Source organism: Trichosurus vulpecula, chromosome 1 (genome assembly GCF_011100635.1).
Source record: "Trichosurus vulpecula isolate mTriVul1 chromosome 1, mTriVul1.pri, whole genome shotgun sequence".
Lineage (NCBI taxonomy): Eukaryota > Metazoa > Chordata > Mammalia > Diprotodontia > Phalangeridae > Trichosurus > Trichosurus vulpecula.
The window spans coordinates 85,378,145-85,450,233 of NC_050573.1; the positions used below are offsets into that span (position 1 = coordinate 85,378,145).

The 72,089-nt window shown below is 40.6% G+C and overlaps 3 protein-coding genes across 3 annotated transcripts in view; 1 reads left to right on the forward strand and 2 right to left on the reverse strand.

Annotated features, from left to right (window-relative positions):
- Positions 1-547: 547 nt before the first annotated feature.
- Positions 548-33,318, reverse strand: GLI4 (GLI family zinc finger 4). The gene is made up of 4 exons (XM_036760980.1): positions 33,231-33,318; positions 31,020-31,188; positions 9,775-9,888; positions 548-7,737 (listed from the first exon to the last, which is right to left on the reverse strand). Exons 2-4 carry the CDS (start codon positions 31,144-31,146, stop codon positions 6,809-6,811), a joined length of 1,170 nt encoding a protein of 389 aa, XP_036616875.1. The 5' UTR covers positions 31,147-31,188; positions 33,231-33,318; the 3' UTR covers positions 548-6,808.
- A 22,894-nt stretch (positions 33,319-56,212) lies between these two features.
- LOC118851515 (40S ribosomal protein S20-like) lies at positions 56,213-56,634 on the forward strand. The gene has a single exon (XM_036760994.1). It carries the CDS (start codon positions 56,228-56,230, stop codon positions 56,585-56,587), a length of 360 nt encoding a protein of 119 aa, XP_036616889.1. The 5' UTR covers positions 56,213-56,227; the 3' UTR covers positions 56,588-56,634.
- Positions 56,635-65,166: 8,532 nt separating this feature from the next.
- The window catches only part of LOC118833819 (zinc finger protein 345-like), a 10,172-nt gene continuing 3,249 nt past the window's right edge, over positions 65,167-72,089 (reverse strand). The window contains exons 2-4 of the mRNA XM_036741231.1: positions 71,238-71,364; positions 70,882-70,995; positions 65,167-67,287 (exon numbers count right to left, since the gene is read on the reverse strand). Coding sequence (XP_036597126.1) covers positions 65,345-67,287; positions 70,882-70,995; positions 71,238-71,364 — 2,184 coding nt within the window. The 3' untranslated portion in view covers positions 65,167-65,344. The remainder of the gene's footprint in view (positions 67,288-70,881; positions 70,996-71,237; positions 71,365-72,089) is intronic.

The window sequence follows — 72,089 nt, forward strand, 5'->3', positions numbered from 1 at the left end:
TCAGGAGGAGCTAAGCCCTATGGTCACATCAGGCGGGCGGGGCAGGGAAGGTGTGAAGAGGGGGAGGGGCAGAAGGAAGCACAGCTGTCCCTCCCACCTGAGGCAGTGCTGCCTTTCTTGAGGGATGGGAGGTGACCTCATGGCACATGTTTTTTGTCTTCTGTCTGCTCCATGTGCATGTGTTGCCCACCCTTTGACACGACAACCGTGCACGTGCATACATGTCTGATGCCTCTAACTGGCACATCCTGTAGACGCAGCCGTGCATTGCCTTTCTCTCTCAGGGTTGGGGGGCTTACCCCAGACTTGTGTCACTCACCTGCCCCAAGCAAGCCTTATTTGTTTTCTCCAAAAGTGAGGGCTGACCGTGGTCCCAACCACAGGATGACAACTCCAACCGTCTATCCTCAGGATCCTGAGGTTAATCCTATTGTGTTTGTATGAAGTGGGGTGAAGAAAGAGCGGATACACTTCTACACACCATTGTAGCTCCTGAGCCCCAACCTGTGTGCCTCCCATTTACAGAAAATCAGTCACAGTGACTCTATTAACTTTTAAACATGAAACATTTACTTAATAAGGCAAAAGCAAGAATAACTGTAACATTTTTACTCAGAAGGCAAAAGCAGGAATAATCATAATCTTTTCTCAATACTATGCAAGATAATAATATTTACTTAATAAAAGGTGAGAGCAGGAATAATCAAAATATAAGTTAAACCACAAACCAAGGCCAAACTCTTTACCAACACACACAATGTTCATGGTGAGAACTTTATAGAAACCTAGCAGGGGGGCATGTGAGTAGGGAAAACTTATGTGCCCAGGCCACCTCACAACAAGTCTAGATGACTTTGACATATTGAGCCATCTGCTAGGCAAAACTGCTGCTCTGCTACTACCCTTGGACTGCTCAAACAGTGACAAACTATTTTAGCACACATCTGTTCCTGGGAAAATGCTGAGAAAATGCTATGCTCAGTGACTAGAAACTCTCCTATGCTGAGAACTGCCAAACGCTTCACATTTGCTTTGGGGAGCTGAAGACTTTCTCCTTATCAAGCCAAAGATAGCAATTAGGACTAAGAATCCATCCCCAGCCATTTTTTCCAAAAAGCATGGATTATGTTTTATACGATCAGCTTTCAGGAAAGCCAAGCCTCTTCTCACACAGCAAAGCAGATGTAAAACCTGTCTCTCCCTTTCTGTTTCTCTTTCTCAAACCAGAGAGAGCAAAAAAGTCAACAAAGGACCACTTGGGAGAATTCCCCTCTTTTGGGTTATAGATAACACTACAGAACATAAGCTCAGGCAGCCCTCCATATTGAACTTCAAGCAGCTGCAGAGCTTACCAGGCAGCAGGCATCTCTCTCAGTGGACTGAGCACCTGTTGGCTTGCTATATTCTGTCTCCTGTAAATAGCTCCTCTCCTCACTTCTTGTGCCTTCTATCTCTAACTCCTCTTGTGCTCAGCTTTCTCTATTTTCTCAGCTGCCCCCCTCTTTTTCTTTGTCTATAGCTTTTTCTCATGCCGGCCTATAGCTTCTAACAGCTCAGGTCAGAGGCTCCTCATACTCAGTTACCTATCTCTCACTTATGATGTAAAATTCAAAAGATCCACCTTTCTGTCAAGTTTACCCTAACAGTCCTTATATAGTCTTATAATCCCCAAACAGTTATTTGATTGGCTCTTTCTCAGTTATGACTTTTAAAAGTCACAGGCAAATGAGTTGTTGGACCATAATGCTCTGCTGCCATCGTTACCTCAGTCATTGCACTAGCTTTAGATGGGCTCTTTTCGATACATTCTTCCAAAGGGCAGTTCTCTAGCTGGTCAGTTAGTCAATACACATTTATTAAACACTTACTATGGGCCAGTCACTGTACTAAGTGCTGGGGATACAAATATGAAAAAGAAAGTTCCTGTTTTCAAGGAGCTTTCATTCCAATGGGGGAAGACAACAGCAGAAAAGGAAGCTGAAAAGTGTGGGGTGGGGTACAGGAGAAAGGTACCTGATACAGGGGCATGATGGAGAAGTCCAAAAGACAGAAGCCAGGAAATGAAGAGATGGTTGGCCTGGGCATTGTCCTTAAATGGGAAGAGTTTTTTGCTCTGTCCTCCAGTCCAAGGGGGCCTGAGGAGCAGAGGATACTGATGATTTTGAGTACAAGGACTGATGTGATCTTGCAGGATGAAGAGATTCCTGGGGCATGATGGAAATCCAAAGGAGTGCAGTCAGGCGGGAAACGAAGACAGGTCTTCAGAATGGTCTGTGTCTCTCCTCAACATTGTAACTGAGAAATTGTGTTTCTTTTCAAGTTTATTTTTATCAGTTTTTCTTAAACAAATATTCTTTTTTTCTACTCCCATTAGCAACCATAATGTCCACATTTGAGAAGGCAAGGGTGTTTTCTTGTCTTTAGCCCTGAAAACAGAGCCTGGCAGCAATAAATGCCTAACAGAAATTTTTAAAATGAACACATCAATGAACATAAATTAATGGATGGATAAGAGGGAAAAGACAGTAGGAAGAGAAATTTTAAAGTCAGTTGAAAGATCAGAATGGGGAGGGCAAGGGATTCTGAGTGTCCCTCCCACATATAGAGTATGAGATGATCCTCTCACTCAGTGACAGAACTCCAACACATCTTTGGAAACAGCGAGACTGACTTGTCATACTCATCTCTTAAAACTTCCAAAATACACAGTACTTAGTTAACCTCTACAAATCATAGTTTCCTCACTTGAAGAATGAGGACGGACTACATTGCCTACTTTATAGAACTATTACGAAGAATATGTTCTGTAAACAATAAAACACCATACAAATGGGAGCTTTTGTTGTCCTGCCTTTCCAGGTGCAGCAGGTGATCCTGGGATGCAGGAAGTAAGATTGTACACACTCAGTGGTCAAGGCTTCCTTGACCAGTCTAAGAACTGCCAACAACTTGAAGGCACAAGAACTGTCAGAGCTTCCCCTGTCAAGCTGTCCCCTAACAAAAGCCTCATGGTATAGTGGAAAGACCACTCAATTTGGAAGAAAAGGATCTTCATTCAAATCCCATTTCTGCTACTCACTAGCTATGTGACTTTGGGCATCTGTAACAAGGGGCAGAGACTGGGGGTAGGCTGGGCCTTTCAGTTTCATCATCCGAAAAATGAGGGAGTTGGCCGTATGTCCTCCCCCTTCCAGCTCTAAATCTATGATTAGATGACCTCTAATTCCCTCCTGCCCTAAATACATGACCTATGACTCCATTCCTGCCCTGAAGCCATGTTGGTATATAGCCTGCCTGTTGTGTGGTTTATAGTGTCTCCTGCCCTCCAGCAGATATTGCTATCTGGAGGACATTCAGGATAATGGAATTAAGACTATGTCATAGGAAATTTGGCAGAAATGGGAATGTTTAGCCTGAAGAAGAGAAAACTTAAGGGGAGATTCAATGAAAATCTTCCAATATTAAATGATCATCCTGTTAAGTGGATTCATGCTTTGGGTTTGGTTTGGCCTACGTGATTTCTGAGATGTCTTTCTATCATGAGAATATGTGAGTCTATGTGGGAGATAAGATTTGTTCCTCTTGATCCAAGAAGGCAGAAATATGCCCAAAGGCTGAAAGTCATAGTGAGTCAGATTTTCATTCAACAGAACTTCTTAACAAATAGAGGTGCATAGTGCATTGCTAAGGCTTGGATATGTAGCCTATTAGACTTGGGTTGCCTCCTTACTACCTATGTGACTTTAGGCAAGTCACTTAACTTTTCTGAGCTGTTTTCTCATCTGCAATATTTTCCATCTATTGGATTAGATGACTGTCCAGTCTACTGCATTATTTGGCAATTTAAAGGATGTTTCATAATAATCAGAGCAGTAAATACTTAAAGCAGAAGGCCTTATTAGCTTATATTTTAACTCATGCATTGGAAAGCTTGAAGTCTAAAATGAGATAACCAGGGACAGAGGGATGGGGTAACAGAGATAAAGAAATAATACTTCAAAGGAAAGGATACTAGGTCTCAATAGTTGAAGGTGTGAGAACACAACTAGGTCTGTTATCAGAGGAAGGGTTGCTGGACCTTGAATAAGTGGTCTTGCCACAATGAGGAAGGAATTGGAGCTGTTGAAAAATAGAATTTGCTGCCTTGCTAGACTGTAAGTTACCCATCACTGGAGAACTTTACACATAGACTAAAACTGCTGGGACTGCTGTAGAGAATTCATGTTCTGAGACTTGAACTAGGTGACTTATATGGGCCCTTCTAACTCTAGCATTCCATTTTTCCTGAGCACATGCACACATGTACCCACACATATGCACATGCTCACATGCATACGCATGCGTGCACACACACACACACACAAATCTGACCCCAAATACCCACTATTGCAATTGATGGGTAAATTCTCAGCTTTAGAAAGCTGTTAAATATAAGCATATTACTTTGAGTGGGAGAACTGGGGGGAGGGTGGTGGTGGCAGCAAGGGATCCTATTCCTTAAACTCTTTCTTGCTGATGAGATATAATTTATCAGGTGAACTAGTTGTTATCCTGAAAAGCTCAATATCAGAACCTTAGAATATAAGTAAAAATGAGATGGGGGAGTTAGAGCGCCAAATGTGCTATTATTGAGAAGACTATTAGAAACAAAATGACAAATGTTAACCTAAAAAGCATGTATAAAACCACGGGCTGCCAAATCAGTTTCTGGCCATAAGACCTCAAGAATAAAAGAACTAGATGGAAGACATGGGTTCAAGTCTAGGCTCCCAAGGTGATTTTAGAAAAGTCCCTTCTCCTTGCCAAGCCCCAGTTTCCTTATTTGTAAAATGCAGATGGACTACTCTATCTCTAAGCTTCCTAAATCCTAAGGATAAAGGAATGAGGTTACTTTATGTTTGAAGTCCCTAAAATGATGAATGGTAGGAATGGGGTAAAGAGGGCTATGTTCACCAATGCTAGATTAAACAAAGGAACACTCCTTAAAATTTGAGAGGTAAGCTGAGATAGACTATGTCAAGTTTTACATCATACAACCCATGGTGGCTAGGAATGCCCTGACAGGGTATATAAGGCTGAACCTATGAACTTTGAAAATACTATTATGTGAACTCTTTGGTGATATATCTGTAACAAATCACTAAGGTAAGCCAAGATGTTTTGGAGTTCTCTGAGGACACCATTAGGGACAATCATGATCTACTACCACATATCCCTTTGGTTCTCTATGGGATATAGCACAGGACCAGATGGGTTTGTGAGGCTAATCCAGTTAATCCAGGCAATTATCTGGTCTAATGTGTCTACTTCAAGACAGTACAGGAAACACTCTCTATACATATTAGGAAGGAAAGAAATTTTAAAATTAGGATCTCTTTTTATATGTCATGATTAGACCTGTAAGATTCTAGGCACCAGATTTTAAGGGGGACCATTAACAAATTGGAACACATCTATAAAACAATCAGGATGAAAGGGATTAGGTCATGAGACTTAGATGAAGTAACTGGAGAAGACTGAGGAAGAACATAATATGCCTTCAAATTACTTTAAGGGTTGTCATATAAAAAAGGAGATTTAACTGTTTAGCCCCAGAGGGCCAAATGAGGATTAATGTGAATACTGAGTGGGTGTTATAGAGCAGCAAATTCCAGCTCAGTATAAGGACTAGACTCCTAAAAATCAGACCCAAACTGCTCCTCAATGCAGTTAGAGTCCTCTATCACCAGAAGTATTCAGGCAGCGACAAGATAACCATCTATTAGGAAAGCCATAGATTCATTCCTACATGGGGTAGAAGGTTGGACTAGGTAACTACTAGAATTCCAGCTCTAGAATTCCGATTCTCTTTTATCATTCGGTAAGTCTTTTGCACTATCAAGTGACTTCATTAAAGCTATAAGTGGAATCCTACCCTGAATGAACTTTAAAAATAATTTATTATTGATACTGTGGTGTCCCTTGCAAGGTATTCTATCAAGGTACTTTTAAACCTAGTTCCTTACTCGTACACAGTTAAGGGGTAGGGAGTGATTTTGCTTTGGCCACCAGTTACACACAAAGGACCCCCTATTCTACCACACCCTGCCCCTCTCACAGCAAGTAGAAATAGAGAAGGAACAAAAATGGGAGGGGTAGAGAAGGGAAGGGCAAGAAACAATAGGGAGGGAGGTGGAAATAAGAGACCTTGTGGAGTAAGGAGAAGTGAAGTCAACTTTTCTTTCCTCTTCAAGGTCCCCTTTGCCTAGTGGCTACCTAAGAACATTTATTCTCCTCCATCCTGAGAACCTCAAGGACATGAATGCTATATCCTGTCTTTTTAACTCACCCAAAGTGGGAGCTCAGTAATGCTGGTGGTAGCTGAATTACCTACAATGCCCTTCTTATATACCCTCAATCTCCTCTCAGCCAAATCTAGTGTTCTCCATTTAATGTTCTCTAGGCCTTGAGATCTTCGTGGAATTGGCCACCACTCACGTATTTCCCAAATTCTGATTTTCCCCCTTGACAATATGCTTCCCTATTTTTCTTCTCTTCTTGTGACCCCTCAGTAAATAGGGTAGGGGAGAAGTCACTGAAGGATTTTACACAGTTATAAACAAGAATTTATTATCACCAATCACCAAGTATTTATTAATTACCTCACTGCATGCGGTGCTGGGCTAGGTTGCTGCACAAAGAGAATTAGACAGACAAGAACCTTTTCCATTAGGACCTTAATTTTTTTTAATGGGCTCATGCCCCAAAGTAGATTCTCTGCTCTATCAAGGCCTCCATCCCCCACACTCATTACATTATATTCCTGGGGTTATTCTCTGTAGTGGATTCTCTGATGCTGAATAAGTTGTGAGCTCTGACCGAAGGCTTTCCCGCATTCATTGCATTCAAAAGGCTTTTCTCCAGTGTGAGTTCTCAGGTGTCGAAAAAAGTGAGACCTCCCTCTGAAGGCTTTCCCACACTCATTGCATTCATAGGGTTTCTCCCCAGTGTGAATTCTCTGGTGCTCAATGAGCACTGAGCTCCAAATGAAAGCTTTCCCACATTCACTACACTCATAGGGCTTCTCTCCAGTGTGAAGTCTCTGGTGTCGAATAAGATTTGAGCTCTGGCTGAAAGCCTGCCCACATTCATTACATTTATAGGGCTTCTCTCCATTATGAATTCTCAGGTGTTGAGTAAAATGTGAACTGTGACTGAAGGCTTTCCCACATTCATTACATTCATAAGGCTTCTCTCCAGTGTGAATTCTGTGATGTTGAATAAAGCCTGACCACCCTCTGAAGCACTTCCCACAATCACTGCATTCATAGGGTTTCTCTCCAGTGTGAATTCTCTGGTGTTTAATAAGTAATGAATTATATTTGAAGCATTTACCACAGGTATCACATTTATGGGGTTTCCCTCCTATGGAGCCTCCCTGACGTGTCATAAAGCTTGAGCTCAGACTAAAGCTTCCCCCAAATTCATCACATCCTTGACTCCCCTCCACTGGGGGAGCCTCCTGGTGAAGGACTGTCATATGCCAGGACCCTCGCTTCTGGGAGAGGGATATCCTCTCTCTGCCCCCAGCAGAGTTTCCCATCTGCCTTTCTAAATTGTCCTCCCGTTCACAGGGTTCGGCAAATTTGGGTGCTCGAGGAACATTCCTGAGGAGACTTTTCAACATCCCTTCATGTTCTTCTCCTTCTTCTGAAACTTCTTGCTTTGGAGTTAACAATTCAATCTCAGACTCAGAATCTGAAATGAGGAAATGAAAATCCAAATGTCATCCTTTCCCTGTGCTAGGAAAAAGGAATGGTCTATGTATCTGGTTGAAGTATTCTGATTAGAAACTGTTTTATTTGCCTGTTTTTATTTCTTCTGTTTGGCCCTTGGAGTTTGGGAGCGAAACAAGAAAAAGCTAACCCAGGGTAGCCATATTCTGGGTGAAATGCCAAAAGACTATTATCAGGAAGTTTCCTAAGTAGCTAAGAATGAATACAGGATAGGAAAAATACACCAATGACCTTGGTCAACAGGGCCTAGGTGGTTGAATCTCAAATTTGGCTTAGATGTGTTTCAAAGATACCATTCTCATCTGGAGGCAAAAGAGGTGTCAAGTTTTGAGCCCAGAGATCGCCCACATTAATCCTTAAGAACTTTAGTTAAGGATGAAGTCAGAAAGCTCAGAATGGATCTCTGTAGAATTTTTTCCTGTACACTGCTAGTTACTTTACCTTCTCAGATTTCTTAAATTCGCATATTCTCTTTCCCTTATTAAAAAAAAGCCCTAGAAAATGTCCTCTTATAATCTGAATTACGTGAAAATGGGGGAGAAGGTTAAGAGGGAAGAGGGCATTAAGAAAGGCCACTCAATAGTGGGAATGGCAGGGGGTCAAGAAATTAGTGTTTAGATCTGGCACCAGACTGGCTCAGGGACCCAAGAAAGTCAGTGCCTCAGAATGGAATTTAGTGACTAGAGAAATTTAGTAAGGTGCAAAAGGCAGAAGTCTGGAGGCCAAAGGCAAAGTCACCTTAGAAACTGACCAATGGGTCAGGGAATCCTAAGGCCCAGGGCTAGACCCTGGCATCCTCTACCTGCCCATCAAAAAAGTTATGTACCTTGACTAGTGGCATGGGCTAGAAGGAATGAACAGGAAGATCTTAGGATGAGCAGACTGAACACAAGTTACATAGGGGCAAAGAGGAGCTTGTATATTCTCTTTTCAGAGAGAATAACAATGAAGTTCCCAGGGGTGGTAATAAGAGGGACTGAGAATCTAGAACAGGAACAGCTGAACTTGGGAAGCTAAGCCAATCCAATCCAATTCAACTCAATTCACATTTTACTAATGTGCAAAGTACCAGGCTCAGTACTGGAGATAAAACCAAAACAGTGTTCCTCTTCAGGACCTTATATTTTACTATGTCATAAAACTATGGAATGTTAAAACTGGAAAGGGACCAGAGACACCACTAAGTCCAAGACCCTCTTGACAAAAGAAACCCTGGATTTAGCCAAGATCATGAAGTGAGTTAATGGCAGGCAAGCTCAGTTTAGAGGTCAAATGATCTAACACACCTAAACTAGAGTTCTTCCTGATCATGGGTAAGGTAGCAGTTGGCTGTGATTGGCAAAGAGATGACAGCAGATGGAGCGAAAGGGAAGAAAGGCACTGTCTTCATTCCCACCTTTCTGTATTTCTGACTGTCACAGACTTAACTACCACGATGGCTGTGCTCTCACAGTGGAACTTCTCTCAGCACCATGGGACTTCTCACCATAGAACTTCCCTCCATCAAACTAGCCCCTGTCTCCCATTAGTGAATTGGGACCTCCATTTTGGGGATGGGCCTGGGGCAGCCATGCTTCACTCTCCCCCCAGCTGTGCTTCTAACTCTCTCAGACTTTCCCACCATGTAGGCATCTTCTATCTCTTCCTGCCTCCTTTCAGCTCCCTTTTATGTGTTATCTTTCCCCAGTAGAATGTAAGGTCCTTGAGGGAAAGGACAATCTTTCTTTTTGCTTATATTTGTATCCCCAGCATTTAGCACAGTGCTTAGCACATAGTAAGCTTTTAATAAATGTTTGTTGCCTACCTGCCTGCCCCAGTCTCATTCCATCCTTCAGATGCTGAGAAGACCTGCAGCCCACAGAGCAGAGATTCATAGGTATACAGACAAGTCGAAAGGTATTCCAGAAACACAAATTGAATTAAACTGAAAACTTCAAATACCTCATTAACTAGCTAGGCTGTCATTACCCTTTGTCCCTAGGGAGCTATTCTCACTCACCTGTGTAGGTGTCTCTTGAGATCTCTGTATCTTGGATTCCTTGAAAATCTGAGCCAGACAGTTCTTCCTCTTCCTGCAGCAAGGAAATGACATCAGGTTTGGAAACTGTAAATCCTATTTATGAAAAGGAAAAAAGGTAAATGATGACATGCCCATCCCTTACGCCCAGACTAATTCAAGTCTCCCTCATATTCTCTCTACTCAGTTTCTCCCCTTCCAACCCATCCTACTCCTACCATCAGATGAATCTTCTGAAAACAATGTTCTGGGCATGTCCTTCCCCAGCTCAAAAACCTTTCATGGTTTCCATATTCCTACAGAAAAAAAGTCTATAGCATTCCAGGTTCCCCACAATCTGACCCTTGAAACCTCCCACTCACCCATCCTCTATAGGAATTTACTGGTCTTGTCAAAGTAGTCTGCTTATTTACCTCCAAACATAGCACAACCATTCTCACTTGGGGATCTTTAGTCATGCTGTTCCCCTTGCCTGGAAGACTCTTCTTCCTCCACTTTGCTTATACATTTGAGCTGGACCATGAAGTATCCCCCCTCTACTCTGCCTATGTAAACTTAGCCATCTCTTGTCTTCTAAGAAGGTAACTCCCTCCGACAAATACTAAATATACCTTACTTCTGAACTACTCATTTACTACTCTGTATTAATACTTATCTTTCAAGCACATAGCAGAGGCTTAATGAATGCTTGATTGATTGATTCATATTGCAGAGAAGGATTCTAGTTGGAGAAAACAGCGTGAGCAAAGGTACAGAAGTAGGAAAGCCCTGAACATGCCGAGGGATTTGGCTGCACTTAAACATAAATGAAGTTTCCCCATGGGAACTAAGAAAAGATGGAGGGAGGTGCAATCTTAGAAGAATACAGCGAAGCAGCGCTATTTCCAACTCTGCCAAGAACAGCCCTCCCTGGCACAGCTGCCTAGGCCTAAAGAGGATTAGGAATTTCTAATCCAGGGACATACAACCTGTTGATCAAGGCCTTCCACCATCTGGCTCCAACCTATCTTTGACCTTATCTCATTTTACTCTCCTTCACATATTCTGCATTCCACAAACTGACTACTCTGCATTCCTCCTTCTTGATCTTTCTTCTTTTACTTCTGTGGCTTAAACCATGGAACAGACTCACCCCATTATATTCATCTGTTGATCTCACTCCCCTCCTTCACGGCCAAATTGTATGATACTTCCAGGAGATATTGCCTTTTGCCTCCCTTCCTCACTCAGGTGGAGGTGAGCTCTCTTCAATAATTTCATAATCCTTTATTTCAACCTCTCCTTTGAACTTATTTCATGCTTCCTTGTATGATAGTTACTTATGCACTTGTCCTCCTCATGAGACTGTAAATTTCTTAAGAGCAGGGCCTTTATCATATCTGAGCCCTAAATAAATACTTTTAAAATTTAATCCTGGCCCACAATTAATTCTTGATCCACCTACTGGATCAGGAAGTCTTACCTCACTTACTGCTAAGGATTTCTGTTCTAATCTCTGAACACTGAACTAAAACTCAGACAAACCTGGTAGTAGGATCTCTGAGCTAAAGTATTTTTTTCCAGCATAATTCCAAATTGCCTTCCAGAATGTTTGGATCAATTCACAGCACCACCCACATCATAATAGTGTCTCTTTTTGCATAGTACCTCCAACACTGCCTATTTCTATCTTTTGTCACATTTGCTAATTAGCTGAGTGTAGTCTTCTGACTTCAAATCCAGTGTTCTTTCTGTGACACCATGCTGATTTCTAAGGTTCCTTGCAGCTTAGATAGTCTATGACTTCATGCTTATACATAAAAGAAGGCAGTTCTTTAGGCAAGTTACTATCCAGATTTTCTGAATAAGGGGGCAGAGGGCAGCTGTTTCCATCTGGGACAGAACTCTGACCTATATAAGTCAAAAGTCTCTAAGTCAGGGACTGACTATATGCTTTTCAAATTTAATCATGTCACTTTTAAATAGCATAGAAGAAAAATTACAGGAAAGATTTCCCCCATGCACAACTGGGATATATTCTCTCAGAGGTTGCAACTCCACTAGTAAAAAGCAATGAACATGCTTGACATATGGAGGGTGCACACATAGGGAAGCCCTCTGACTAAGGAACATTCATCAAAGGACACATATGACAGATATACACATGGCACAGGCACACATATGGATGCCACACATGTAGGGATATAGTTTATATTCCTTTTAAATGCCTATTCTCCACCACTTCAATTCTTCTAATGTTTTTCCTCTGTTGCTTATCTCAAATTTATCCTATTTCTAGCTTGTTTGTATGCAGTTGTTTGCATGTTTTCTCCCCATTATTAGACAGCAAGCTCCCTGAGAACAGGGGCTGTTTTATTTTTACTTGTATCTCCAGGCACTTGAATGTTTACTGATTTCATCAATCAACAAGTATTTATTAAGCACCTATTATGCCAGGCCAGGGGACACAAGTACAGAGAGTTTATATTCTGATGAAGGAGACAGCAAATACACGTAAAAATATGAACAGCTCAAAGATAAAAGTGAATAAATACAAATATATACAATGTAGTTAAATGCAAGGTAGTTTGGGAGAAAGGGTACTAGCAGTTAAAAGACAGAAAGATTCAGGAATAGAGCCTGAGCTACATCTTAAAGGAAGAGAGACTGCTTTCCAGGTACGGAAGATGGCACCAACATGGGAGATGGTATATTGTTTGAGAAACAGAAAAAGACAGTTTGGTTGGATTTGGTCTATGGGAGGAGTGATGTCCAATGATGCTGGAAAGACAGGTTGCGGACAGATTTTGTAGGGTTTTAAAAGCTAAACAGATGAATTTATATTTTATGCTGGGGCAAGGGGAAGTCATCGGAATTGCTGGATAGGAGAGTCACTTAAAGAGAATTACTTTGGCAACAGCGTGTAGGAGTGGTGAGAGACTTGAGGCAGAGGATCAATTAGAAAGCTGTTGCAATAATCTCGGCCAAAGGAGACTGGGGCTCAAATTAAGGTCAAAGCTGTAAGGAAAGAGATGGATGTGGAATATGGGAGATGTAAAGGTAGAAATAACAAGATATGACAACTGACTTGATCTGAGAGACAACTTGTTAGGGATAGTGCTGAAATTCAAATCTGAGACTCTGTAAGAGTGGAGGTAACTTGGAGAGAAATAGGAAAGTTCAGAAGAAGGGGAATTTAAGAGGAAATATTGAAAGTTCAGTTTTAGACATTCTGAGTTTTTTTTTTAATTTAAATTTATTTATTTAACATATTTGGTTTTCAGCATTGATTTTCACAACAGTTTGAATTACAAATTTTCTCCCCATTTCTACCCTCCCCCCCACTCCAAGATGGCATATATTCTGGTTGCCCTGTTCCCCAGTCAGCCCTCCCCTCTATTACCCCCCTCCCCTCTCATCCCCTTTTCCCTTCCTTTCTTGTAGGGCAAGATAAATTTCTACGCCCCACTGCCTGTGTATCTTATTTTTTAGTTGCATGCAAAAACTTTTTTTTTTTTTTGAACATCTGATTTTAAAACTTTGAGTTCCAAATTCTCTCCCCTCTTCCCTTCCCACCCACTCTCCCTAAGAAGTCGAGCACTTCAACCTAGGCCACACATGTATCATTATGTATAACCCTTCCACAATACTGATGTTGTGAAAGGCTAACTACATTTTGCTCCTTCCCAACCCATCCCGCTTTATTGAATTTTCTCCCTTGACCCTGTCCCCTTTCCAAAGTGTTTGTTTTGATTACCTCCACCCCCATCTGCCCTCCCCTCCATCATCCCCCCCCCTTTTTATCTTCTTCCCTCTTCTTTCCTGTGGGGTAAGATACCCAACTGAGTATGTATGGTATTCCCTCTCAGGCCAGTTCTGATGAGAGCAAGGTTCACTCATTCCCCCCTCACCTGCCCTCTCCCCTCCTCCCACAGAACTGCTTCCTCTTGCCACCTTTATGCGAGATAATCCACCGCATTCTATCTCTCCCTATCTCCCTCTCTCAGTATGTTGCTCTCTCATCCCTTAATTTCATTTTATTTCTTTTAGATATCTTCCCTTCATCTTCAACTCACCCTGTGTCTGCTCTCTCTCTTTTACATATATATACACACACACACACATATACATACATACATATACATACATATACACATAGATATATACATACATACACATTCACTTATATACATACATAAACATATACATATATATATATGCATATTCCCTTCAACTACCCTAATACTGAGGTCTCATGAATCATACACATCATCTTTCCATGTAGGAATGTAAACAAAACAGTTCAACTTTAGTAAGTCCCTTGCAATTTCCGTTACTTGATTACCTTTTCATGCTTCTCTTGATTCTTGTGTTTGAAAGTCAAATTTTCTATTCAGTTCTGGTCTTTTCACTGAGAAAGCTTGAAAGTCCTCTATTTTATTGAAAATCCATATTTTGCCTTGGAACATGATACTCAGTTTTGCTGGGTAGGTGATTCTAGGTTTTAATCCTAGCTCCATTGACCTCCGGAATATCGCATTCCAAGCCCTTCGATCTCTTAATGTAGAGGCTGCCAGATCTTGGGTTATTCTGATTAGGTTTCCACAATACTCAAATTGTTTCTTTCTGGCTGCTTGCAGTATTTTCTCCTTGATCTGGGAGCTCTGGAATTTGATGACAATATTCCTAGGAGATTTCTTTTAGGGATCTATTTGAGGAGGTGATCGATGGATTCTTTCCATTTATATTCTGCCCTGTAGCTCTAGAATATCAGGGCAGTTCTCCTTTATAATTTCTTGAAAGATGGTATCTAGGCTCTTTTTTTGATCATGGCTTTCAGGTAGTCCAATAATTTTTAAATTATCTCTCCTGGATCTATTTTCCAGGTCAGTGGTTTTTCCAAGGAGATATTTCACATTGTCTTCCATTTTTTCATTCCTTTGGTTCTGTTTTATAATATCCTGATTTCTCATAAAGTCACTAGCTTCCACTTGCTCCAATCTAATTTTTAAAGTAGTATTTTCTTCAGTGGTCTTTTGGATCTCCTTTTCCATTTGGCTAATTCTGCCTTTCAAGGCATTCTTCTCCTCATTGGCTTTTTGGAGCTCTTTTGCCATTTGAGTTAGTCTGTTTTTTAAGGTGTTGTTTTCTTCAGTGTATTTTTCAGTATTTTTTTGGGTCTCCTTTAGCAAGTCATTGACTTGTTTTTCATGGTTTTCTCGCATCCTTCTCATTTCTCTTCCCAATTTTTCCTCTACTTCTCTAACTTGCTTTTCCAAATGCTTTTTGAGCTCTTCCATGGCCTGGGGCCAGTTCATGTTTTTCTTGGAGGCTTTTGTTGTAGGCTCTATGACTTTGTTGTCTTCTTTAGGCTGTATGTTTTGGTCTTCTTTGTCACCAAAGAAAGAATCCAAAGTCTGAGACTGAATCTGGGCGCGTTTTCACTGCCTGGCCATATTCCCAACCAACTAACTTGACCCTTGAGTTTTTCAGTGGGGTATGACTGCTTGTAGACTAACGAGTTCTATGTTCCACGTTTGGGGGGGGAGGTGCCAGCTCTGTCAGACCTGCACTGCTCCTTCCCCAAGAACCCCCAGCCTGGGCTGGGCTTAGATCTTCAGCAGGCTTTTGCACTCCTGCTCTGATCCGCCACTTAATTCCTCCCACCAGGTGGGCCTGGGGCCAGAAGCAGCAGCAATTGTAGCTGCCCCACCTCCGCTGCCCCCGGGGCTGGAAGCCGCGAACTCCTTCCACTTCCTCCACTCCCGCAGCTTTCCCCACTAACCTTCTCCGCAGTCTTTGGTGTTTGTGGGTCGAGGGGTCTGGTAACTGCCGCAGCTCAGATATTCAGGGCACTAGGGGCCCCATCCGCCCAACTCCAAGTTTGGTTGTTCCACGCCGCTCAAGCTGGGCTCTGCTCCACTCCGTTCCCAGCTCTCAGTTCCCAGCTCCGTGTGGAATAGACCTCACCCAGAGACCATCCAGGCTGTCCTGGGCTGGAGCCCTGCTTCCCTCTGCTGTTCTGTGAGTTCTGCCGTTCTAGAATTGGTTCAGAGCCATTTTTTATAGGTTTTTGGAGGGACTCTGTACGGAGCTCACTCTAGTCCCTGCTTACCAGCCGCCATCTTGGCTCCGCCCCCCCACATTCTGAGTTTAAGATGTCTCTGGGGCAACCAGTTTGAAATGTCTAAGAGTCAACAAGTGATGTGGAACTGAAACTCAGGATAAACATTGGGGATGGATATTTAGATAAAACATGGGAATTGAGGAAATTACCAGAAAAAGCATCTAGAAAGACACAAAGAGGGGCCAGAACAGAACTCAGAGTAAGGGAGTGTAAAGTGGATGATGAACCAGCAAAGAAGACTGAGAATGAGCAGCCAGACAGGCAGGAGGTAAACCTGGAGAGAGTAAAGGTATGAAAACCCAGAGAAGAGAGTTTCCAGGAGGAGAAGGTGGTCAGTAGTGTCTAATACAGATAGGCTGGGAAGGATAAGGAATGAGAAAAGACCACCAGATTTGGCAATGATCATTAGTAATAATGGCAAAGATCATTAATAACTTTGGAGAGAGCAGTGACAACTGAGTGATGAAGTTGGAAGCAGGACTGCAGATTTAACAAGACAGTGAGAGAAGAAGTGAAGGCAAGTGAGTTTAGACAACTGTTTTGGAGTTTGGCTGAAAAAGGAAGGTGAGATAAGGACAATGGCTTAAGGGAATGGTAAGGTATAGTGAAGATTTTTTAAGGATGGATAAGGCTTGGGTATGTTTGAAGGCAGTAGAAAAGGAATTAGCTAATTGAGGTTGAAGATTTGAGAAAGAGCAGGGATGAATGACTGAGGATACAATTTGCTGGAGAAGACAGGAAGGGATGGGATCAAGTGCACATGAAAATGGGCTTGCCTTGGGAGAGGAGAAGGACCACCTCTGTGTCAGAGACTGGGGGAAAAGGTAGAGAGAGAAAGATATGATGTGAAGGGATTCTGAGATGAAAAGAATGAGATTCACACCAAATTGACTTTTTTTTTTTTTTCAGAAAAGTTAAGAGGTTTTCTTTTTCCAAAGCTCCTGGTATGGTCCAGAGAATGTGTGTATCATTTCCTGGCCTCAATCCTTTCCCAGTAGAAACACCTGGTATCTGCCATTGGGTCCCTGAGCTCAGATAAGTAAACCACCTCCTTATCTTGCTTGGAATCAAGCCTTCACATCACATCCCAGTCATTTTCAAACCATGCCATCATGTGAATACCTCCTCCACACGTTTCTAACTCCCCTTTATGTGTTGTCTTCCTCCATTAGAATATAAGCTGTTTTGCTTGGTTACATTTGTATCTCCAGCAGAGCACTTATAACATAGTAGGTGCTTAATACATGCTTTATTACTCATTCCATCATTTGCAGAAAGTCTAGGGAACCCAAGCTTCTCCAAAGGACATGAATCTTACTTGGTTACTATAATAACAGATGGCTTAAGTTACATTTTTGATCCTTGAGTTTAAAAGGCACTCAGGGGACCCCCCCCAAAAAAACCTAAAAGGCACTATGGGATTGATTTTTCAAGATGTTTTCCAGATAGTGAGGTTTTGAAAGAATGGAATAGATCACAAAAAGTATTATGAGTATGGTTTATATAAGAAGACAACAGGCAGTCTTTTATAGACAATTTTGTAAAGTACACCACATTGTCACAGTATACAGGCCTTGTAAAAAGTGCAGAGACTGTAAGATCTCTCTGTATTTATTATTTTTTGATTGATTACAAAGGCATTTGATTTGTTAAAAGCAAAAGAGTTTTAAAGGCTTCATCCAACAATATTTTCATGTACTAAAATCATAGCTGATTCCACAACAGATTCAACCACAGAGACAACTTTATTCAATGATCTGCTCACTATTAAAATCAAATGAGGCATCAAAAAGGGAAATATATGCTTGAAAAAGGTGCTTTGTCACTGTCATGGAAGATATGCTGTGGGAAATATAAATAGATGTCATCCAGATGTTCCTATTTGAATATACTATGCTAACTGCATAGAGACTTGGAACACTGCAAGACCTCCACAGCCATTCAAAAGAGACTGGCCTAGTATTCCATACAGGAAAGACCAAGTGGATGGAGAATCCATATAATCCAATTTATAAGATGCCATTTGATGAATTAGTCCCTAAGTAGGTATATTTTGGATAGGCAAAGTAGATAGGCAATGACCTGGGCCCCAGAACTGAAAATAAGGAGCTAGACCATATGTGGGAAATGGCCACAGTACTTTCAATGGTCCAGAGCTTACTCCCTGTCATAAAAACCCATTTTAAAAATACCAACATTCTTGCAGGAGCAGTAGAAGATCTAGGTTCAATGTCACTTAAACTCTTCGGGTCCTACAAAACTTGCTAAAAATTACATTTCAGATAATTTTCCAATCTACATCAATGGAGAGAGTTTTAGATGAAGAGTTCCCTATACTGATGAAATCACAGGTACAGGCCAAAAACAAAGTAAAAAAAAAACAAAACACCCCATTCTCCCACTGATGCTTATACAGCTGTTAATCATAGAATGTAGAATCTTAGATCAAAATTGCAAATTACCCAAATGAAAATGGAAAAATGCATGGAAGAAAAAAAAGTACAGACAAATACGAGGATACAAAGAGGCGGTGGTGGGCAGCTAGGTGGCGCAGTGAATAGAGCACCAGCCCTGGAGTCAGGAAGACCTGAATTCAAATCTGGTCTTAGACACTTGACACATGTACTAGCTGTATGACCTTGGGCAAGTCACTTAACCCCAACTGCCCTGCTAAAAAACAAACAAACAAAAAAAACAAAGAGGCGGTAGTGTTTCCTGAGAGGGTTTGTGTTCCAGACTTGACAAAAAAGAGAACATCAAGGACATATATGGCCAGAAAGAAAAGTGAGCAAGAGATCATAGTTGTACTGGAATGAGCAAAACCACTTTTTAAAAAGCAACAGAGAAAGCCTGTAGATCACTGGATAGATCCTCTATGGGGGAAAGACTTGGACAGGAATTTGTAGTGGTAGTGATGATGAAAGCATGAACCCAGTAAGTACTGAAGTATTAAGGCCTGAATCAGTGAACGCAAAGGAAATAATAATATGTGTGTGTATGTAAATATATTTGCAGCCTTTTCCTCACCCCTCAGTGGAGGAGTCAGGAGAAGTGAAGTGATTCCTCTAAGATCCGAGCCCTGTCTCACAAGACCCACAAAAGTCTGCTGGAAAACAGACTCCTCTTTACTCTCTATGGGGTTCTGAGAGAGTTGCCTAATCTTCCTACATGTGTTTCATCTGTAAAATGAAGGGGGTGGACTAGATAATCTCTATGGACCCTTCCAGCTCTAAACCCTATGACTGATGTCCTCTCCTCAAACGTGGTCCATCTGTTCCCATTGTATTTGTCAGGATTCTAGCTCAACTCCTATGTCACCCCCTCCAAAGAACCTCCCTTGATCAGTAATAACCAGAACAAGTATTAGATTTGGAAGATGGGTTCAAGTCCTCATTGGGGGAAGCGTGCTAACTACATAAATTATCTCCAAGGTTCTTTCAAATGAGAATCCGATGGAACACTCTGCTTTTCACCTTTCTGAAGTATTTAACACACAACATTATGTCTTATGCCTCTATTGGGGCATGTGTCACTTTTATGCTTTGCAAGTACTCAGGGCTGGGCAGAGGGGTCTACCAGGAATACATAGCTGACAAATGTGTTGAAACTACTGCCATAATTATTTTCACACACCCTGGAGGCACGTATCTGGAGAAGCTCTGGGTCATAAGAGAGGCTTCAGTTCCTTTCAGGTGACTGGCTAGAGTTGGAATGTTGCCTTTCTTGCTGAGCTCAACCACAATTAGCTATTAGTCTTCTATCAGTGGGTCTTAAAGACAAACAATACAAAGATTCTTGGCCTAAGATTCAAGACTTGGGGTTCTTAAGGATATCCTTTGGACAACTCAAGCAGGCAATGATTGGATTACTTGAGCTCTACATATTCCCTTCCAGCTCTAAGATTCTGATTAATCAAGAGACCATGAGTTCACGGGAAGCTGTATGTTGTCTTAAGAAAGATCCCTGGATTTAGAGTCTGAGGATCTGGGTTTGAATCCCAGCTCTGCCACTTACTATGTGTAAGAAACCTTGGCAAGTCTCATAATCTTGGTCTAGATGGCCTCTATGAACCCTTCCAATTCTAAATCAAGCCTCTTAAAATAACCTGTAAAAGGCGGTGGGAGGAGAGAGAGGATTAGAGAGGCAGGCTGAGGTACTGGCACTGGACTTGGAATAAGATCTAGAATAGAACCCTGGATCTGATACTATGTGGCCACTATGTTATAATTTCTCAGAGAGTTTTCGCATGTGAAAAAGAGAAACAATGAGGATAATGTTTACACTACTGGTCTCATGGAGTTGTTCTGTGGAAAGCACTTGTAAACTGTGAAACATTATTTTTAAGAAAGGAGTTTATTAACATTATCCTTATTAAATGATCTCAAAGGCTACTTTCAGCTCTCATATTCTAAGGTTCTAATTGCATCTGTGGGGTGAAAGATGCAGAGAATATGGAATTAAATTCTCTAAAAATGTGGCAGAAAGATACACCCACTCAGTCTTTGTGCATTCAAAGAAAAATCTATCATGATACGGAATGCAGGGGGTGGTAGTAAGAAGTGATGGTGGGAGGAGCTGCTAGAGTTATGTGCCAGCCCGAGATAAGCACAATATGCAGAGAGGAAAGGGGGAAAGGAATAAAAAGGTTTTGGGGAGGTGAGACTGAAGAGAAAGAGGAAGGGAGATAAAAATTAAGCCTCATGCCATAATTTCAAAAGGAGACCATGATCACTAGGTGGCTGTTTATAGGAGAACACCGTGAAAAGTGAAATGCATATTGTACAGACATAGTCTCCTAGGGTTTGGTCAGAAAACTCATCTGTCCCAGGTCTTGGCTTCTGCACAGGGCTAAAGCCCCAGAGAGGTCAGCTATTGACTTCTTGAGGATCTCTGAGGGAAAAAACTCTTCAAGCTCTGTCTGTGACCCACTTTAGAGTTTTATCAACCTCATCATCAAAACATTCCCAGTTGATGGGCTGTGGGAAGCCCAAGTGAGAAGGCAAGGGCTAAAAAAAAACCCTGGAAGCTTGGTTGGAATAAGCACAGTAAAAGTTTATGTTTATATAACACTTCTCGGAGCATTTTCATATTCACTGTGTAATATAACCCTCACAAAAGCACCATGAGGGAGACAGGACAGAGATTCAATCAAATAAGATAACAAATGTAAAGCCCCCTGTAAACGTGAGGGCTGTACATAAATTCTAGCTACTATTAGGATTATTTCTCCCATTTAAAGTTCTCCTCTAAAAGGTGAAGTAAGTCAAAGTCACACAACAACCTGTAGAAGCAGGCCTCCTTCTACCTATCTAGTCAAGTGCTTTTTCTGCTATACTGCTCACTAGGAGCTACAGATACTGGCGACAATGACCAAAGGGCTACAGAAGATGGACATGCAATATTCCAATCTCTCTATACCCAGAGTTCAACTAACTGAACTGGCCTTAAACTTGGAAGGGGTCCTCCCCAACTCCAAGTCCTATGCTTCCATCCAGACCCAACTCAAGTGTCCCTCACCTTCAAAAGTCTTCTCAACAGGTTTAACGCTTTCTTCCCCTGAGGTCCAATGTCACATTTTGCCTTATAGAGCCAGGACTGTGTCTAATCCCCTCTGAATAATTTTTAACATGGAGCATACGGCCTAACACACAGCAAATTTATCTACTGAATGAATTCATTACACATTCTGTTTTGCGATCCTGAGAAGAAATTTATCTCTGATTCACAGAATCTCAAAGTTGAAATAGACCTAAGAAGAACCCTGGTCTAACCAACAGCTAAACAGGAATCCCTCTACAAGAGGTTCTTAACCTTTTCTATGTCATGGACCTCCTTTCCCTCCATCCCTGCCCCAGCAATCTGGTTAAATCTATGGATGCCTTCTCTTAATAATGTTTTTAAATGTATAAAATTTATAGGATTACACAGGAAAACCATCATACTAAAATAAAGATATCTATTTTTTCTCATTCAAGTTTACAGATCCCCTAAAACCTATCCATGGACCTGTCAGGGATCTGTGGATCCCAAGCTAGAAACCCCTGCTCTATAATATCCCTGACAAGGAATCAGTGAAGAGTTGTGGTAAAAGAGAACCTATTACTTCCTAAAGGAGCCTACTTCACTTGTGGACAAGACTAATTGTTAGGAACTTCTCCCTTAAATCAAGCTAAAATTTGCTTCTTTACAATATCTGCTTAGTATTTCCAATTTTGTCCTCTAGGATCAAGCAAAGCAGAAGAGTCAAGGTGGCAGAAAGTACAGCCCATCTATACCAAACCTCCTCCACAAATATCTACCAGATGTAATTCCTGATAGGGAAATCCAAGAGAAAAAAATCACAGTGAGTCATTTTTCCAGTGTAGGTCAGCACAGGGAGACAGAGAGGTCTACAGACACTGTGAAGGGGGTATGGACAAAAGCGAGTCATGGGGAGCATTCTAGTGCTGCTGTGACCCAAAAGGGCACAAAGACTATGCACAAGGGCAGGAAGCATTAGGATAGGAGCAGCTCCAGGGAGTTCCTGAACTAGTGCAGGTTGTAGGAATGAGTGCCATCTGGTAGTTCTATTGCTCTCCAGACAATTTTGGGTCACAGATCTAAGTTGGACTCAAAAGGTAACCTATACATGGGTGGGGCAGAGAGGAGCAGTTGCAGGCCTTAGCTGTGTACTGATCAAGGAACAAGTTTAGAAGTGAATGATAGCTGTGTGGCTCTGACCCCTGGAGCAGAGCAGGGCCTCCCTTCTAGTTTCCACCCTATGATGAAGCCTGCTGTGAAATAACCAGGGCAGGAATCACAGACCAATGGGGAACCTGCAATACAGAGACTCTGAATCATCAGAGCTTCCCTACAGTAGTCTATGGAAAAGGTTTCTCGCAAAAGGTCATTTCTACCTTTGTAGACATCTCAGATATTTTCCTTTGACACTGCCACTACCGTGGTGCAGGCCCTCATCATTTCACACCTGAACTACTACAACAGCCTTCTAGATGGTATTCTTGCCTCAAGTCCTTCACCACCCAGCCCATCCTCTGATAAGCTGCCAAAGTGCTCTCCTAAAAGGATGAGTCTGACTATGTCATTCCTCTACCCTATTCAATAAACTCCAGTGTCTCCCTATTCCCTCTAGGATCAAACATAAAATACTGCTTGGTGTTCAAAACCCATCATAACCTGGTGTCTTCTACCTTTCCAGTCTCCTTATACTTTATTCATCCCTATGTCCTCTGATACAGTGACAACAGACTCTGCTACTCCTCACACAAGAGACTCCATCTCCTGCTTGTGACTTTTCATCGACTAGCCCCTGTGCGGGGTCCTCTCTCCCTCAACTCTACCCTCTTGGCTTCTCTGGTTTCCTTCCTTCAAGTCTCAGCTAAAGTCTTTCTTTCTTAAGGAAGCCTTTCCTAGTCCCTCCCAATACTAGTGCCTTCCCTCTGCTCGTTATCTCCAATTTATTCTGCATTATCTCGTTTACACATACTTATTCGAATATTATTTCCCTCATTAGACTGCACTCCTTGGGAGCACAGATTGTCTTTTTCCTTTCTTGGTATCCCCAGCACTTAGCAGAGTGTCTGGCATAGAGCAGACACTGCCTTCAATACAGTGACTACAAAAAAATGCTTGTTGATTGACTGACTGAAAGTCTTCTTGAAGGAGGTTACTTGAAGGAAGCCAGGAATGTTCAGAGGTAGACAGATGAGGAGGGAGAGAATGTGAGGCATGTCAAGATGTGGAATGTCTCATTAAAGATACAGCAAGAAGGCTGGTGTTACTGGATATTAGAGCATGTGGAAGGGAGGAGGAAGGTATAAGAAGACTGGAAAGGCAGATAGGCACTAGGTTACAAAGGGCTTTAAAAACTGAACAGGATTTTATATTTGATCTTGGAGATAACAGGGAGCCACTAGAATTTATTAAGCTGGGGGTGTATGACATGATGAGACCAGCACTTTAAGAAAATCAACCTGAAAAATGAGTGGAGGGCCAAGATGGCAGAGTAGTAGGAAGCAGTACAGCCAAGCTCATCTCCACAAAGTCCTTCAAAAAGATCTAGAAAATCAGATTAAATCCTGACGAGAAATCCAGAAAAAAGTCATGAGTCATTTATCCAATCCAAGTTGGCATATGGAGACAGAGAGGTCTTCAGACTGGGAATGGGTAGGGCAAGGAGCACTTCATGTGTACAGCATACTAGTGCCTAGGGAGAGGCTGTGCAGCAGGGTAAGAGGAGGTCCTAGGCTCATACCAGGTCACCACCAGATTCATACCAGGACACTGAGATGAGAATAGGAACCAACTGGCAGCTTTGTTACCTACCATCCAGTTTTGGATCATACATCCAAGGCAGATTGAGAAGGGGACCTGAGCATGGGGGCTGTGTTCCTGGGTAGGGAGGCACTGGGCCAGTGTATCAAGAAAGAATGAAGTTGGGGAGTCAGCAGTAGTAGTGTGGCTCAGATCCGTAGAGCAGAACAGAGGCTCAGTTCCAGTGCCTAGCCCAATCTATAGAGGAATAAGCAGGGAAGGAATCCCAGACCAAAGGGGAGCCTACAATTCTGTCACTCTGAACCAACAGAACTTCTAGCTGGAAATGACAGAACCTGAGTCTGGCAGCAGTCTACTGTGATTTGGTCCCAAACTCAGGTAAGAAATTTGCAAAGATCAGACAAGGACAGCAGCAGCCAGACTTTGTCCTGTATTATGACCACTTTGGGAGCACTGAAAGTTTACAGGTCCCTAGCCTTTCCCTGAGATCCTGGATCAGGACAACACTCAATTCATCAAGAGAGTGTCAATAGACCAGCGAAGATCTTCCCTCCAGAAATATGGCAGAGCCCAGCCCCAACATCAAGTTCAAAGTCAGGAAACAGGCTGGAAGAATGCACAAACCAAAAAAAGAATCCTACCATAATAATGTAATATGGTGACAGAGAAGCTCAAGACATAAACCTAGAACAGAGTGAGTCCAAAACATCTACAAACAAAGGCTCAAAGGAAAACAGCTTAGACACAAAGAGATAAAGCAAGAATGAAAAAAAAAAGTTTAGAAATATTTTTATAAATGGAGTTGGGATTCTTGAGAAAAAAAATGATAAGAAATGAGAGCTATGGAAGAAAGAATTAGAAAGGAAAACTAACAGCTTGGTGTAAGACATACAAAACTTTGTCCAAATAACAAAATCCCTTAAAATTGGAATGGACCAAATAGAGGCCAATGACTTTGTGAGACAAGAAGAAATATTAAAACAAGTCGAAAGACTGAAAATGAAGAAAATGTAAGATATAGCGAAAAAAAAAAAACCAAACAAAAAAACAAAACCGACTGACCTGGAAAATAGATTGGGAAAAAAATTTAAGAATCACTGGACAATCTGAATGACATGAGCAAAAAAAAGAGCCTAGATGTGACATTTGAAGAAATTTTAAAAGAAAATTGCCCAGGTTTCTTAGAATCAGAAAGCAAAGTGGGGTCTGGAAAAAGTCCCAAAATGAAAACTCCCAGGAACATCATAGCTGAAATCCAGAGTTTCCAGGTCAAAGAAAGAAGAGTCACAGTGAAGATCACACATGATTTAGCAGCCACCATAATAAAGTAGCAGAGAACTTGGAATACAATATTTCAGAAGGCAAATGATATATGCTTACCTGCAAGAATAACTTATCCAGCAAAACTGAATACATAATGCTGCAGGAGGAAAAAATGGACCTTTAAGGAAACAGATAATTTCCAAGAATTCCTGATGAAAAGATAAAGCTAAAGAGAAATTTTGAGGTTCAAATGTTGTGTTTGAGTGACGAAAAACATTAACAGATAAACATGAAAGAACAATCATAAGGGACTAAACAAGAATAAACTGCTGACATTCCAATATGGGGAGAGGATACATTTGTCTCCTCTGAACCCTAACATCATCAGGGGTCATAGAGGGAGTTTAAGTAGACAAGGCCTAGGAGTGGTTCTGTTATGTCTTGATGATCTGAAGAGATGGAAAGAAAGAGGAATACACTGGGGGAGGGAGAAAAGAAAGGAAGGATAGGGAAATTACCTCACATCATCAGAGCGCACAACTAGACATCTATATAAACAAGGAGAGGGTGGTGAGAAGTAACTGACACTTGAAGATCACTATCATCTTAACTCTTCAAAGGAAGAAAGGACACACACAGGCATAGACACACAAACACACACACACTCTCACACAGTTGGGTACAGAAATACACTTCACTCAACAGGGAAATGGAAGGAGAAGAGGGGGAAGAAGAATTAGAGAGTAGTCCTAAGGAAAACAAACTCTAAGGATGTACAAAAATATAGCTCTTTTTGTAGTGGTAAAGAATGGGAATGTGAGGAGCTACCATACATTGGGAAATGAATGAAGAACTTATGGTACATAAATATGACGGAATATTATTGTGCTGTAAGAAATGTGGAAGGAGAGGGTTTCAGAGAAACCTGGAAATCTTTTTATGAACTAATATGGAGTGAAGTGAACAGAAGCAGGAGAACATTTTGTACAATGGCAACAACATGGTAAAGGCAAACAACTATGAAAGATTTAGGAACTCTAATTGGTGCAACTACCAACCACAATTGCAAAGGACTAATGATGAAATATGCTACTCATCTCTTGACAAAGTGGTGAAAGACTTAGAATGCAGAATGAGCCAAATTATTTTTGAACATGGCCAATGTGGAAGTTTGTTTTGATTGAACTCATCATAGTTACTAATCTCTTAGTTGCCAAATCCAGTGGCCTTTTTCTCAGTTCTTATTCTCCTTGACCTCTCTGAAACTTTTGACACTGTTAATCACTCTCTCCTCTTTGATACTTTCTTTTCTCTAGGTTTTCAAGTCCCCTTTCTCTTCTGGTTCTCCTCCTACCTACCTGACCAGTCCTCTCTCTCCTTTGTGGGACTCTCAGATCATACCCTATATCACCTGTGGGTGACAGAGTTCCACTTGGGATCTTGGGATCTTCTTTCCTCCCTGTACTGTACTTCATTTGGTGACCTCATCAGCTCCCATGGATTCAATTACCATCTCTATGCAGATGATTCTCAAATCTAGTTATCTTGTCCAAAACTTTCTGATCTCCAATCTCACATCTCCTTGGAAAGATGCCTTTTAGACATCTCAAACTGGATGTCCAGTAGACATCTTAAACTCAACATTTCCAAAACTGAACTCATCATCTTTTTCCCTAAACCCTCACCTCTTACCTTCCCTATTACTGTAGAGGGAAACACTATCATCTCAGTCCTCCAGGCTTGCAACTGAGGAATCATCTTAAACTCCTTACTATCTCTCATCCTCCATATACAAGCCCCACATCCAATTGACAAGGGCCATCAATTTCACCTCTGCATCATCTCTCAAATAAGTTCTCTTCCTTCCTCTGACACTGCCACCACTCCAGTGAAGGCCCTCATCACCATATGCCTGGACTATTCTAACAGCCTGATGATGGGTCTGCCTACTTCAACACTTTCCTCACTCTACTCCATCCTCCATTCAGCCAAAGTGATTTTCATAAAGCACAGATCTAATCATGATACTTCCTATTCAACAAACTTTGGTGGCTCCCTATTACCTCCAGGATAAAATACAAAATGTTCCTCTGTTTGGCAAAGCCTTTCATAAACTAACCTCTTCCTATCTTTCCAGTCTTCTCACACCTCACTCCCAACACATAGTCTTTGATCCGTGGACACTGGTCTCCTGGCTGTTCCACAAACAAGATGCTCATGTATTGGCTTGGGGCATTTTCTCTGGCTCTCTCTCATACCTGGAATACTCTTGCTCCTCAGTTCTACCTGATAACTTCCTCAGCTTCCTTTAAGTCCCCACTAAATCCTATCTTTTACTAGAATTACTATCTTTTACTTCCTCAACCTCTCTTAATTCTAGAGCTTTCCCTTTGTATTTATCATGTATGTAGCATGCTTTGTAGATATTTGTTTGTGTGTTACGTCCCCCCCATAAGATTGTAAGCTCCTTGAGAACAAAAACTCTCTTTCACCTCTTTTTGTATATCCCTAGTGCTTAGCATAGTATCTGGCACATAGTAGGTGCTTAATAAATGTTCATTAACTGACTGACCACATGTTTGTAATGGGGTTTTTATTTTGTTCTCAGTTGGGTGGGATGGAGTTGGGGTGGGAATGTGAGAAGATATATTTTTGCTGACTGAAACAAATAAAATATGATTTAAAAAACCGAGTGGAAGATGGATAGAGGGGAAAGACTTGAGGTAGGGAAAACAATCAGCAGTGCCTACATACGGGTGATGGCAGTGTCAGAGGTGAGAAGGGGATTATATGAAGGTAGCATCAACCAAACTTGGCAACAGATTGGCAACAGGGTATGACAGTGAGGAATCAAGGATTACATTTAGATTAACAGCCTGGGTGACTGAGAAGCTGGTGGTAACCTCCACAGTAATAGTTAAGTTAGGAAGAGATGAGGTTTGGGGGATAAAGATAATGAGTTCAGTTTTGGACATATTAAGTTTACACTGTATATGGGTCAACCAGATCAAGATATCTAATAGGCAGTTGGACAGAAGAGAGGATCTTAAATCTGGATAAACAGATCTAAGAATCATCTTTACACAGATCATTATTGAATACATGGAAGGTGATTAGATCATGTAGGAGGAAAGCACCTTGACATAAGAGAACATTAGGGAGAAAAGAATGATCAACAGCATCAAATGCTAAAGAGAGATCAAGAGGGATGAGAATTGAAAAAAAAGGCATTAGATTTGACAATTAGGAAATCACTGTTACCATAAAGATCAAATTATAGAGAAAAAAAGCTACCCATCTGAAACTATACATAGTAGCATTATAACTATAAGGAACTAGGACATGGTAAATATCTAACAGCTTGTGGTATATCAATGTAATATGAATCACAATGAATAACAGAATCTCAGCATCGGACATGACCCTAAAAGGTCACCTACCTCCATCTGAACAAGTCTTTTCTTTACCACTGACAAGGGCCCCTGACAAAGTATTTGTCAGTATTTGTCTGGAGACTTCCAGGGAAGTGGAATTACTATTCTCTAAAATTGCCATTACACTTCTGGATGCCTCTAATTATTAAGAGAATACAATTTGATCATATGAAGAATATAAACAAATCTGCAAAGAGATCAAACTATGAAGAACCAGAGCAACGTACACACCTTCTACATAATGCCATGAATCCCTAACTACAAACATATAAATGTAAAAATACATTAAGAAATACAGATGAGTAGCCAGAGAATAGGAGGGGAATATATAGAAAGTAATAAATAAGCTGTTATAGGCATGTTGTATATAGAAATTCATTTTTAAGTGAAAATACAAGCATTTTGTACCATAAGTTCCAAATAGAAAGTGACCTAAGTTATATAAAAGGTCACATAAAAACCTGAAGGAAAAAGAAAGAAGGTATCTTTAATAATAACTATGGGAAGAATTGTTCATTAAACATCGGATGACAGAGATCACAAAAGATAAACTGAAAAATTCTTGTGTGAACAAAATCAGTGGAGCTAGTATAAGAAGTGAAACTATGATTGGGAATAAATTTTTACATGAAACACTTCAGTTAAAGATTTGACTATACAGGGATTAGTACAAATACATGAACAAGAGGCACTCCTCAATAGATAGTGGTTAAAAGATATGAACAATCGGTCCTCAAAAGAAGAACTATGAACTATTAACAACCAAATGGAAAATTGTTTCAAATCACGAATAATAAGAGAAATGTAAAAATTTTAAAACTCTGAGGTTTCATCTAACACCCAGCAAATTTGCAAGGATGACAAAATATAGAAATAGTTAACTTTTGTGGGATATTAACCAATAAAACCAAAGAAAGTGCATAAAAATTATATGTACAATTGTACACACACACACACCCCAAAACCACAATGTTTTCCACATTTCAGGACCATTTTTTGCTTCTTCTATAGGACCAGTATCATTTTCCTCCATATCCCTTTTGAAGTGTGTTGACTAAAATGAGACAAGGTAGTCTTGTAAAGGCCTAACCACTAGTAAGCTCTTTGAGGATCAATGGATTCTAACTCCCTGGAAGAAGTATAGTGAAAAGGAAACAGCCCCAAACCAGGATACCTAGCTTGAGTCCTGGCTCTGTCATGCAAAGATGCTCCTGTAGAGCTGTGGTTTTCGGTAAGCCACTGGACCTCTCTAAGTTTCCTCAACTGTAAAGAAAAAAAAAAGAAAGAAAAGAAAAGAAAAAAGGGGAGTTGTCCTAGTTGATCACTAAGTTTCCATCCAGTCCTAACTATCCAGGAATCTTACCTAAAATTTATATCTCTCCCAGTACTGAGCGTAGGCAGTCCACAGTAGGTACTGGAGTATCTTGAATATAAGTGAATGCATGCGTGCAGATTCTAATGGAAGGATGACTTTCTGGCCTGTAGATATTATACTCAGAGAATCCAAGAATGTCAATGCTGCAAAGTGCCTTAAGATTAACTAGCCTAAACTCTCTCTTTTTGGACTGAGGAGAAAATTGACACCAAGAGAGGTGGAGAGGCACGTGTGAGAACACACACAGAATCAAGGCTGGAATCAGGTTCTCCTGATTTCTAGTCCAGGCTCCTTTTCACTACACCACCAGGGAAGGAGGGATATAAAACTCAGATCCTCTTCTTGGCTCTGCCAAGGAATTTGCTTCTAACACACCCCAGCATTCCACTAGCTTTTTTCACAATGGCATTTCAGGGCTGACTCTTACTAAGCTTGTGGTCAACAGTGATCCCAGATTATCTATTTTTCCTGTGCCTACCCAGCCCATTCTCATTCTGGATTTAGTTTGCTGGCACCAAATTCCATAAATGTACCATTTTATCCCTGTACTTGCTTAATTTCATTTGGCTAGTCAGGATGGCAAAGGGCAACTGAGGAGGGCTCTGAATGAATGAAAAAGCATTTATTAAGGGCTTACTATATGCCAGGTATTAGCTAACTTCAAAACTGAAAGGGGAAAAAAAATAACATGTTTAAAGATGGTAATCAAGTAGATATAGAAAGGAAAGTACAAATAAGTGTTCTGAGTAGGGAAGTATATAGTTGAAGAGAGTACCATGTTGATGATCATGGAGGTGGAGCGGTGCCTTGTGGCGATGAGGTCCAGGAGTTATCCCAGGTGAGGAAAAACTGATGGGGGATGGAACAGGAGGTGACTCCTGTTCTCCCCCCAGGTCTGCCATCTTCCTAAAGAAGCCTTCTTGAAGATGTAGCACAATTGAGACCTGGGAAAAATGAAAATTGTGGCAGGATGAGGGTGGCATTATGAAAGCCTAAAATATCAGGGTCCAGGAACACATCCAAGAATGGAAGGATGGACTATGGGACTCACTTTGTTTATTTTTTTTTTTTGCCAGACCTGTGATTTTATTGCTTTAGGGAATTCTGAGGGAAGGAGCTCCCTCTACCAAATAGGACACAACTATTCTGAAACTTATGGTCTAGAAGAATTTCCTGGAGCACTGAGAGGTTAAGTCAATTTTCCATGGTAAGATAGCCAATATGAGTCAAAGGCAGACCAGAAAAAATCCTCTTCCTGACACTGCAGTTCAATTCTTCACCCATCAATACATTCTACCCAATCAATCAGTCACTAATAATCACTTATATAATACTTTTCATTCAATCCAACAACCCTGTGAGGTACTATCTATCTGCATTTTATAGATGAGATAAAATCACTTGTCTATTTTCACACAGCCAGCAAGTTGTATGGGTAGAGGGCAACTGAAACAGGCTGCTGTTCATTTCTCTAAGGCAATAGACAGGGATGCTGAAAGGTCCAGTTTAAATATCATTTCCTTAATGAAGCCTTTCCTGATTATTTCTTCTCTCCACCCAAAGTTTGTAATACTCTTCAGCTAGGTGGTGAAGTGGATAAAGCTGGGACTTGAGTTAATTAGACCTGTGGTCAGATTTGGCCTCCGATGGCCCCAAATGGGGTCACAGAAGAGCTGGACAGGTCTGGTTGTGGAAACTTCCTTCACTAATGCATTTGCAGATCACTAAGTTTTAGAACTTTTTTTGTAGAAACTTTTGTGGGACACTGAGCTTTGCCACATAGCTAAAATGTGTCAGAGGCAAGGCTTAAATCCAGGTCTCTCTGACTTCAAAGATGATCCCTCTATTCACTGCTACAAACTGTCTCTTAAGCACTCATATACATTCTATTGTAACCGTTAGTCTGTCATACTGTATTCCCATTCTAAACTCCATGAGGGCAAAAAGCATTTAACCAAATTTTGTATCTTCCTTAGAACCTAGCATAGTGCCTTTCACATAGTGGATACTTAATGTCTGTTCAAACTGAAAGTGTCCATATATTAATAAGGCTCAAGAGTCAGAGTATCAAGCTTTCAGTATTAGAAGCATACAATGGCAGAGCTGGAAGAGACTTTCAGATCATCCGATTTAATTCAACCCTCTTATTTTACAGATGAAGAACTGATATAGGACATCTGGTTAAAGTAGTTACTTGCTACATATACTGAACCTCAAAAAAGAAACAAAAATGCCCCGGTCATATCATAAAAACATTCAGTGGTTCGGTAAGTGGCAAGATAAGAAGTAAAAATATTGTGTTAAATTTCTGTACAGTATTTTCTTAAACATATACACACAGGCCTTTCTCTGGATTAATGGTCTGGCAGACGGATCCTTCAAGGCAGCGCCAACTTAGAATAGCATTTCAGCCTTGGCTTGGAGCAATGGAAAAAAGCACTGGCCTCGGAGTCAGGAGACCTGGGATTGGCATCCCGGCTCTAACACGAGCTGTCAGCAAGTCTTCTCTCTTCTCAGAGCCTCAGTTCCCTCATTTTGTACAACCACAGCTCAGCCTACTTTCACGGGGTGGTTGCAGGGGAAGGTCTCGGTGGCCACCGAGGCGCCGCAGGGACTGGGGTTTGGCCGGACTCGGGCAGGGACGAAAATGCCGGGGGTGGGGACCGGGAGGGCGGCAGCCTGCGGGGCTCCAGGCGCTACCACCTAGTGCACGCTGTCAGGGTCCGAGCGGGGAGAGGGGCGTAAGGAGGGCAGGGGGCGCGCGTGGGGGTGGGGCTCAGCGGATCTCAGCCCGCGCGCCGGGCTATCCCTCAATCCCCACCCCGAGGAGGGAAGGACAGGACCGGACTAGACGGGCAAGGCGGGGCCGCCCTTTCCTCCCCGGTCACGGCCCCGCGGCGACCCCTCCACCCGACCCCACTCCGGGGGCCCCCGAGAGCCCGAGCCAGTGCCGGGCCAGAGAAGCTCGCGTGCCCAACACACCTACCCTGTTCCCTCGTCCGGGACCCCGCCGCTCACCTGCCGGACTCTGAGCCGCGGCCCCGGACAGGAAGTGTCCCCAGCTCTCGAGCCCCGCCCCCGGGCCCGTGGACGCCCCGCCCCCGCGATGCTTCCTCTAGGACGCTCTAGGAAGCCCGGACGACTCCGCGCCTCGCGCCTCGGTGGACCGGGTTAGGTGGGGCTGACACCGAGGCGGGCAGTACATCCGTGCCCGGAGAGGGGGGTGGGGGGGGTGGAGAGAGGAGAGGGAAAAGGGGAGAAAAGGAGAGGGGAGGAAAGGAGAGAGGGGGAGAGAGAGGAGAGGAGAAGAAGGGAGGCGAGGAGAGGACAGAGAGGGGGAGGGGGAGAGGGAAGGAAAGGAGCGAGAGAGAGGAGGGGAAGAGAGAACAGAGGGGAGGAGAAGGAATAAGGGAAAGGGGGAGAGAGGAGAGAGGGGGAGAGGAAAGGAGAGGGAGAGAATGGAGGTGAGTAGAGGACAGAGAGGGGAGAGGAGGAGAGGGAGGAGAGAGAGAGGAAAGGAAGCAGAGGGGAGGAGAGAGAAGAAAAGGGATGGGGAGAGGGGAGGAGAGGAGGGAGATGAGAGAGAGGAGAAAAGAAAAGGAGAGAGAGGAGAAGGAAGGAGAGAGAAAAAGAAAGGAGGAGGAGGAGAGGAAAGAGGGAATAAGAGGAGATAGAGTGAAAGGGAGGAGAGGAGAGAGGAAGAAAGGTGAAGAAGGGGAGGGAAAAGGAAGGAAGAAGAAGGAGAGAGAAGTTAGAGGGAAGGGAAGAAGGAGGAGAAAGGGGCAGAAGAGGGGAGGGAAGGGATGGAGGTGGAGGGAAGAAAGAAAGGGGAGAAGGGAGAGGGGAAGAAAAATGGGGGGAAGGCTGAGGTGAGTTAGAAGGAAAGTGAGGAGGGAGAGGAAGGAAAGTCAGAAGAGGAGAGATGGAAAGGGGAAGGAGGAGGAAGACAGAAAGAAGACTGGGACGATGAAGGGGATGGAAAAGAAGGGGAGTAGAGAGGCAGGTGGGAAGGGCTGATACAGAAGAGAGAAAGGAGATGGGAAAGGATGGAAAGCACAGAAAGGAAGGAAAGGAGAGAGAAGGGGGACTGAGGGGAAGAGCTGAGAGGGAGATGAGAAAAGGGATAGGGGAGAAGAAAGAAGGAAGGAAGGGAGAAGAGAATGGAAGAGGATTGAATGAAGGAAAAGGGAAGGTAGGGAAAGAGGTGGGGATGTGCTAAGGGAGGAAAGGAGGCAGGAACAGCTGAGAGGAGGTGGGGAGGGCTGAGACAGAAGGAAAGGGAAGGAGAGAGAGGAGAGAGGAAGGAAAGGGAATTGAGAGGGGGGAGGAGAGCTACAAGAGAGATAAGGAAGAGGGGAAAGGAAAGAAAAGGAAAAAGAGGAGAAGAGAAGGGAGACAAAAAAGACTGAGTAGAGGTGGGGCAGAGGCAGAAATGTGCTTGATCAGCTCATGCTGGATTGTGAGTAAACATTTACACCTTGCTAGAAATCAGGGCTTGATTTATTATTTTGTCAGTTGTCTAGACAAGTTTAAGTGATGGGGAAAATATTAATAATGCAGATTAAGCTTAAAATTGTGTCAAGTCTACATTTTTTCCCCTAGAGAGCCAGTTGTTAAATATTTACCAGAATAGCCCTGGGCAGAGGGAAGCAAGAAAGAAGAAAGTGGAGAGAAAGCAGGGATGAGAGGAGAGGGGAAAGAAAAGAGAAGGGGAAGAGAGAGAAGAAAGGGGGGTGAAGGGCAAGGTGGGATGGAGGAGGAAGAAAAAGAAGAGGTAAAAAAAGGGAATGGAGGAAGGAAAAAGGGAAGAAACCATGGTATGTGAGGAAGAAGAGAAAGGGAAGCAGAAAAAGGGAAGGAGAAAAGAGATCAAGAGGTAAGATGGAATAAAGGAGGAAGCGAGGGATGCAGAAGAGAGACAGGAAGCGGCCTTGAGAAGGGAAGAGGAGGAAAGAGAGAGGGAAATGGGGAGAAAAGAGTGGAAGGAAGAAGTAGAGAGAGAAATTAATGAGAGGAAAGAAGAGAGGAGCAAAGGAAGAGAGAGATGAGTACTAAGAACAAGAATTGCAAGAGTTAAAATACCTTTGAGACTATCTCATTCAGAGGTTCTTAACCATTTTTGTGATTATATATATATATATATATATATATATATATATATATGCCTTTGTTATATATTCCTTTTTTATAACTCATGGACCCCTTCTCAGAATAATGTTTCTAAATGCCTGTGTGGTAAGGTCCATGTGTTTTGAGGGGCTGTCTCCTGAATGTAGCATGGTAGGGTGGGGTGGCTCAAAAGGAGGAAGAAATTTTTTAACCTCTACTTCCCTTTAATTCCTGCTGGGCAAGGAAGCAGGAAGTTGGGACCAGAGACCGAGCTTCTTCTCAGAGAGAGGAGGCATGGGATTAGAATTATATCTCTCTGTTCTCTTAAATATTGTTAATCCAGGGCAGAGGTGGGGAACCTGTAGCCTTGAGGCCACGTGTGGCCCTTTGAATCCATGGACAGAACAGCCCTGGGCAGAGGGAAACAGTAAAGAAAAAGTGGGAAAGAAAGCAGGAATGGGGAGGGGGAGGCAAAGGGCAAGGTGAGATGGAGGAGGAAGAGAATGTAGAAGAGGTGAGAAGAGGGAGTGGAGGAGGGAAAAAGAAGAGGGGAAGAAAAAGTAAGAGAGGAAGAGGAGAGAAGGAAGAGACAAAAGGAGGGGGGGAAGAAAAAAAGGGAGAATTCAGTCAAAGGGTCGCACTTGAGGATTTAGAGGCCACATTTGGCCTCAAGGCCCAAGTTTCCCCTCTCCTGGTCTAGGAGATGTGATCAGGTTCAATCTAACTTCTCATCACCTTTTCATTTGGTGGGGGCAGGGGGAGAAGAACTCTAAGCTTTATATCCAAGGCTTGACTCCCTCTCCTCCAAATACCATTTTCACAATGAATACGCATAGTGAATGGTAAAGAAACGCTTTTATTCAACTTATAAAAAGACAGAAATCAGAGAAAGCATACATAAGAAAATGTATACCAGAAAATATAGAGTGAAGGCATTCTCCCATTGGGAGCAAGGTAACCCATTTCAACCAAGAAAGACAGTCCCAGATCTTACCCAAGGGGAATTCCCGCAGGTTCTAATGTAGCAAACTGTAAATAGGGACTTAATGGAGACTGCCAGTTCCTCTTTCATCTTCCCAGAATCTTTTCCTTCAAAAACCTGAAGTAGGGTTGGCTTCTTCCATCTTTCATCTCAAAGCTAGAAGCCAGAAGTACCAGAAGTGACTACAAGGCCTGAATCTACTTGAAGCTTTGAGGGTCTTGAAGAAGACTAAAGAGAGTAAAAATCTCTTAATCTCACTAACTCCACTTATCCCCCTACACAAACGTAGGGTATTGATTTCTACCAGTAAGGAGAACATCCCATACCAATGGGCTTTGGGACTGGGATTACACATAGAATAGATAGGATTACAAAGGAAAGCAATTATATTGAAATAAAAATGTAATTTTTTTTCCTGTCCAAGTTCACAGATTCCTTGAAATCTATGTACAGACCCAGGTTAAGAACCCCTCACTAGTCCGACTAGTGTTTGATCCAGAATTCTCCAAAGCAATCTTCCTAGCCTTGAAGATGGCCAATGAGAGCAAATCCAAGGGAGACCATCCCACTTTTGGATAGCTTTAACCAATTCTTCAATTTGACTGTCTTTCAAATACTTGAAGAGGTTTTCATGTCCCCTCTAAATCTTCCCATGGTCAAATTACGTATGAATCATGTTATATAACATGTCAAGTGTATGATATTGTCATTATAGTGAGTTATTGTGAAAACCTATACTATCCAGGGAGGAGCTTCACATCTTTCACCTATGTGTATCAATATCCCAGTTTTTCTGTGGGTTTAGTGTACTCACAACAACTTGTTCTCAAGGTCTAGATTCCCAAAAGGTAACCTCATTATTAAGTGTCAAACTCCTCATTGATGACAAATATACCGCCCCCACTCACCATTCACCCCTCTAACCTCGGCCAATGAGTTTTCTATCTACAGCACCATCACTCACAATAAGGACACTTTTTTAAAAGGTTTTTTTAAATTAAGTGATCAATTTATTTTTAGTTTTCAACATTCACTTCCACAAGATTTTGAGTTCCAAACTTTCTCCCCATCTCTCCACCCCAACCACAAGACAGCATGCATTATGATTACCCCTTCTCTCAATTTGCCTTCCCTTCTATCACCCCCCACCCTTCTCTTATCCCCTTCCCTTCTATTTTCCTGTAGGGCAAGATAGATTTCTATATGTCATTGCCTGTATATCTTATTTCCCAGTTGCATGTAAAAACAATTTTTAACATTCGTTTTTAAAACTTTGAGTTCCACATTCTACCTTCCTCCCTCCACACCCACCTTCATTGAAAAGGCAAGCAATTCGATATAGGTTATACATGTATAGTCATGCAAAACACTTCCATAACAGCCATATTGTGAAAGACTAACTATATTTCCCTCCATCCTGTTGCAACCCCATTTATACTATTCTCTCTTTTGACCTTGTCCCTCCTCAGAAGTGTTTGCTTCTGATTATTCCCTCCTCCCATTTGCCCTCCCTTCTATCATCCCCCCTATCTTGTCCCCTTCCTCCTACTTTCCTGTAGGGTAAGATAGATTTCCATAACCAATTGGGTATGTATGTTATTCCCTCCTTAAGTCAAGTCCAAAGAGAGTAAATCTCACCTCAGCCCTTCTCCTCCATTGTAAGAGCTTTTCTTCCTTTATGTGAGATAATTTACCCCATTCTACTCTCTCTTTCTCCTCCCAGTACATTCCTTTCTCCTTAATTTTATTTTTTAGATATTATCCCTTTATGGTTAACTCACCATATATTCCTAACCCTAAACCTAACCCTAACCCTAAATGCACTCTTGGTTCCTAACCCTAACCCTAAATGCACTCTAACCCTAGATTGGCTCCTAACCCTAACCCTAAAGGGCACTTTAAAAAAATAGTATTTTATTTTTTTCAAATTACATGTAAAGATAGTTTTCAACATTCATTTTTGTAAAATTTTGAGTTCCAAATTTTTCTCCCTTCTTTTCCTCCCCAAGACAGCAAGATATAGGTTATATATATACAATCATGTTAAACATGTTTCCACATTAGTCATGTTGTGAAAGAAGAATCAGAATAAAAGGGAAAAACTACAAGAAAGAAAAGACAAAAAACAAAAAAAAAAGTGAAAATAGTATACTTTGATGGCATTCAGACTCCATAGTTCTTTCTCTGGATATTGTTAGCACTTTCCATCACAAGTCTTTTGGAATTGTCTTGGATCATTGTATTGCTGAGGAGAGCTAAGTCTATCATAGTTAGTCATTGCACAATGTTGCTGTTACTGTGTATAATATTCTCCTGGTTCTGCTCACTTCACTCAGCATTAGTTCATGTAAATCTTTGCAGGTTTTTCTGAAACCCACCTGCACATCATTTCCTATAGAACAATAGTATTCTATTGTATTCATATACCACAACTTGTTCAGCCGTTCCCCAATTGATGGGCATCCCCTCAAATTCCAATTCTTTGCCACCACAAAAAGAACTGCTGTGAATATTTCCATACATGTGGGTCTTTTTCTCTTTTTTATGATCTCTTTGGGATACAGACCTAGTAGTGGTATTGCTGGACCAAAGAGTATGCACAGTTTTAGAGCTAAAGGTACTTTTCAATCTTAAAGATTACCATTTAAGGCAAAAGAAATGATATGAATGAATGAAGCACTTATTTTTTTAATTTTTATTTTATATTTCTTCAATTACATGGAAACAATTTTTAAAAAAACATTTTAAACATTTTGAGTTCTGGATTTTCTTTCTTTCTCCCTCCCCTTTGCCCTCCTTGAGAAGACAAGTAATTGGATATAGATTACACATATGCAGACACAAAACATTTCCATGTCAATCATGTTGCAAAAGAAAACATAGACCAACCCTCCCCAAGAATAATAAAGTAAAAAAAAGTTTGCTTCAGTCTGCATTCAGACTCCATCAGTTCTTTCTCTGGAGGTAAATAGCATTTTTCATCATTAGTCTTTTGGAATTATCTTGGATCATTGTATTGCTGAGAATAGCTAAGCCATTTGATCATTATACAATATTGCTGTTACTGTGCACAATGTTCTCCTGGTTCTGCTCACTTCGCTTTGCATCAGTTCATGTAAGTCTTGACAGATTTTTCTGAAAGCATCATTTCTTATAGCAAAATAGTATTCCATCACAATCATATAGAATCACAACTTGTTCAGCCATTCCCCAATTGATAGGCCTCCCTTCAATTTCCAATTCTTCACCACCACAGAAGAGCTGCTCTTAATATTTTTGTACACATAGGTCTTTTTCCTTTTTCTCTGATCTCTTTGGGGTATGGATCTAGTAGTGATATTGCTGGGTATGCACAGTTTTATAGCCCTTTGGGTATAATTCCAAATTGCTCTCCAGAATGCTTGAATTAGTTCACAACTCCACCAACAATGCATTTGTGTCCCTCTTTTTCCATATCTCCAACATTTGGAATGAAGCATTTATTAAGCACTTAGCATGTGCAAAGCACTGGGAGTACAAATAGAAAAGACAATCCCTGCTCTCAAGGGGCTCATTCTAATGGGAGAGACAACATGTATGGAAATTTTCTGCTGCAAGTCATTTAGAAAAGTCCCATTGGACTGCTAGGTGGTGCAGTGAGTAGAACACTGACCCCGGAATCAGGAGGACCTGAGTTCAAATCCAGCCTCAGACACTTGTGTTGCAACAATCTGCTAGCAGCTGCTGAAGGGGTGTAAGACCCACCAACAACCAGCACACAGAAAGCTGCCAGCACAGGTTCTTTTGATCTGCTTTACTAAGGAAAGCAACATTAAGGGGTTAACAATCTTACTTTAATCCAGCATACAAATATCATTCATTTACTTCAGGGGAAAAAGCCAGCACGCTGAACTTAAGAGCAAATACAAATTACAAACATCAACAGACAGATCTTGTCTGATTCAAATCTCAATGCATAGTTACCAGAGTTTAACAAAGTCCGAATATCAGGGTTTACAAGCTGGAGGGCTCTTAACTACAGCTGCTCAGAGTCTCCACTTCAACATGCCTCCAAGAGAGAGAGCTCTCACAATTAGCTCTGTTCTAGCTTTTTATACCCTGTTTAGTTGTCATCAACTGTTATCTGAGTGACCAGAATTTAGGTGCATACTATTGGCTCTGGTCTTAGCAATTCCTCTTAGGACCTTGAGGGCTTCACACCCACATAGGCTTAAGCACCCAGTAGATAGGGATTTGGGCTTGGGGCTTTGCATGTAGTAAGGCTCAATGAAAGACACTTAATTAATCATTTTAAAACCATAAGAAAGTCCCACCTTAATTGATATTACAACTTGACACACTTACTAGCTGTGTAACCTTGGGCAAGTCACTTAACCCCAATTGCCCTGCCTTCCTCCTCCTCCTTCCTCCATGGGAAAGTTCCCATGATCTTTAGGGTGCAGCAGCAAAGCAGATGGTAATGTCTCTTTTTAATGTTATTCTGCTAGTCATATCAGTTTCCAATGTTGAATCATTTGATAGTGTCAAAGATTTTGGTGAAAACTTTCTTTTCTGAGTCTTCAGTAGACATGGCTGCAGCAGCCTCTGCAAGAACAGTTCCCAGGCTGCATCTTCATAGGAATTGTTTCCCAAGGTAAGGGCTTCAGGCACTAGGCATTGCTATTCCAAAGGCCCTTAGGTTCAGATCTCGAGCTGTCTTCATCAGGGTCTGGAAAGAGATTATGGTCAAGGTGGTGGTAATGGTTTAACTTAGCTGGCACATGCTGCCTCCCGTCTTTCCTTTAGGATACTTTGCTGCTTCAGCTAGGCTGGCTTGTTTATATATAGATACTAATATACTTCACCAAATAAGTCATAAAAATATATCATAATATACATATAAACCAGGGACAACATACTTTCCTATTAATGCACTTCACCGTGGTGAAGACTGAGACCACATTTACAGAAACCTGTCAGGGAAGCACATGAGGAAGGAAAACTCATGTGCTCAGGGTAACTTTGTCCTCTGGACTGCAAGCTTCAATGTTATTGATCCATTCAGAAATATGTTCACCACACCAAAACTGCTTTTCTGCTCAGTGCTTGACTATTGATCTTCACTACTTTTCAGTTAGGGAAATTGTCTCTTCTCTCCTTAGATATAGCATTTACAAGCTCTTTCAATTAACCATTGCCCTTAAAAGGGTGTGTGGAAAGTGTTAGCACTTAATAGGAATTGCAGTTTTCTTTAAGCTAGAGAACTGCAAAGGTCATCAAATTGGCTATCTTTGGGTTTACACAACCATTGTTGTTGTTGTTCAGTCGTATCCAACTCTATGCGACCCCATGGACAAAGTCTAGGCAAAGATACTGGGGTGGCTTGCCATTTCCTTTTCCAGTGTGTTCCCATTTTACAAATGAAGGTCACACAGCTAGTAAACATCTGAGGCTGGATTTAAACTCAGATCTTCCTGACCCCAAAAGAGGTCACAAAGAGTTGGACATGACTGAAGAATGACTCAACAACAGTTTCTAGACTCCAGGCTTGATACTCTATTCACTTTATCACCTAGCTGCTACACAGATCATACCAAGCCATTTATTCTCGCAACTGGATATTGCTTTGGTTCACTCAGAATGGAGCTTATAGAAATACAGGTCAGGCTGTGAGCTCACCAGAATTTCAAAGCAGCTGCCTTGTCTACTTTTTCTTATCAAGAAGTGGCAGCTGAGAGCAAACCCTTATGGAAGCGTTACCTCTCTCCAATTCTAGGTGGTGATGTAGGACAATAGCTCTCACTGGAGCTCTGGGCTAATCGAGTCAATTCTCTCTCCAACCAACCAAAAATCACTCAGCAGAAGCCAAGTGTCTGCTGAGAACTTTTAAATGCTTCAGCTCCCTGTTGGATGTTCTATTCTTCTCAGTTTCCTATGTCAGATTATTTCCTCAGATTCTTATACCCAATTCCTGGATCTGTCAATGGCTTCCTACCTCTCAGTGACTCACCTTTCACTTAAAATGGGGAAAGTATGTGTAGAGCCTACTCCATGGGTTGTTGAAATGTTCAAATGAGCCTATAGCGTGATTGGCAAATCTTAAGGCACCATATGAATCTATCTTATAATTATTCTTTTCTCCAGGTCGAACATCCCAAGTTCCTCCACATGATCCTCATATGGCATGAACTGAAGGTCCTTCATCATCCTGGGTGCCCTCCTTTAAACACTCTCTAACTTTTCACTGTCCTTCCTAAAATGTGACCCCAGGAATTGAACAAAATATTTCAGATGTGATCAGACCAGGGTGGAGTACCACAATGGGACTATCACAACTTCATTATCCCTGGATCCTGCATCTCTCAGTGCAGTCTAACTTAGCAATATCTTTGCCTCATGCTTAGAAAATAGAAGCCATCTTCTGTGAACTGCATGTTCACTATACCATATCTCAAAACCCTTTACTATCTTTACCTATGCCCATATTTTTACACCTGTCCCTGAGAAAGAGGCGGTCCTTTTAAAATAAAAAACATCCATTTATATCCTTTGACCATTTATCTATTGGAGAATGACTCTTGTACTTATATATTTGTATCAATTCCCTATGTGCCTTGTATATCAGACCTTTATCAGGGATATTTGCTGCAAAGATTTTTTTCTAATTGATGGTTTCTTTTCTAATTCTAGCTGCATTAGTCTTGTTCATGCGAAACTTTTCCTAACTTACGCATCTTATATTCCATGATCATCTCTTTGCCTTGTCTATTTAAGGGTTCTTCACCTAGTCATAGTTGTTCAAGATATTTCCTTCTGTTCTCTTCATTGAAAGACTATGAATAGTAGAAGAACAAGGGAACAAGGAAGTCAAAGGTCTAGAATGGGATATAGTTAGCAGTTCATAAGCATTTATTAAGTACTTACTATGTGTCAGGTATTGTGTTATAAGATTAAGATTGTGAAGAGAGGAATATAAGGCCTGAACAACTGTAATGGACTAGAACAGAAAAAGATGAAAGTATTGGAAATCGAGGTGAAGATGAATAAGTTTAGGAAGAATGAACACATTAGAAGAAAAAGGCCAGGAGATTTTGATCAGAGAGGGGGAATTTCTGAATTTAAAATCCAAGAGTTGGCACTATTCTTGGTGATGGTGATATCTAAGGTAGTTAAGGTAGAATGAAACTGTAGGTCATGTTCTGGAAGGCCAGGGTATTTGAGGGGATATCAATTCCTGTAATGAAATCCCCAAGGATGATGGATTTGAGTTGGAAAGAGGGTGAGAGTTGGAAACAGAGAGAACTTCAAAAGAGAAGTTGCTGAGTGATGGTAGTAGAAGGAAACATCTCCAGTGACACTGGGGAAGCAGGATAATGCCAACTTCTCCTCCTGGCCCAGTATTTCTAGGGACATGAGAAAAGGAACAATAAACATTGGAGAGGGTGTTGGTGATAGAGTATCTTTCAAAGAGTTTCCATGAGTTCCAGAAGATGGGGTTTGTTCTTCATTCTCGAAGAGGACCATGACATTAGGAAGATGATGCCATGACTTGCAAGTGAATTGGATTTAAGTGAGGGAGGGCTGTGCAGTCACCAGCCTCACTTTCTCCTCCAGAGCCATCTGGGTCCAGTGGCCGGATATAGATCAGGACAACTGAAGATGGGTCAGCTCAAGAAGATGCAAAAAGTGTATGTGAGAAGAGAATGAGAAAGAAGGGGAATGTGTTAATTGACTGGTAGTGGCAGAGGGCACAATTGAAAAGGAGGGCAGAGGAAGAAAGGGACTAGGGAATGGCCAGGGTAAACTGGATGAGGATGAGGGTACAGGGAAGGGCAGCAGGGCTAAGGGATTAGTCACTAGGATTAGAAGGGAAGAAAAGTCCAAATTTGCTAGCCATAGGCATCAATTTGGGAGAGGGGTTTTAAAGGTTCCTTTGAACCTTCATTTTGGTGTCTGAGGGTCCCATCCCCAAACTTGGCCATGCCAGAACTGGATCTTATCCTGAGCTTCCAGTCTTTCTGGTTCCATGGGGTCATGAAGAATCGGACATGACTGAAAACAACTGAACAAGTGATTAAGCAATATAGATATGCCATCTGTCATACCAAATGTAGTCTCCTGGGGGCTAGCCTCCAACCTGAACTCACAGGTTAGGTTCGTCGGGGATGACTACCTTGACTACCTTAGGTTCAAGGTACTCATGAGCATATACAAATAGATTTGCCTTCAATTTGACACAATAAACTCAAAGAAAAGGCATTTATTGAAATGACTAGCATTGAAGGAAGTAAAAAAAATCCTTCCCATAAAGCTGGAGTATACTCTCCCACAAATACATATAAAATCTGTGGATAATGGAGCACATACATAGAGGCAACTCATACCTCTAGTACTGCAGATTCGCAATGCCCTTTCTCTTTTCATGGTATCTTCACATTACTTCTGATAATCATTTAGTATCAGTTTAGTAACTAATAATCAACCAGAAGAAGAGCCTTGACCTTCAAGCCTCTTTGTTCTCTGAGTTTACTCAGAAAATACCTTTTCCTATGTCAACAGATGGCTGCTGACTGTTAAACCTGAAAATTTGGTTGAAGGAAACAACAGAGCTAGGTGATAGAAAAATCCATGTTGTTTATTATTTTCCCTTAAAGCATAGCGGAGCTAGCTTACTTGTACGTACAAGGAGTCAGAGTATAAACTCTGGCTGCCTGAACAAAGCAATGAGAAAACTTATATACGTTATTTTAGCAGAGCTAGCAAGCCTGTATGACCTCATTTTTATGACCCCCATGTATATTTAACCATGATACAAGAAGAGGATTTTCCTTAATGAAATAGATTGTAAATACAACAAATTAGATAGTTGTCAAAGTGTCAATTGGATTTGCAACCCCAGGATCACAGTGTTTAATTGGCCATTAACATTCCACAACATAGTATATGCCCATAAAATATTAAGATAAGGAAAAGTCACATAATTCAAGATAGTGTCTGGGGTCAAGGTTTTCACCCTTAATGGCCATGGACAGAGCAAGAAATGCTCCATCTGGATTTGTTGATACAAGATAGAGATATCTCTGAGCTTACTCAGAGAACAAAGAGACTGTTAGGATCAGGCTTTTCTTCTGGTTAAGTAGGTCAGGCCCTGAGTCTTATTGAAATTACAAAAATGATATAGTATAATATTTTCCACATTTCCTCCTTTTGGTCAAAGGTAAGCTGAAAGCTTCACCTGAAGACCAATTAAGGTATGGAAAAACCTCTATCTTCCTCAGGGGTAAAGTTGTAAAAAATCCTTATCTAGGTGGATTCAGGTTTTTTTTCTCTTTCAGTGTTTGGACATCCCCAGAGATGCACAGTAATTATAAACTACTTGTAAACAAGCAGGGGGAGCAAGTTGCAAGGGGGATCAGTAGGGAGCACAATGGGGAAACTAGAGCACCTAAGTAAAATAAGCTAAAGACACCAAAGGTACAAGTAAACAGTCTTGGGAATGCAACGGACTCAGAAAGGGAAAGAGCAGTTTTTCGTTCAGGTTCTGGTCCGGGCTCTTGGGAAGGTTGCCTGTGTCCGATGCTGTCCCCTTCAGGCTCTTTGAAACCGGACGGCAAGGTGTCCTATGGGCTCAGATGTCCACTCAGGAGCACAGGCAATCATCAGATATGATAGAAGGATCAAGGAGTCCATATCCACAAGTTGGCAGCTGTAGAAGTAGTCAGATCTGACAGGAGCTCCCAGAACACATTAGATAACCAAGAAAACTTAAACATGAACCATACAAAGTAATGCAATCATTATTAACAATGTTGAACATCATAAACTTCCTTGTATCCCAGTAACACAGTACATATAGCATCATAAACTTTTAGTCATGCCATGTCTCTTTGATGGCATTTACAAAATAATCCACAAACCATTCTTAACAAAACTAAAAATGTTTCTGATTTAATTCTAGCAATTAATTGCACAATTTGTATACAAAGTAACTTTAAATCCAAGTTACGTCTTTCCAATGTCCATTTAAAGCAACAAATTTTTTTTTCAGATGCCTGATTGTGGTTATCTGGTTCCTAGACAGTAGAAGAGAGTTCTGCTTCTCTGGTTCAGATCTAGAAATCCTCAGACAATTCTAACTTAATATAACTTAATCACTTAAATTTGGCTCTCCTTTTAACTTCAGAGTATTTCAGTTCATATGTCATCTATTGTTTCTAACCTTACCTAAATTTTGTACCTGGTATAAGAGTCCTTTAAAATATAAAGGTCCAAGCATAAATTGAATTCATCTTCCTTTTAAAATCATCAGACAGATACCTTAATAAAGGAGATACAATTTCACCTGTACCACTATCTTATACAATTTTCTTGTACAAAAATCCACATTTAAGATCTTACTACCAAAACACACTAATTAACTTGAATTTCCATGACTGATAAATTTTGGAGCCAATCATACACATCTGTATATAATTCTTAGAGGAATCAATTTGGTCCTATTGCCTTTTCCTCTCAAAATTTGCTATCCTATTTAATTAGACATTTATCACATTACATCTTTGTCTTATTACTGTGTCTAATCATTTCCTCCTTTTGGAGGATGTTATCTCTATACTCCTTCTAATCTTTATTTGGTCATGAACATAGGTTAAAATTGTAAGCTATTCATTCCTGTATCCTATTATAATAACTCAGAGATATTCCAATATCCATCTATTACCTAATAGATTTAGCATTGTGCTTACAAAACTTCTTGATAATATAAATTTGCTATGAAAGGAAAGAGGGACAATATCATATATCTTAACAGAAGGAAAGAACTTCCTTAGCTCTGTTTGATTCCAGGCATGAGTCATATCTGTTAGCCAATCATACAGCCATTAGATGCTGAAAGCAGGGCTTAGGAGTAATCAGGTGGGGATTTTCCTTTTCAGAAAGGAAATAGTAGAATTGGGAAATAGAGTCAGGAAGATCCTACCTAGGTTGTGTCCAAGGTCGTCTTCAAGACTTTCTCCCAGGCATAGATATCCACCTTTAAGAATTCTCAGTCTGTAATGCCTGCCATTCCAGTACTGGCTTCATGTGACCTATACCTGTAATCAGAGCTTAAAACAATATTAAAGTGTAGTCCCATAAAATCTTTAATAGCAAATAAATATCCTTCAGATAGGACTGTCCCAAATTTCATTGAGCTAATAATTAACAAATCAAGCTACATAACATTTCCAGCTTCTAAATACTTCCTCACACTCTTCCCCAACTTGCTAAAACCATCTGAAACTATCATTCTCAGGACAGGGGAGGCTTAGCTAACTCCCATTTGTCCCCTAACTTTCTCATCTGCCTTTCGTATCCCCTCAAGCTTTTATTTACCTTTCCAACCTATTACTCAGTGTCCCTTTACATTTCAACCATAACACAAAACAACTCATAAGTTAGTACTTTTTACTGACATAACTGTGTATACTGGAATCCCATTCCAGTTTGCTTAAACAAACAAAAGAGGTTAATGACTGACCTCACAAGTTGATGGATTTGTCCCTGTTAATTCCTTCTGGAGGAAAAAAAAGGAACACTTCAGGAATTGTCTTATACACATTGTTAAGCTCTAACTCTCGCTTAAAATCACAAAAACATTTTCCAAAATACTTCTAGAATTGTTTACCTAAACTGAAGACATCTCTGATTTAGTCGCAGTAATTAATTACACTATTTGTGTCAATACCCAATTGCTCTTATATCACTTCACAACATCTAAGAACTCTATTTCACATAAGTACAGTATAACTTTAAAATCCCAGTCTTAGTCCACAGGGTAATGATTCAACCCTACATCATAAAACTTCTCTTCCCTTTCTAATTATTCTCATTAACACTTTAGAAACCATATTTTCTTTCATTTGACTATACAAGAGTACCAATATAACCAGTCATTTGATTAAAACAACAAGATTTTACATATTTGCATTTATCCAATTTCCCATTTTTTCAAAAAAAAACAACTTCTTTCACAATGGTAACAGATTCTGGCAGATAACTTCCCTTTTGTCACTACCGGCTTATTTCTGATTAAAGAGATCTGCCACATCATCTCCCACTGAGGGTGGGTTCTTTCCCATCAGATGGCAAGCTTCACTAATAAGAACTATATCCTTAAGACCTACATCCTCCTCAAAACCCAGTCTTATCCTAAAAACGCATCACTTTTGCTGACTTTAAAAAGCCAGGTTTCTTTTTTTTTTAGGCTTCTGACCCCTACTGTTCTTTCTTTCAGTAAAAACTCAAATCCCAGTAATTTTTGCCCCTCCCCTTTCCTTCCCTTCTGACAGGTGGGCTAAGGTGAATCTTCTTATCTAAAGTAAGGGTGGGGGGGGGGGAGTAAGGAATTCAGACTGTCGTTTCCAACCTCCTTACTCAAAAAGAACCTTGAATAAGACATTGAATGGGTGCTTCTATAGATAAGCATTAATTCTAATAATTCTAATTAGGTTCTCACCCAGAAACTCCCAGAACTCACAATAGGTTTGGACTGCAACGAATTGGCTTACAGGTGGAAATCCAGCGGGCCTTCTAAAATTATACAAAAAGATTTTACAGAACATTTTCCAAAAATATTTTCCTTAAAGCAAATTAACCCTTAAATGCTGGAATTCATTAACTAAGTTGGTACCAAATGTCCTCATTCTCAAATATTGCACAGAATTCTTAGATATTACAAGTTCCTTAGTCAAAAAGTGTTATAATGTGGAGGACACTTAGTTTCTATAATTACATACCCAATTAATTAGCCTTATCACAATAATAAGGTTTACCAGGACTTTAAAAACTTTCTCCATAAGAATTCCTCTACACAGAAAACCACACAAGATTGATAAGAATTCGTGACTAGATGGTTTCAAAAGTTCTTGTTCCAGTTAATAATCTCAATTTCTTAATTAACTACGATTCTTAATCTAACAACATCCAGATTATAAGAGGAATTATTCTCTAACAGCACAGGTAATGCGATGTTAACCAATTTGTATATAATAACTAACTTAGAAATAAGTATACCACAAGCAATTATCATGTATCTAAGACTTGAAACAGATTCCAATTAATTACCAATCTAGTGATCATAACTGAGTTGGATAAGCAAATCAAATCTGATTCCTAACCACTGGTGGTAACATTTTAATTTCTAAGGCCCAATACTCTTAGCATTGTAAAAGATTACCACATTTTTCAATATTGCTGTTACATCTGTTTGTCAAATTACACAATTTAGAAATGTAACAGCGCCCTAAACATAATTATGCATTTTAAAACTTGAAACAACCCATTTATCAGTTAGGTGAACATATTTCTAAATCTCCATGCACAGAGAATCTTTCATCTCATCATTTGAAACTATAACTTTAAATCACCAGATATATTCTCATAATAGAAAACTTTTTCACACAGAAAGTCTGTTCTCATGGTTAAATATCAGTATTATTAATTATTTACTTGTTATAACCACATATAACAGTTCCAAATTTTATCACATCCCTTTAAAAACCCAATTCACATATATCAAAATCAAAATCAGCTTAAAATTGCTATAATATCATTTCTTACCACACAATGGTCTTCTCAAATTCCACAATCTAAAAGAATTTTGGGAACACAATGCAAGTTTAGAAATACAGAAACAATAATTTTCAGATGACGTCTATTGCATTTCCAGATTACCACATATAGAAATTATTCAGCTTATTACTTTTGGTATTTAAAAACCACTTCAAAAGTTAACAATTACATTAAATCAGAGAGAGATAATAATAATGTTGTATCTAACATATACCAGACTTTATGTTAAGCATTTTACAATCATTATTATTTTGATCCCGTAACAACCATCATTATTACTTTCCCTTTAAAACTCAGGAAACAGGTCAAACAGAGATAAAAATACAGTTTTGCAGTTGGAACAAGAAGTGTAAAGTTACCTAGAGAAGTTACCTAGAGCAGAAGCTAGTATCCCAGTGGTGACAATTCTGGGAGGCAGAAAGTCCAAATCCATCTACCTCACCCTTCCCCCACCACTGCAAAAGTTACTGAGCCTAGGGCGGTTTGCAGCTACCACAGAGTGGGCAGAATGCATAGGACCTGGTGACAATTCCAAACTTTGCCAACAAGGATGGGCTACAAAGGTACCCAGGGGCACAGGACTGTCAGAATACTGTCAGTCTGTGAATTTCTGTCCTTCTCCTCCTTTTGCCAGGTGGGGAAAGGTGATTTAAGTTTTCCCTACAGTTCTCCTGCATTCTCTTCCCCTAATCTGATCTGGCAAGAGAGGAGTTTGTTTTAACTGCTCTAACTTTTACTGCAGCTCTGGCTCGGTCAGAGACAAGACAACAATGGTGAAAGATCTCAGTGATTGTAACTCAAGTAACTTCACCTAAGTGATCAGCATTGGGAGGGTGTTTTAGCAAGAGTGAGAGGTCCTAGAGGGATTTTACAGTCTCAGGAGTTCTCTCCCAAAATTCCAACTAATCAATTTCCAAACTTTTAATGAATAATCAATCCCAGAATCTGCTAAAATGTTTCAGCTCTATTTTTTTCTTCAAGTTCGGCTGGCCAGGCCAAACATTGAAAAAGGAAATAGAGTCTCTGTTTCCCTAACTGCAGCCTTAGAATTCTCTGGCTACCTGCGTTTCAGATTTTACCAAAGCATAGACATTTCACAGCACACGCTCTCACACAGACAGTTAACAGGCAATTAACAAAACAAATACAGAACAAATACAGACTGAGCTCAGAGTTCAAACAACAGAGAATTAGAAGCTTTCATGAGTTAGCTATTAGCACCCCTATGGTCTTTGGGGAAGCCTTGGCGTTCCTGATTTTTGTGACTCTCCATATCCTATCCCTTAGGAAGGGGGAAAGGGGAGATGGAGGAGGACTAGGACAGGTAAAGGAAGGCGAGGAGTAAGGATAAAATGCATTTATCCTCCCCATAATCAGAGCCTTCAAGGGAAGGAAGCAGGAATAGGGCAGAAGGCAAAAACAGAGCCCTTAAGGGAAGGGGGAAAGGGAGTGGGGAGGGAAGAGAGAGAGGAGGCAACGGTAGCAGAACAGAGTTACCTCCCTCAGGATCAGAGCCCTTCCTGGGAGGCAGAAGGGGAGGGAAAAAGCAAAGTGCAGTTTTTCTCCCCAGGACCAGAGCCTCCAAGGGAAGGAAGGGAGGGAGTGGAGGAACAGTTGGACTTCTAATTCTAGTTTTTGACTGATCCATAGTTAATTTTCTAGATCAATCAGTGTTTCCAGGGGATCTATGTGCGTTTGACCGCAGATCTGTGTTTTACCACAGATTTGATCCCTGCCCCCAGAGCTAGCTTAAAGGGAATTTCCAGACTTCAACCAATTTTGTGGGAGTTCTTTTTGGAAGCTGGGAAGAGAGACAACTTACCCCACCTTGTCAAGGCCAAAATTCCAGGAAAAATTAATCCTATGGCGCCCAAAAGCATTGGCAAGGTTGGGCTGCGTTGTCCCGTTTCCATCATTTCCATCCGAAAGTCACGGCACCATAACTGTTAAACCTGAAAATTTGGTTGAAGGAAACAACAGAGCTAGGTGATAGAAAAATCCATGTTGTTTATTATTTTCCCTTAAAGCGTAGCGGAGCTAGCTTACTTGTACGTACAAGGAGTCAGAGTATAAACTCTGGCTGCCTGAACAAAGCAATGAGAAAACTTATATACGTTATTTTAGCAGAGCTAGCAAGCCTGTATGACCTCATTTTTATGACCCCCATGTATATTTAACCATGATACAAGAAGAGGATTTTCCTTAATGAAATAGATTGTAAATACAACAAATTAGATAGTTGTCAAAGTGTCAATTGGATTTGCAACCCCAGGATCTCTGTGTTTAATTGGCCATTAACATTCCACAACATAGTATATGCCCATAAAATATTAAGATAAGGAAAAGTCACATAATTCAAGATAGTGTCTGGGGTCAAGGTTTTCACCCTTAATGGCCATGGACAGAGCAAGAAATGCTCCATCTGGATTTGTTGATACAAGATAGAGATATCTCTGAGCTTACTCAGAGAACAAAGAGACTGTTAGGATCAGGCTTTTCTTCTGGTTAAGTAGGTCAGGCCCTGAGTCTTATTGAAATTACAAAAATGATATAAAATAGTATAATATTTTCCATATGACTTATGAGCATTCTTTCCTCTGCCTATGGCTATTAAGGTTGAGACCCTGGGGCAGCTAGGTGGTGCAGTGAGTAGACCACTGGCCCTGGAATCAGGAGGACCTGAGTTCAAATCAAGCCTCAGACACTTGACACTTACTAGCTGTGTAACCTTGGGCAAGTCACTTAATTGTGTTGCCTTTTCCCCCTCAAAAAAAAAAGGATGAGACCCTTAACCTGAGACACTATTTTGAATAATGTGACTCTTTCTTATCTTAATATTTTATAAACATATACTATGTTATGGTATGTTAATGGTAAATTAAACACAGAGATCCTGGGTTGTAATTTCAATTAACACTTTGTCAACTCTCTTATCTTATTGTATTTACAGCCTATTCAATTAAATATCATGGTTTAACATACATGGAGATCATAAAATTGACTAGCACAGGCATGCTGAATTGGGACTGTTCTAAAAATGTATTTAAACCTTCTCGTTCTTTTGTCCAGACAGTCAGTTTTCATCTGGCTCCATACATGTATGTATGCTGCTAGCTTTAAAGGAATAAACAATATGAATTTACATATCACCTAGCCTGTTTGCCTCCTTTAACCAAACTTTCAGGCGGACACTTCCCACTGGACAGATTATCTGCTGGGTGAACTGCTCCCCCGAGTTTGTTCCTCATTAGGTGCAGTGTTTTTGTTTCACTTTGGTATAGGAAATTGCTTTTGGAAATATCTGAACCCCATAGCCTACTCCCCAAAGGGTCTCAGATCTGGGGCCTCCACCCCCTAAGTAGGATGCCGGGTCTAAGTGTCAAACTTGTCTTCTCTCTCCTATTAGTAGACTGGACTCCGACCACTAGATAGCTAGACTGCTTTGCAGACTCCACATCTTTTCTTATTAAAAGGTTGGTCTTTCCTATTTGCTCAGTTCAGTGTGCTGGCAGCAAAAGGCATCAATGCAAACAAATGGTTTGAGGTTCCTGACCTTTTCATATGCAAATGAGCCATTCTAAAGTCTTAAGTCCTTATCCCGGCAAAGGGGCCTTTCATCCTCCCTTAAGGCACAAAGATGGCCTTATACTTGATTTAGAAATAGTAGAAACCCAAGAAGAGTATAGAGGAGCACTTAGAGTAATGCAGGTAGTAAGTGACCTGTGATGCTTTGAGACAGAGTTAGAGTAAAATCCTCCAAATGGCCTCGGTGCCTGGGTAACCTAGAGAGACACAATTCAGGTAAGGTTTTATAGGCAGATTCGATGCATGGGTAGCTGCATGCTGTGCCTCTACCAACTTTTTTTTTTTTAAACCAAGGTAGGAGTTACAGTACATAGATTGCTGGACTTGGTGTTAGAAAGACCTGAATTCAGATCCCGCCGCGGACACTCTACTAGCTGTGTGACCCTGGGCAAGTCACTTAACCTTCGTCTGCCTTAGTTTCCTCATCTGTAAAATGGAGGGATAAAAATTGCAACTACCTCCCAGCATTATTAAAGCTCAAATGAGAGAAGATATGGTTATCATTGGTTAACATGGTTATGGTTAGCCTATGGCTAACATTGAAGTTAAGTCTCAAATAAGACAACATATATACACGCTTTGCAAACCTTAAAGAACTGTGTGTTGACTTTATTATATTGAAGGGAGAAAAGCTTGCATGATCTGCTGGGTCTTGATCTCTGAGAGTTATTTCTCCTTTCTAGAAACTCATCTTTTGGTGGAGTCTCACTGACTCTCTTGCAAAAGGATCCAGGGCAAAATATCTTTGGCGTTCTGCCCTCTCTTCTTAGAGGTATTGAACATGTAATTTGTAGCATACATATATACCATCCCCCAATTTTTATTTGTGTGCCTTTTTTCATGAATCTTAGCTTTGCTCGTTTCATTTCTGTCTTCTCTGCCCGACTGTGGAATGCATGGATTACTATGAAGTGTCGAAACTGAGCTCCTCTTGAGAAATAATTATCAGACTGAACTAATTCCCATTTTGATGAACAATTTGCACTATCCTACAAAAAAAATCCCTATACACCAATGTATAATTTAATTCGGTATATTTATTACAGTTATATTCCTGTTTTCTAAGAAATTACCATTAGTATATTTGACGGAGTATAATTTTTAAAAGATGCTAAGTTCCCCAGAAAGTCCTACAACTATGCCTCCTTATGGCATATAAGTGACTGGCTTTTTGAAAGTTAAGAGCACACATTCTGGTAGTTTTACCATTCTAGAAAAGGCATTGTGTATAATCTCAGCAACAGACAACAGTTCGCTGAGGACTTAACCAACCAAGTATGGAAAGGCTCATCATCATAGTGTAGTAGGATAGTTTTTCTGTATTGGCTTTATGATTGTCATTTTATTTTATTTTTTTCTCTGTAACACCATTTTATTACCAAGTTAAATTTACAAGGAAATTCCAGTTTTCATTTCCATCCTCATGCTTAGTACACATGAATTGAGATTCATATTTGAATTCAGGTCTTCCTGACTCTAGGCCTGGCACTCTATCCACTGTACCACTTGCTGCCCTACCTGGCCCAGTGCTCTATCCACTTCCTCACCTATCTGGCCCCAAAAATTATTTAGTTATTTTCAGTCATGTCTCTTAATGATCCTTTTAGGGTTTTCTTGGCAAAAATACTGGAGTGTTCACCATTATGCCTCTTTAATTGTTTCACTGTCCTGCTTATCACAACAACTATTCCAAACCTATCCATTCCTCCTCCAGCCTCAGCTGATGACCTTGCTTTGCAGTTCAATGAAAAGATTGAGGCCATTCACTGAGAGCTCCCTCTCATTTCACATCTTTCAGATGTCTTCCCCCACTACCTCTTTAACTCTTATCTCCAACATAGAGGTCCCTCTTCTTGCCTAGGCAAACCTTTCTACATGTAATCTTGATTTCATTTCATCCATTCATTCTCTAGCAGATTGCTTCCTTTATCATCCCCCCTCTCTAATCTTCTCTATTTATTGGCTGCTTCCCTAATGCCTACAAACAAGCCCATTTTTTCCTCCATCATTAAAAAACCCTCACTTGATCTATCTCTACTAGCTATCATCCTGAATCTCCACTCTCCTTCCCAGCCAGCTTCCCTGAGGAAGCTGGTTTGTGTAAGGTTATTGCCTCTACTTCCTCTCTTTCATTTTCTTCTAGACACTCTTCTGTCCACCTTTCAAGATCACAATTCAATAGATACTACTTTCTCCAAATTTACCAATAATCTCTTAATTGCCAGATCTAAGGGCTTTTTTCTCAATCCTTGTCCTTGACCTCTTGCAGTCTGACACTGTCAATCACTCTCTTATCCTGGATATCTCTTATCCTTATATTCTCTTCTTTAGTTTTTCATTATACTTTTTTTCTCCTAGGTTTCCTCCTATCTGTTTGATCACTCTTCAGTTTCCTTTACCATCGAGATCGGTGGTAGCACCAACTCCAATGGGATCAATTATCATCTCTACGCAGATGATTCTCAGATCTATTTTTCCAGTCCAGTCTCTTTCTTGACCACCAGCGTCATATCCCAACAGCCTGCCTGACACATCAAACTCAACATGTCCAAAACAGAATTCATCTTGCCCATCAAAACATCTCTTTTCCTCTCTTTGGTGAAGGTATCGCAGGCTGCAGCCGCGTGGGGTCGGCAGTCCCTGCCTCTCCTTCCTCCTGACTCACCGCTGTTCGCTCTCACCGAGGAATAAGTCGGTCAGGAAGCCGCTCCATTGTCATGGCATTCAAAGACACCGGCAAGACCCTTGTGGAGCCCGAAGTGGCCATTCACCGGATCCGTATCACCCTCAGCAGCCGCAATGTGAAATCACTCGAGAAAGTGTGTGCTGACCTAATCAGAGGAGCCAAAGAAAAGAACTTGAAAGTGAAGGGACCTGTTCGAATGCCCACCAAGACACTTCGGATCACAACTAGAAAAACTCCTTGCGGTGAAGGTTCAAAGACTTGGGATCGGTTCCAGATGAGAATCCACAAACGCCTTATTGATTTGCACAGTCCTTCTGAAATTGTTAAACAGATCACATCTATCAGCATTGAACCAGGTGTAGAAGTTGAAGTCACCATTGCAGATGCCTAACCAATCATTTCTTTTAATAAATTGATTGCAACTATTAAAAAAAAAAACAAAAAACATCTCTTTTCCCAAACTTCCCTATTACTACTGAAGGAAGAAGCCACTATCCTCCAGGTTACTCAGGCTTGCATCCTTGGTGTTATTCTCAACTTCTCTCTCACACTCACCCCATATATTTGATCTGTTGCCAACTTTTGTCATTTCTACCTTCACAGCATCATTAATATATGTCCCCTTCTCTCCATTATTCAGCTATTCCTGTGGTACAGGCCCTCTTCGCTTCATCATGACTAGAATATTGCAATAATCTTCTGTTTGGTCTCCTTGCTCAAGTCTTTTCCCACTTCAGTCTGTCCTCTATTCAACTTCCAAAGTGATCTTTCTAAAGCACAGGTCTGACCATGCCACTCCACAAAAAAATCCAGTGGCTTCCTATTGCTTTCAGAACCAAATATAAAATGCTCTGGAATTTAAAGCTCTATACCACCTGGCCCCTTCCTACCATTCCAGTCTTTTTACTTTACTCCCCGGTGTGTACTCTACAATATGGTGACACTGGCCTTATTGCAGTTTCTCATACACAATGCTCCATTTCCCCACCTTGTGCCTTTTTACAGGTTGTCTCCCATACTTCAAATGCTTACCCTCCTCACCTCTGCATCTTGGCTTCCTTCAAGACTTGGGTTAAATCTCATCTACTGCAAAAGGTTTTCCCTAGTCTCTCCCACAATAATTCTCTCCCCCCCGCCACAGGTTACTTCACATGTACTATATACATATATATGTATATATATACACACACACATATATATATATACACACATATACATATACACATACAATATATATGTGTGTGTGTGTGTGTGTACACACACACAGTATGTGGTTACTTGAATGGTGTCTCCAATAGAATGTGAGCTCTTTAAGGGTAGGGACTATGTTTTTGCCTTTTTTTGTATCCTCAGAGTTTAGCATAGCATGTGGCATACAGTCATTATTTAATAAACGCTTGTTTACTGGTGGTATGTATTTTGTATTTACTTATTTGTATATATTCCATTTTCACCTAGTAGAATTTAAGCTATTTGAGAACAGGGATTGTTTCATTTTTGTCTTTATATTTCCAGTGCCTAGCACATGGTAGGTGCTTAATAGAGGCTTGTTTGATTTATTGAGTACTTTCTTTATGTGAAGCACTGTGTAAGGTGCTCAGGATCATATTGGTAATGTATTTTTTGCTTGATGGGAAGATCTTTTCCATCCATTAATAGGCCCATGTGACCTTCTAAGCCTAAGTCACATGATTCTGGGTCGCAAGGGTTGTGATGCCCTCTGACCCTGAAGAAGTGTATATATACTCGAAGGTTGGCATTTTGCTTTGGGGCTCACTCATGAGAAGAGTGTTCATGCAGTGTAGCCAGACGAGACTCTGGGTAGCTGTTAAGAAACCCGCTCTGCAGCTTGGAAAACCCAGATGTTGGTGCTTCTCTCTCTGGTAACTATGTATGTATTGCTATGGACAGCTAGAGGCCCTGTCTGCTGATTTGTGTTATTTGCTCTGTTTATATAATTTCTGCTTGTAATTTCTGTTTGTATTTGCTCTGAAGTTCAGGGTGTTGACTTTCCCCCTGAACTAAGTGAATGGTGTGTGTGTGTATATATATATATATGTTTGATTAAAGTAAGATTGTTGACCCCTTTAAAGTTGCTTTCCTTTAGAAAAGCAGATCAAAGAACCTGTGCTAGCAGTCCTCCTGTGTGCTGGTGTTGTTGGGTCTTACACCCTCACAGCAGCTGCAAGCAACATTATTGTTACAAAATGGCATAGTTGGAAGGATCTGCACACTAAAAGGAAAGTATAGGGGCTAGGATAATTGTATGTTTCCAAGTGGTGGTAGCTATGATTCTGTGGAGCCATGGAGCAAGAGTGGAGAACTGCCTGTGTGCCAACTTCGGCGAGGCGAGAGCAGGGAATGGAAAGCTGCCTGCATCAGGACTCAGGCAGAAGCCAGGATTGTCTGGCTCCTGCTGGAAAAAGAGGAACCCAGGAATTCGGAATTCAGTCCTGAGGCAAGATAAAAACTTTGCAGCAAGGCACTGAGAATGCTTTTCCGCTGTGTCCCCCTCGGGTGGTTTGGAACCCAGGGGAAGGACGGAGTTGTCTGTGGTGGGTGGGGAGAAGTGCCATGGACCCCCAAGGACCCCATCCTGTTGGCTTTGTTGCCCAGCTGCTCCTCATTACATGGAAGTGGGGACTGGAGCAGTGTGGGAGGACACATCCCCAAGAGAACTTCATGATGTTGGGACTTTGCTCATTGAAGCATGCCTGCACCTGAGAGTATTAGGATGGAAGCCTGCAATAGCAGTGTGAGGAGGACACACCCCCAAGAGGGGCTTTATTTGGACATTTTTGTTTTGGACTGAGGGGATTACTATGTTATGTACTTTGTGTTTTTTTAAGGCCATGTGGCCAGTCTGGTAATGAGTTATATTACGTATTTTGCAAATGTTATGTATTTATTTTGTGGGGATTTTGTTGTACTTAAGAAATGTGAATGCCTAGTCAGATATAAGTTACCTATGTAATAGATACGAAAGCTCTTGGGGCCCAATGTATTGTTAATGTAGTTTTTGCTTGATGAGATCTTTCCCATCCATTAATAGGCCCACGTGACCTGCTTAAGTTACATGGAAGCCAAAGTCACATGAGCCTGGGTCACAAGGGTTGTGATGATACCCTCTGACCCTGAAGAAGTGTATATATACTCGGAGGTTGGCATTTTGCTTTGGGGCTCACTCACGTGAGAGTGTTCATGTGATGTAGCCAGATGAGACTCTGGGTAGCCATTAAGGAGCACCCTCCCACCCCCCTCCCCTTTTGAAAACCCAGGTGTTGGTGCTTCTCTCTCTGGTAACTATGTAAGTATTGCTGTTGTTACAAGGATACCAAGATAAAGAGGAAACTCCTTGACCATAAGATTACATTTTGCCTGGGGGTTGCAGACATACATGTACACAGATAAATATAATAAAAGGAAGAATGTAATGGAGGTAAAGGATAGATCAGAATAAATTCTCTAGGGACATCTGTAGAAGTAGAGGATAATTTCAGCCAGAGGCTTTAGGAAAGACTATATGAAAGAAGAAAGATAAGGATTCTGAAAGGTGCAGATGGGAATGCAAATAAAAGCAAATGTATCAATGGGGACTGTCTGAGTGGGACCTAGTTTCATCCTTGACAAATGTTGAGCACAAACAAAAGGTTCAATATAAAATTAAGAATTAACCAGGCTGTGAGCTCCCAGAGGGAAGAGGCCAAATTTTATCTTTGTATGCACCCTAATCCTTAGCACAATGCATCATACATCACAGGCATTTAATAAATGTTTATTGAGAAAATGAGTATAGATACAATACTTGTTTTTATTTCTGTACCAGATTTGTGGTTCAGGATGAAGGCCTCCAGCATATCCCCCTGTATACGATCTATGACAAGAATCTAAAGGAATGAGAAGGCATCAGTGGGTAGCAGTTTACACCAATGGATAAGATTCCCACAAATGGATGAGATCACAGATCTACTGAAGTTCAGGATATTCTTGAAACACTTATAAAACAAGCAAATGTCCATGGAAGGAGTCTTTTTTAACATTTCCAATAGAGTTCATTTTGAAAAGGGAGGTTTACTAACAACATATAATAAATAGACATTAAATTGAAATACCCATACCACCCCTCTTCTACTTACTAGATCATACAAGAAAGTGTGGTGGGAAAGGGAGGGAGAGTTACTTCCTGTTTGGGGCCTGAGAAGACTGAAGAGTATGCAGGACTTTTCCTGCATCCTCAGTGGGACAGAATAAGCAGGGAACCACTTTTCCTAGTTTCATCTCCCAGCCCAGTGTTTTCTCTTCCAGGGGATGTGCCCCTTGTGTTGCCAGTGAGTTAGAGTTTATGCCCACTAGTTCAAACTTTGTCTTTCCCTGGTCTTAGGCCTCACTCAGGTTTCTGTAAAAGCAAGCAAAGTGGGACTTTTTACTATTTTTTCTTTTGGTGTGCTTCTCAGCACTAAGGCAATCAAGTGCTTTTAATTGAGTCTTGCCTTTGTTTGTAGGAAGGCCCACACCCATTTGCTAATTAGGTTAGGTGTGGAGCCCTGGAGAGGTGTGAAGCCTTCAGGCTCTGAAAAAGGGTATATATACTCTGAGGTTAGCATTTTGTTTGGGGCTCACTCATTGGAAGAGTGTTGGTGTGGAGATTCTGGATAGCTGTTAAGGAGCTCTACCCCCACTTTGAAAACCCAGATGTTGTTCTTCTCTCTCTGGTAACTGTGTATGTATAGCTTTGGCCAGACAGCTACAAGCCTATCTGTTGATTTGTGTTATTTGCTCTGTTTTTATTTTCTCTGTTTGTAATTTCTGTTGGTATTTACTCTTAAGTTCAGGGTACTGACCTTTCCCCTTGAACTAATTGAATGATATATGTATGTTTGATTAAAGTGAGATTGTAAACCCCTTAAAGTTGCTTTCCTTAGAAAAGCAAATCAAAGAACCTCTGCTGGCGGCCCTCCTGTGTGCTGGTGTTATTGGTCTTATACCCCAACAGCAGCTGCTAGCAACATTGTTGTTACAGTTTCTCATCTATCAAATGAAGGGATTTGAAGTTAATACTTGTAATTCTAGTACCATTTTCAGAGATTGTTTGGATCTAAGAGAATCACAGAATCTCAGAGTTGGAAGTACACTCAGAGGCTACTTAGACCACATTGAAGAAGAATCTCCTACTCAACATACTAGGGGGAATCTTCATCGAGACAAGTGTCCAGCCTTAGGAGATCTTTCCTTACCTCGAGTCAAAATCTGCCTTTCTTTAACATCCATTTTCCCTAGTTCTGTGTACTGGGACCCAGCAGAATATAATTCCTTTTCTAAGTGATTGTCTTTTTAAAAAAAGGCAATTATTGTGCCCTCAACATTCCCAGTTTTGACAACCAATCCTGTTAGGGCACAATTTTGAACTCTATTTCCTATCCTGAGAGCTCTCCTCTGAATTCACTCTGTATGCAAAAATTGCAAATGTAGTCTGCTTGAAGTCAGTGTATAGCAAGTATATAGTTTCCCTCCTCTGGAAGTCATGGTTCTGCTGATGGAACCTATGATGACATTAGTTTTTTTGACCGCCACATCACACTACTAACTCATAACTGAAGTCCATTAAATCTTTTAGGCTTTTTTCATTTGAACTACTTTCTAGATTGGTCTTCCATATTCTGTGCTTTTCCCAAAATGCCTCTTATGTTATCACCTCCTTATATGGCTGTTTCACTTAGGATTGCTTTCCATTGAGAAACATCCTAGTGGGAAGAAGTACATTATTTACAGAAGAACTTAACAACTCTGAGGGTCTTCTTTCTCTCTTAATAAACTGGCAATCCAGGAATTCTTTTCCATTTACTGTCAACCTGTCTCCCTTGCGTCTCTGGGTCTCCTTAGATCTCTTGGCCTAGGCAAGGAACAAGATGCTTCTTCCTTTTAACCCACTAAAATATAATATATACAGCTTCAAAATAAGTTTACTCAGTTATCATGGATACAAGTAACATCAAGCAAGCAAGGTAGATACAAATTTTGCATGGTCACATATATGAAGACATAGCTCTTCAAATGGGTATCCTGCTTTACCTAGTCCCTAGGGTAGGCTTTTCTCCCTCCAAAATTCTCCCAGTCTAACCAAAATTCTCCCTTCTGACCAAAAAGGGGATGAAATAGAGGAATTAAGACATATGAACAATGTGAACAATGCACAGGTGGCTAGACAAACTCCTGAGCAGGAAAGCTTCCTAGTGTTTCCTTCTAAGTATAATTAACCTGAACCTTGTAAAAATATCATGCAGTGGAAAGAATCCAAAGGCCTAGCTTCTAGTTCTGCTACTTACAGTCTGAGTACTCTGGTATAAGGCATTAGCTAGATGGTCCCTTAAAGCTTCTTCTAACTCTAACATTGTGTAACCTATCTCTGTGACAGCCTACTGTTTCCACTATAACATGGTATCCTCTAAATCTTAGCCCTGAGGTTCTGGTCCTTCCTCCTTCACAAAAGGTCATATCTCCGAGATTTATCACTGCTACCTAACTTCTTGTTGACTGCGGACTGACTGACCTGTGTGACTACAAGAAATTGTTCTAAGTCTTGAGTGCATCAAAGACTTCGAGTCCATAGAAAACTGGATCTCTTATGGATCATTCACAGGAAACACTGCACATTGGCGTACAGATTCCTCTATACCAGTGGGTTTTGAACATTTTTTGCTCACAGCACAATATTAATCACTGTGAAGAATTGTCTCATGATGACCATTTAACATAAAAAGGACAGTTGGATGTCCAGTTCCATCATCTGGGACCTAGAAGTCTTCTGTCTCTTTCTACTCCCCTGTTCCCTCTTTACTTCCCTAAAACTTAAAGGGCAAAAGGCAGCTGTCACAGTAGAGTACTTCAGCTGGAAAAGCAGGCAGCAAACTGAAGCTAGGGAATGTGGAAATGAGTTTCCTGTCACTTTTTGTGAACTACTGCTTGAAACTATAATCTAAACCCTGATAACTGAGATACAGAACCTCTGACCTTCCTGGTCACCAAGACAGTAACAATCTCTGGGTTCACAGACCTATCCCACCCTAATCTCCACGTATCTGTGTCTTTTTTTCCTCTGCTGTCACCTTCCATGGGCTTGTTGGCACCAGAAAACCTACTCTCTTCCCAGATTACCTCTTGGCCAACATGTCACTATGATTTGATGAATCATTTTCTGAGGTTTATATTCTTATAATCAGAACATAATCAGAAGTTTGTATAAAGGCTTACACTGGTCGGCCGCCAAATTTGCAATTTATCTTATCCAGAAAACATTCCTAAGCCAAAGTCTCGGCCTCTTATGATTCTCAAGGCTCCAATAACAAAGATATAATAAAAAAGCCGAAATTTAGAGGCAGAAGATATGGGTTTAAATCCTAGCTGCCACATTACTGAGCAACTCACTTTACTTTTCTGGCTTTATTTCCTCATCTATAAAATTAAGGATATTTAAGATTTCTTCCTGCTTATAAGATACAATACCAACTCCATTCTGGCTCAAACCAAAAATGGCTCTTGTCCCATACCAACCTTTATTTCTAAAACCTGGCAGGCAAACAGGCTTGTCCCAAACTTTCCAGGGAAGTGATAGCCACTGAGTGGTCACAGGTGGGATGCAGAAGCACAATTGATCAGTGAGGTGCTAATATTCAACTTGCCACATGAATGGGTATTTTCTCAATCCACTCTGGTAAATCAGGCCAGAAAAAACAAGCATGTGAAATCAGGTTCTAAATTGCAAGTCACCTGCCCTCTCCCCCCAACCAAGAGAAATACCAGTTTTATCCCCAGGAAATACGACAAACAATAATGGTCTTCCATTACTTCAAGAACATAATAAAACACCTCAAAAGTAGGCAAAGAGATGTCTTCCTTCTCAATGACAGTTTACCCTTCCTGGCCACCCTCCTCTGTAATGCTACCAGGTGTGCTGGACCAGGATGGTGAGGATTGCCTGAAGACCTTGCCAGAGGAGGATCAGTTAACTGGAGATGTTTAGCCTGGAAAAGAGAACATTCAGAAGATAGAACTTGATAGCCATATTCAAGTAGCTGAAGGGTTATGTTGTGGAAGAAGTACCAGACTTCTTCCACTTGGCCCTAGAAGGCAGAAACAGGAGCAGTAGGAAGTTGCAAAGATAGACTTCTGTGACATATAAGGAAAAGACGTTATCACTAATTAGACTGTATTGTTCAAAAGTAGAATGGGCTGCCTCAGTAAATAGTGGCTTTCCCATCACAGAAGGTCTTCAAGTGGAGGCTTTTCAAGAAGGTAAAACAACAGCAACAGCAAGGCAGAATGGCCAGAATGCTGGACTTGGGAGTCAAACTCGGCTAGCTCTGGGTTTGAATCCTTCCTTTGAAATTAGCTGTATGACTATAGGCAAGTCACTCCACCTGAGAGTTTCTCACCTGTAAAGTGGGGATATCTGTAGTATCTACCCTAAGAGCTATTGTACTGTGAGGATCAAATAAGATGATGTATGAAAGAGAGTTGCCAACCTTAAAGGTTATGTCAGTTTTTATTATTTTGTAAAGGGAGCTACTGTATATTTATCAGTTCGGACTAAATGGCTTCTGAGAACCCTTTCAAACTCTGAGATCTCCCAGCCTCTTCAAATAAAACTTTCAATAGCCTAAAGAGTATCACCATTCAGAAATTTAACATGTAACATTTCTGATGTTGCCATGCTCCCCATACACAGTTGCTGATGCCAAACTTCCCAGGTAATGGTGCCACTAAACTCACAGGGGACAAATGGTACCTCTGGGAGAGAGGTTAGGCTGTTTTATCCAATTCAAAACACTTCTAGGCAGAGAGCAAGGTCAGAACAGAAATTTACCATTCCTTTTTGTTATCATCCTAGGTATTACTGGATTGGGATTCTCTCATTGTGACTAAAGGGGAGGGGGTTTTTTACTGAAGGTTTTGATATAATTATCAGTCTAATAATTCAACCACCAAAAACATATTTTATTATTGCTCTGTATGTGGCACTGGGCTAGAATGCTATACAAACTAAATTTGAACAAAAATTAGCAGCTGCCATTAACAAGTTTACATTCTATTATGTGATTTTAACCTATATGAACTCCAGTCAACAGAATTCTCCTTTGCATTTCCATCACATTTACACATTAACTTGAGTGCAATTACACTGGTGTTGAATGAGAAGTGAATGGCAAGCAAAGGCTCTCCCACATATGTTACATTCACATGGCTCCTCTCCGGCATGAATTCTCTGGTGTTGAATAAGTTTTGATCTCCTATGAAAAGTTTTCCCACACTCATCACATTCACTTCGCTTCTGGACAGTATGAACTCTCTGATGTTCACTAAGGCCTGATCTGGTATTGAAAGCTCTCCCACATTCATTACATTCATAAGGTTTCTCTCCAGTGTGAATCCTCTGATGTTGGATAAGGGTAGAGCTCCGACTGAAGGCTTGCCCACACTCATTACATTCATATGGCTTCTCCCCAGTATGAATTCTTTGATGTTCATGAAGGACTGACCTTCTACCGAAGGCTTTACCACATTCATTACATTCAAATGGTTTCTCTCCAGTATGGACTCTCAGATGTCGAATAAGGAGTGAATGGCGACTAAAGGCTCTTCCACATTCACTGCAGTCAAAAGGTTTCTCTCCACTATGGATTAGCTGATGCTGACTATAACCTTTGATGTAACTGAAGGCTTTCCCACATTCATTACATTTAAAAGGTTTCTCACCAGTATGAATCCTGCAATGTTCAATAAGGAGTGAGTTCCTACTGAAGGCTCTCCCACATTCGTTACATTTATAGGGTTTCTTGCCAGTATGTATTCTCTGATGGTGCATAAAACCTGTAAAATGGGTGAAGGATTTTCCACATTCATTACATTTGTAGGTTTTTTCCCCAGTATGAATTCTCTGATGTCGAGTAAGAGTTGAGGCATAATCGAAGGCCTTATCACATTCGTGACATTCATAAAGTTTTTCTCCACTATGAATTCTCTGATGTTGAACAAAATCTGTAAGATGAGTGAAAGTTTTACCACATTTATCACATTCATGGGGTTTCTCTCCTTCATGGATTTTCTGATGTTTTCTAACACTTGAGCTTCTACTAAAGGTTTTTCCACATTCTTTACATCCATATGGTTTTTCTCCAGTATGAATTCTCTGATGTGCTATGATATCTGAAGTTCGACTAAAAGATTTCCCACATTCATTACATTCATATGGCTTCTCCCCGCTGTGAATCCTCTGATGTTCATGAAGACCTGACCGTGTACTAAAAGCTTTCTCACATTCTTTACAATTATAAGGTTTCTCTCCAGTGTGAATTCTCTGATGTTGAATAAGGGTAGAGCTTCGACTAAAGGCTTTACCACACTCATTACATTCATAGGGTTTCTCCCCAGAGTGAATTCTCTGATGTTCATGAAGGACTGAACTTCTACTGAAAGCTTTCCCACATTCACTACATTCAAATGGCTTCTCTCCAGAATGAGCTCTCTGGTGTCGAATAAGGACTGAAGGTCGACTGAAGGCCTTACTACATTCGTTACACTCATAGAGTTTCTCTCCAGTATGAATACTCTGGTGCTGTATAAAAGCTGCCATATGAGTGAAGGCTCTCCCACATTCGTCACATTTAACATGATTCTCTCTACTATGAATTTTCTTATGGTACATGGGGGCAGAACTTTGGGCAAAACTTTGGCCATAAGTATTAATTTTATGGACTCTTTCTTTTGTAGGATCTCTCTGATGTATAACAACTTTGGGGCTGTAACCAAAGGTTTTGTCAAATTCATTATATTTCTTGGCTTTCTCTGGTCTAACTGTTTTCTTATAGAAGACTGTGACATGTTGGGAACCTCTCTGCAGAGAAGCAGACTGAAGACACTTCTCCCCTCTGGTGTTTCTTCTCTTTCTCTCTAAGCAGCTATTAAGCTCATAGGCATCTCCTAAATCCCTGACCTGGTTAATACCTCTTAGGAGTTCTTCTGATACCTTTCCATGCAATTTTACTTCTTTAGGAAGTAGAGTGAAAAAATCCTTATCATCAGATTTTTTCTTAAAACCTGAAACAAACAAACAAAAAACTATCATTACGTGGGTCATAATAACAAGTAGACACAGCCACACAGAACAACACTGGAAAGAGCAATGGATTTGTAATCAAGGCTGTTTATTGCCTGTGTGACACTAGATGAGTCACTTAATCCGTCTGGGAACGTTTTCTCCTCTGTAAAATGAGGGGTTGGACTAGATGGTCTTTAAGATGCTCTCCAGTTCTAATTCCTATGAACTTAAGATTTTTAAAATTTGGACTTAAAAAAAATCAAGGACTTAAAAACTCACATTCAAAAATACAAGTTCAGCCAATTTAGAGGTAAAACCTAGCAAGATAGGATGCACAGGGTGTCCTCCGTACCCTCTTTCCCATGAAATCATGGCTCTTGAATAGACAGAAATCTTCTCTACGAAAAGAAACAAAATAAAGAATCTGGAATGAAAGACAAATGAATTAACAGTCAAGAAAGTTGTAAATGGAGAGGGGGGGTGAATGGGAAATGGAGATATTTTGCAAGAAAAAGCAGGAATAGCAAAAGAAACAAGTATATGCAAAGTCAAAAGAATGGGCAAGAGAAAAAAAATGAGATTCTACTTACAATATCTTCTACCTTGACGGTGCTTAAAGGTTTACAAAGTGCTTTAAGTATATTATCTCATTGATATTCACATCAATCCTGTGAGACAGGTAATACTAGTATTATTTCCATTTTACAAATGAGGGGAACTGAGGTTTAGAGAAATGAAGTGACTTAACTATAGTCACAAAGCTAATAAGTGTCTGAGGCAGCATTCGAATCCAGGCCTTCCTGACTCTAAGCCCACTGCTTTTTCCATTGAAAATGGTTTAACTAATGGAAATGATACTGAACAACAGATATTATGGTCTACATCTTAAATAAAGAATATTATGCCCATCCCTGCCAGGAATCTGTCAGCCAGTCTACAAACATTTATTAAGTGCCAACTGCGTGTCAGCCACTGTGCTGAGCACTGGGGATACAAAAAGAGGCAAAATACAGTTTTGGCCCTCAAGGAGCTTACAATGTAACAGGAGGGAACATGCAAACAAATATGTACAAACAAACTACACACAGAATAGCTAAGAAATAATTAAGAGAGGGAAGCAATGGAATTAAGAGGGACTGGGGAAGGTGTTCTATATAAGGTGAAATTTTAGTTGAGACTTAAAGGAAGCCAGGGAGGTCAGTAGTCAGAATGGAGGATGAAGAGAAGTCTAGGCATGGGGAACAACCAGAGAGAATACCAGAGCCAAAAGATTAGTGTCTTGCTCATGGAAGAGCCAGGAGGCCAGTATCATGGGATTCAAGAGTACATGGTGAAAAGTGGGAGGTGAGAAGAGTAGAAAGGGGGGAGAGGACAAGGTTATGAAGGGCCTTGAATGCCACGAGAAAAAAATTGCTAGCTTGTGATGTAATGTTAGGTTAGAAAAGGTCTAAAAGCTCCTTGTGGTCTTTGATTTTGACTCATTACTGCTTACAGCTGAGTTACTAAAGATAGGGATCCACTAATACAGAATATTGCTATATGTTGCTAATGCCTTAGGATGGAATCTGTTGGATTCCTATTATTTTCTGGGAAAGAGAAATACTGAATTAAGTATGGGATGAAGGCACTGTACATCTTTAAAAAGTAGGCTGTAGGCTAAGGTATTGGGGCTCACATCTGCAGAAGTAAATTTCCCCCTGCCCAATCCTGCTCTTTGGCCTTAAAACAACCTATGTACAAATATCAAGAACTTCTTTGGTGCCACCTATGTTAACAAAAAAACAGGCCTTAACTGAGAAAGATAAAATAGGTATCTTGAGAACAACCCAAGTTTCAGATTCCTAGAATCACAGAATTAGAAAGAATCTCAGAAAAGTAATCTAGTTCAACCCATTCCTGAAGAGGAATCACCTTTACGACTATGATGAAGTTCATATATTGATTGAAAACCTTCAGTAATAGGGACCCTGCTATCTTCTAAGGCAGCTCATTCGACTTTTGGACAGTTCTGATTGTTATATTAAACCAACGTAAAGAACCTGATGCATTTGTGTAAGAACCATTACTCCCTTTGTAAACCGTAAGCTTCCCGAGGACAAGGGCTTTCATTTTTGTCTTCATATCCATAGCAGTTAGCATCGTATCTTTCACATACCAGGCAGCAGTAGTTAAAGCTTGTTGAATCTTGAACTGATAACCTAATATAGCTGTACTCAAACCTCAAACCTCAGTATGACACTCTTTCTGACATGATTAAAAATCTATGTAACAGATAGAGATATTCAGTGTTTACAACACTTGAATGATTTTAGACGGATAGAGAAAATGCATGTGACCAATGCCCTATAGGTGAACCCTCCCATATGTGTTAACTCCTCCTATTAGAACATGAGCTCCTTGAGGTCAGAAACTTTCTCGTTTTCTATTTGTAAGCACATAGCACTGTGTTTTGCCCATATTAAGCACTTAAAAATTTTTCTTTCCTCCTTTCCCTCCTTCCTTCCTTCCTCATCTTTCTTCTTTCATTCATTCATTCATACAGCATTCTTCTTATCTCTAATAAATTCTACCCTTTTAATAGATATATGACTTCTCTATAATACTCTGTGCAATTAATCTACTTAAGTAGAAACAAAATAGAAAACCTATAACATAGTTAAATAAATTAATAGATAAAACTATGAATAGGTGGCTTATTCATGTGTGACTGTCAGTGACAAAGATATGGAATTTTTTTAAGCCAGGAAAGAATAGGAAAACAAGTAAATATGGACAAGGTCAGAAAGATGTTCGATACCAGGGAAGAATGAGAACAAAGCACATTTTGTTTGACAATGGAAGACTGAACAGGGATAAATTTGCTTCCCTATAATGCATTTCTAATACAATTCCATGTACTATAATTATAGTTATCTGAGTGAATGTATCCTATATTTCACTATAAATTCCAAAAAGGCATGGATAGTTTTTAGCTGAACTTTGTATCTTTCATAGGGTCTGGCACAACAGGTATTTAATAAATGTTTTTGGATGACTGGGTGAACACAATACAGGTGTGGAGATGAAAGGTCTTCATCAAAGATCCCAAAACTCAATGATTTAGGGGCAAAGTGGTATTAGAGACAGAACTCACTTTGGAAAAATAATTTGCAAAAGGGTCAACCATTTTCTCTAGGAGAACCTTCTTACTAGCAACAGAGAATCTTAGAAAAAATCAGTACCACTCTTTATATAGAATAAGGCTGAAGCGTTTTGGACCCTAGATTGCCTTTCATTTGTAGATGAAGAGAGGTGACTGAAGATCCTATAAACCAGTTCCCCCTCTCCATCTTAACACTCCTACAGAAAAGAGAGACTAAGAAGATAAATAGCATGGACAAAATTGGGAGGAGAGTTGGAAAAAATTATTATGGTTGAGAAAAAGGCAATAAACATAGAAGGGAGGACACTTTAAGGCAACTTGGCATTCACTACAGAGGAAAAAGTGAGGCGCCCTAAGAAAAATTTTCCTCTGATATTTCAAATTGTACATCATAGAGTTCCTATGTTTTTTTTCTTTCTGTCTCCAATGGGACAGGCTCTTATTTACTCACCTCTGGAAGCATCTCTAAAGATCTCCTTTTCCTCAATTCCAGTATCATTCAGCATCCACCATCCTTCTCTCAGCTCAAGCTGGGAGATGACATCAGGTTTAGAGACTGGTAATCCTGAATATGGAGAAGGAAGTGGGAATATGACCATTTGTGACTAGAAATCATAAGTCCCAGAGCTTAAATCCAGCCCCTACAGGTGTAGGATGGAGAGAAAAGGGAGAAAAAACCCAACAACACAGATGATATAATAGGAAGGGGTCAGAGAGAAATATCTTTTTGGCTTCAGAAGAGAGTTCTTGAATTTTTCTCAGAAGGAAGGTTGTTCTGGTATGGTAACTGTTGGAATGAGATCTTACCCAGTGAAACCAGGTTCCCATAATTCTCCAGCATCACATCACTGTACAGCTCCCTCTGAGCAGGGTCCAGCTGCCCCCACTCCTCTTGGGTGAAAAATATAGCCACATCTTCAAAGGTCACAGACTCCTGAAACAACACATTACTGGTGGCTCAGGGGTGAACACAAAATAGAAGTTCAAACCATATGAGGAATACTTATTTCCTATGCACAAGAAGCATGTACATGTGTGTGTGATTATAAGCATGTATGTATGTGGGTATGTGATATATATGTAAGTACTTATATATATACATACATATGTATATACATATACATATGATATATATGTAAGTACACATATATTACTAAGCTACTAAGAACAATTATGTGGCTTAAAAATATATTAGGCAACCACTAGGAAAAACTGAAAATGAAAAATGGACTGTCATATATGGTGTGAACACATATTAATTAATGTGTTAACTAACATTAATTAATTAATGATGAAGATTTTTTTATTTCCACCAATCTCAGTATAAGCAATTTGGTCTCTGATGACATTGAGTGATAAGGAGCAAGGACAGTGGGTAGTTTGCTGAGAGATGTAGAAACAGGATGTTATCTCATCTTGGGTAAAACAGCTACTTGGGGTTCATATATGTTCCAGGGATATCAGTGATCTGCTACTAGTGAACAAACTAAGATATCAACCAGGATACTTAAGGCTAAAATCTGTGGTGAGGTAAACCAGGCATATTTTATCAGTTGCCTTGTTTAAATTGTGATGTCTGATTTTTCTATGCATTTGATAGCCTTCCCTTTTCAGATTATCTTGAGAATTAATGCCTCAATGCTCTCAGATATGTTACTT

What these genes read in the sequence shown, in the direction of transcription:
- LOC118851515 (XM_036760994.1), top strand. Translation starts at nt 56,228, where the DNA reads ATGGCATTCAAAGACACCGGCAAGACCCTTGTGGAGCCCGAAGTGGCC.
- GLI4 (XM_036760980.1), bottom strand. Translation starts at nt 31,146, where the DNA reads ATGGCAGACCTGGGGGGAGAACAGGAGTCACCTCCTGTTCCATCCCCC. An exon ending in CCTCCATGATCATCAACATG is followed by an intron (nt 9,889 to 31,019) that starts GTACTCTCTTCA and finishes TTTCATAAATAG; the next exon opens with GATTTACAGTTTCCAAACCT. An exon ending in CTCAAGAGACACCTACACAG is followed by an intron (nt 7,738 to 9,774) that starts GTGAGTGAGAAT and finishes TCCTCATTTCAG; the next exon opens with ATTCTGAGTCTGAGATTGAA.